Source organism: Manis javanica, chromosome 7, assembly GCF_040802235.1.
Source record: "Manis javanica isolate MJ-LG chromosome 7, MJ_LKY, whole genome shotgun sequence".
In the NCBI taxonomy this organism is placed as follows: domain Eukaryota; kingdom Metazoa; phylum Chordata; class Mammalia; order Pholidota; family Manidae; genus Manis; species Manis javanica.
Window position 1 is genome coordinate 116,481,163 of NC_133162.1, and position 72,089 is coordinate 116,553,251.

Below are 72,089 nucleotides of genomic sequence, written 5' to 3' on the forward strand. Positions count from 1 at the left end.
ATCCGGACAGGCACATATTCCCATTTCCTTTATTAGGATTTAGTCCCCCTGTCTGACAATAATTCTCCATGACTCTTGGATCTTCCCTTTGAACTGTCCTTCTGTGTGAGATGTAACCCGTGACTACAGCTGAGTCCTCTTCCCTGCCTGCTTCCTCCCTTAGAAACCTGGGTACCCCCAGAGCCACTTTTCATTTCATACTGTTGCTTTTCTTTTAGTTCAGGTTGGTAGTGTTTCTGTTCGTACAATTATTTTAAAAATTTTAGGAATTTTCAAGAATCTTTTTGGGGTGTACTTCACTAAACAGAAAACAATCACAGAATTTTGAGTGAACTCTTTTCTACCTTTAGCTCCTAGTAAAGTTTCTGTGGAATAAGGCCCTACAATTATCAGAAGACCTAATTTTTAATTGAGAAGGAATGTTAAGCTTGCTCTGAAGATTCTGTGATGGCCTTTTTGTCTGTTTGAAAAGGTATAGGAGGCACCACCTTAAATTCTTCTGAAGTTTTAGAAACTGCTTTTAAAGTCATTTTTAGACCATGTTTTCTTGACAGTGCCCTGGATTTGATCTTGGCCTGAAATATTTCCTAATTTGAGAATAGTTTACCATCTGGAGACATTGGGAAAGAGAAACTGTTTTATTTTTGAACCCAAGTCCTGGATTCTTTATACTAACAGATTTTTTTCAGCTCTTATTTCTTTAGTTCTTCTGTCATTTAATACAAGCAGCTGAAGTGATCAGGTGGAATCTTCAGTAGCCTGGAATTTTTTGAGGCAGATCACCTAGTTCATACATATTTTCCACATTGTAATAGCTGATAGTGCTGCTAAACTTCTTATCACTATATAACAAAGGTCTCCTTTACTCTAGCTTGTAGTCACTATTTATTTACTTTTATAAAGTTCTTACTGACAAACTAATACCCTACAAACTTTGCTAATAAACTTTAGCATCTCCCTGCTACTGCTCATGCCTTAGTGTCAAAGTCAATGCCCCATCTTTTAGGTTTGGCTATGGCAGCCCTCTATGTGGCATTCAAATATTTTCTGGTTGTCTATGGTGGCATGACAGGGCATCTCAAACTTAACATCATGGAATAGCCACAGCCATTTAGTAGTACTGACTGAGTTTGGAGAGTTAATGGGTCCCAGCTAATTGGTTGTCACTGGGGGTTTCTCAATGTTGCAGTCAGATGGTGCCTGGGACTGGAGCCATTTCAAAGGCTTCCTCAAATGTCTGGTGGCTAACACTGGCTGCTGCCTAAGACCTCAGCTAGGAGCTCCTCCTTTTAGGATTCCTAGAGGTCTTTTAACCTATCCTCATTTCTTTTTATTCTTTTTCTGTCTGCTGTTTAACTTGATAGCATTCATTTACTCTGTGTTCCAAATTTCCAATCCATTCTGCATCCTCATATCTTCTGTTAATTCCCTCTAGTGTATTTTTCATTTATTTTATTGTATTCTCTATGATTGCTATTTTTTTATATTTTCTCTTTATTGAAGTCCTTCCTGAGAACATCCGTTCTCTCACGTCCAATGAGCATCTTTACTCAAACAAATACTTTGAACTCTTTATCAGGTAAATTGTTTAACTCTATTTCATTTGGTTCTTTTCCTGCAGTTTTGTATTTTTCTTTTGTTTTAAGCATATTCCTCTGTCTCATTTCATTTGACTTTCTGTTTGTTCTGTGGACTGGGTGAATAAGCTACTTCTCCCAGTCTTGAAGGCAAGGCCTTCTGTAGGAAAGTCCCCTGGCTAGTCCTTGAGTGCTTGGCTCCTCTGACTGGCTGGAGGCTGTATGAGCCTGAGCTGGGGTCCTGTCACACGAGGACTTCCTGACTGTGGTCCAGAGGGCTTTTGGGTGGGCATTGGTGCTGGGATTCACTGGCAGGAAAGCTGGGAGTACTGGGGGATGGTGTGCAGTCTCCCAGGTGGGTGGTGGCTGTAGCTGCACTAACAGGGCAGCCAGGAAATGAAGGGGTGTAAAAGAGGGGAATCCAGGTGTCATCTGAGGCTGTGCTGACATGGAAGCCTGGGTCAGGAGGGTTGCAGGTGGGGTGAATCCACATGAGCAACATGCTAATGAATCCTTGGTGGGGTGCTGGCTCTCGGGTTAGCATGTTTGGGTGTGCGTAGGGGCCAGGAGGCTTCCTCAGTTATGTGTGCCCCAACTCTGCTCCTATCCACACCATCAGTGTGTGGGAGTAACATAAACAATGATTCTTGCCACCACCTCCAATGCTGAAGAAATTTCTAGCATTTTTTGCCATCGTTTAGTGGGTGCTTTAGTTCTGAATATTGATTTCCTTCACTTAGAGTGTAGTTATTTTTAGAATTGTATTTTTTTTCCTGTGCTGCATGGCAGGCAAATCTGTACTCAAGTCTTGAGTGACATCCTTCCCTTCTCCACTGCTGTGGTGGGTTGGGGTTCCTGCTGTTACCATTTCTCCATCTCTCCTGCCATTTTTTAATGTGGTCTTTCTATCCCATATTTTGCAAAAGGCCTCAGTTCTTCTTCAGGAAATGCTATATGTGTAAGTATAGACTTGGTGTATATGTAGATGAAGTTGTTCAGACTCTTTCTTTCTGCAATCTTGGATCTACCCCCCTCTTTTTTGTTTTATAAACTTACTTTCTGTTGATAAATATTTGGAATGTTTCCAATTTTTACTAGCACAAACAATGCTGTAATGAGAAACATTATAAATATATCCTTTTTATTTTCATGAATCCTTTATATTTTACAGTTATTAATTTTGTTATATTCCTTTCAAGTATTTTCTTTCAGGCTTGTTCCTTCTCCTGACTTTGATTTATTTTTTAGGTCTCATTGGTAGTATCAACTAATCTCTGATACAAACTGGGATAACCACTAAACTTTCCAGACCAACAAGATAAATAATCTTATTCAGAACAAATGATCAACTAATGTACAGATCTACCTCTTTGTCTTCACACCAGTCATCTTGCTGAATGTCCTTTTACTTTTTTAGTGGCGTAATTTGCTCTCTTCTCTCATTTGTGTAAAAGAACTTTAGTAAAAGCCCACAGTCTGTTAATCCTGAGACGGCATGTCTATCTCTCAGAGGTGGTGTGAAAAATTTTTTATGACATGGAGTTTGAGGCAATTAGAGAATGGTGTTTTTAGAAACAACAAAAAAAATGATGTTATGCATTCAACCATTAATCATTATTTTAATATGTTAATAATATAATAGTTCTAATATTTAGTTCACTGTTTCTCATGTCACTATACTATTTAAGCCTTCATTAATGTTTTCAATCTTTCTTTTATTTTTTTAAATTTTTTTATTTTGGTATCATTAATATACAATCACATGAGCAACACTGTGGTTACTAGGTTCCCCCCATTATCAAGTCCCCCCCACACACCCCATTACAGTCACTGTCCATCAGCATAGTAAGATGCTATAGAGTCACTACTTGTCTTCTCTGTATAATACTGCCTATGTTTTTAATCTTAAATACTTAAAATTCTGGACAGAAACCTGTAAGAGGTCATCATTACTGAGCTCCACTCTCATTCTTCCATCATTGCACAACTGTCTTTCTCAGTAAAGAAACATGAAACTTAACATTGTCAAATATCCATCAAATTCTATAAGAAAGCATTATGTGTGTCAGTAATTTGGTTGGGATGTTCATACAGAAAATCGTTATGTTGGCAGACGGCTGGGTTAGTAAAAGCAGAGTCCTCAGCAATAATCCCAACACCTTACTTTCCCTTTTACTTACTCCAAAAGCCATTGAATCTAGGAGGAGTGTTTGGTTCCTTTGTGGTAGAAAAAACCTGCTTCCCAGGATGAAGGTACCTGGAGGCTCAGAAAGGAATCAGGAACAGGCGGGTGATGACTTTCCTCCTCTTTGCTCTCATAAGAGCGTGACATCCAAACACTGCAGTTTTCATTCAAGGACCAAGTGAGTATCATGTCTGCAAACCTTCTTAAGTAGAAGCATTCAGGGCAAAAGATTATGTAAATTCTTCCTAAATAGTGGTACAAGCCTTAGGAATAATGGGACTATAGTAAAGAACAAAGTTCACCACACTCTGCACAGTCTCATGGCCACCATGTCCCTTCTGTTGGGCTGTGTGGGGCCCACCCAAGGGTGCTGCACTGATAGGCCACACCTGCTCTTGCAACTTGTAATATCTTCATTTGTACTAAATTTTGAAATATTTCCGAGATAAATGAATCTACTGTATAAATGGTCTCTTTTTTTCTGCTCTACAAGCTAAAGCTTATCTGAAATGCTGAATTGATATTTGAGGAAGTTGCATTGCTCCATCTATGACCAATTTTGAATCTGATTTTATGAAGCCTTTGGGTCAAGTACTATAGCAGTGACTTTCACCTCCCTTTCATCGTTGATAAGGAATACATGGTACAATGTGCAATGCCACTGCAGCCATTTAGACTATGTTGCCCAGTCTTGCAGGAAGTGGTAACCATATAACTAAGTGAGATTAAAAAGAAAATTACTGAATGAGGTGTCCAGGAAGGCTCACAGAAAACAAGGGCAAACTTTCACACCACACCCTCTGTAATTCTTTCCTATAGCCTGATATATGGGTGTGATGCATGGAGTTTTAGCAGCTATTCTGGGCTATTAATGAGATTGGAATGTATAAATGGAACCCAAACTTGTGTCTCAACAACAGAACTGTCAGTTGACTCTGGACTGCTTAGTTTTAAGTTCTTTTATACAAGGGTGAATATTTATTTATTTATTCTTATTGCAAACCAGAAACACAGGTACCAAAAGACAGAAATATATTTATTTGGTTCTGGAGATGCTGTAATTGCTCCTTTAAGTATTCATATATAAAATATAACTCTCCTGAATACATGTGCTATTTCCTTATAAAGAAAACTGATTTGATGTCTTAGTATTATATATGGAAGAAAAGCTGGACAAGAAGGTCATTTCTTTTGTAGTTAAGGTTTTAACTTGTGGTCCTACTCTCTGGGTACTTGGATATTTAGTTATATATCTATTTCTCATCTACTTTGTACATGACTGTTCACTCATTTCTCTTATCTAATTTTCATGTGCAGTGCTGTCCAAGAATACAACCAATACAGCCAATAGCTGATCTAATTTATTTTTTAACACTGCCAGATTACCAGCCATTGATGAACTCAGTAATCTCCCACCTCTTAGAAAATATAAAAATTGAGCCACACAAAAACACTGGGGCTGTACATGTGTATTACTGAGGACAGTGACACATAACTTACCTAACCATCAGAGACACAGCATCCTCTGTATCCTGTGGCTGTGTTACAGATGGACGGATACCAGACCATGAGGGAACTGCCTGTCACCAATGGAGAGTGCATAGGGGGACTGGATGGATCACTGTTGGATGTACAGTGAACATCTGGAAAGACTGCTGGGCAACTGCCTTAGCAATTTCTTACCTCTATGAATCTGTTATTTTCACTAATTGTAACAAATTCTGTTTCCCTTTGCATTTTTTTTCACTTTGGCAATGTGAAGTTCAAAAAAAATTTCCAAAGAGTTTAACATGGAGAATACAAATAAAACAAAAGCAAGAATGGAACTTTCTAGCAACCCTGAACTGGATGAAGAAAGAAATAACCTTCTTGGCCAGGAAATGACTGACGGGCTACTGAATTACCCCATGTGGATGGTGCTCATGCCTGTGTGTGTTTGTGTGTGCAAGTGCATGTATGCACTTTACCTCTGTCTTTCCACTTGTATCTGAAGGTGTCTTTAAAATTTTTCCGTCCCATGTATACCTTGTTTTTTTTCTATTTTTCCTCTTCAGCTATCCTTCTCATTGTGAGGTATATTTATATTTATGAGTTATTTCAAAGTCCTTTACTCTAAATTCTTCTCTGTGTTAACAATAAATAGCTCTTTAATTTTGTACTTTTTGCCTATCACCTTATCATCTTTTTGTTGTCTGATGATAAGGTCATAGAACTGATATGAGGTATGTATTATATTGTCTTTATCCCCAAACAAACAAACAAAAGAATATCTTCAGTTCAAAATAGCTGTCTAGATATGGTACCTCTCTTAAGTTTTAATAAGATAACATGCAAAATATTAATATAATATTCCTATGGCATCACAGAAAGATTAGATAGGATACTATCCTCAGACTAAAATAATCAAGTGATTTCTTCAAGATAATCAGATGGAATCAGTGTTTTTTAATTTTTAAAATAGTTTTCTTAATTTTTTAAATTACTGTAAATTAATTCAAGGTCAGAGAAAGTGTAGGCTGGGAAAAGGAGAAGGCCATAGACAGTTGGCTGTGAAATGGCCCTTATCAGTAACTCCCACCTAGATAGTCTGGTTCCACTATTTGTTGGGTATAAAATGGGGTACATCTCACTTGCAGAATGCATTTGGTAGTTCTAATGCAAGAGATTCCCAGAATGAGCACTGAAGGCTATAAAATCAGGGCAGTTCTCTATCCCTCTCACAGCTGCTGGAAGAAAGAGAAACTGATACCTAGAACAGTAGTTACCAACACTTGTTACAGAAAACCCACTAAATTTATTCCTTTTCACCTTCCACACAAACACAACATCTCCCAGATTCTTGCAATCAAAATCTTCATTCTCTGCTAGTGGAAGAGAGATTTTCATTTCAACTTAGGACATACATAGCATTTCCTGATAGACAAAAATATTGAGGAAAGAGAATAGCATGAAAGAGGCCCACTACATGCAACAAAAGGAAGAAAAATATTAAGGAAAATTGTTGATGGACACAAATGTTTAAATTTACTTAGGGGTAGTAATTACATTTATATTAATTTTTGCAGGCATAAGGAAATGCATTAAATCTAAAAGGCAGCAAAAACAGTAAGAGATTTTTATGAAAAGGAAGTTCTCAAAATTCATGAATCCTGAAGACTAATCATTGATTTAAAACAAAATGCAACAGATAAACTGAATATCAGAATAGACACAGCCAATTGTTGTATAGATTGGTGAAATGAAAACAGAACCAATGAATTCTTCTAGAATATAGCACAGAGGTAAAAGAGACAAAATATACAAAAGAAACATTAGAAGACATAGAAAATAGGGCAGTGGTTTCATCATGAATCAAAGAAGGGTTTCAGATGAGAGAGAGTGAAAGCAATACTTGAAAACATCAGAGAAGAAAATATTTCTAAGATGAAGACAGACTTGCCTTAAGATTTAAAGACATTTTTGGATGTCAACAAGGAAAACAAAAAGAATACCTAGATTTTCCCTGGTGAAATTTCATAGTAGTGGTGTGAGAAAAAATCCTTCCAGAGAACAAAGTTTTAGTTTACTCTAAAAGATAATCCTCAGACTCACATCACACTTCTCATCTATAGCACAGATGGTAAAGGACAAGGAATGATTTTCTTAGAGTACTGGGAGAACACAATTTAGAAGATAGATTTCCTTTCATATTAAGTTAAATTAACATTTGAGAGCAGAGGTCAAGGAAATCAAGGTCAATCATAAAAGGTTCAAGAGAACTTATTACTGACAAAACAGTTGTAAATGAATCACTGAGAATATACACTAGCAAATGTGGGAACTAAAATTCCAAAACATTTTCTAAAAATGGGCAGGATGAAATTGATGAAAATCAAAAATTTAAATCATGTTAAAAAGTTATATTTTGTTTGGAATGAAGATTAAATCATTTTCTCATTTTCAACAGTAATGGGAAGTGCAATAAATACTTGTTTTAAAAGTGAAAATGATATAGTACTTGATGAAAAGAATGGGCTGTATACCTCATGAACATCAAAGAGAAGAACAGCGAAAACCACCCAACTGTAGTAAGGCATTCCATACTGAAGTCAGTGATAAGACAATACTACTAATCACTATTATGATTCTAATTTATTCTCTAGGATTTAACCAAAATAATTTTATACAACACAAATATTTGAAAGAAAACCCAAAAACTATTAATGTTTTCAAAGTTTGATTGTTTACAAAGAAAATAATTAGAAAACATGAAGATTCTCTTAATAGAATTTAGTAAAGTTCCCATATATTAAATCCATTTACAAAAACCAGCAACCTGAGTAATTGCCAATTAGAGACTAAGAGAAAAAAATACCATTTTAAAATAGTAATAAAACTACAAAATATATAATAAGGAACTCATGATAGTAAAAGTTATACATTAAAGGCATTGACAAAACCTGATTAAAAGATAAATAGGAAACCCTGAGTAAATAGGAAGAAACATATTAAATGTAGGATTCAATATTATAAAAATATCAATTCTCAAACTAATCTGTGATTTCAGTTTTGCTTCAGTCAACAACCTACTGGCACTGGGTTTTTCTTTTTTCTCAAAATTAACTTTGAGAAAATTTTGAGTTTACAGAAGAATTTATGAAAATAGTACAGAATTTCCATATATTTTTACTCATCTGCCCTATAAATTAACATCCTAACCTGAGAGTATTTATCAAAACTAAGAAATTAACCTTGGTAAATAATACTAAACTAGAGAATGTATTAGATTTCACTGATTTTTTTTCATTAATTTTTTTCCTCTTCCAGGATTTAACACAAGAACCAGGTATGAAGAATAAGGAAACGACAGTTAAATACAGTGTGGTATCGAAGTTCCTGGCTACCCCAAGAGGGTGAATAGTAGCATCTCCTCTCTCCCTGCAGGCACCATCTCTCCTTAAATGTTTGGGACTATTTGCTGGGGGGTCTCCTCTCTGATGGGTTCAATATAGGTTATAAATTGAAGTTAGCCTGGCTCTTTTTTGCTGCAAGGGTGGGTGTGATCTCCTGTCACCTCTATGTCTCAGGTAGAAACTGGAATTATCCCATTGAGATTTTTTAGAAACTGAATAGTGATTTCCTGGAAATGGAAAAGACCAGCCAACAAAATGTCTTAAAAGAAGAATAATAAGGCAAGATTTTTCTTCCAAATATTATAAAATTACCTTATTATGTTTTTAATATTTTATTAAATTATAACACAGATACCTTAACTGAAACAGAGTGATTTTGGTAGAGAAAAAAGTGCAACAGATCAATGGAACCGAATTGATTTTCTATATTTAATAAATATGATAATTTAATGTATGATAAAGAGGATGATTCAAATGGCTACAGGAACAATGCAGCTTTGGGATCTGTCAGGTGCCACCTATATTGGTTTGTTAGGGCTGTCATAACAAAGTACCACAGACTGGGTGGCTTAAATATGATATAATAATTTAATATATGATAAAGAGGATAATTTAAATCACCACAGATACCATTATTTGCTAAAAGATTTAAGGACAACTGGCTACCCTTTAGAAAAATAAATTATGTTTCCTGTATCATAACATTCACAATAATATCTTTCAAATATACTAAGGATCTAAAGTATAAGGAAAACCAGTAAGGACAACAGGGTATTAGATATACGAAATTATAGGATAATATTTTTGTAATGTTGGAATGGGAATGCTCCTTCTAAGAAAGACGCCAAACCCAGACACTACAAAGAAAAAGACTGAAACTTTAACCAACTAATAATAAATATTTTTATAAATATCTGTATAGCATAACACATAACGAAGTTTAAAATACAGTTACGGGACAAGAGAAAACCTTTTTTTATATTTGCTTTCTCTGTATGACTCCATAAATCAACAAGAGAATTACCAAATAGACTATAAGATTATTGGCAAGAAATGTAAATTGACAATTTATGAAGAACTGAAAAGTCAAATAAACAAAGGATAACATGCTCAATTTCCTAGTATTCAGAAAAAAAGTTAAAACAATGATGAGAGAGTGGTTTTCACTCACAAGGATGGCAATTTTTAAAGAAGCTTAGGAACAGCTTTTACTGATGACACTGAAAGGAGTTAGAAACTTTGGTACAGTATCGATGAGAAAGTATATTGAGAATGCCTTTTAGGAGGTTAATTGAGCAGTATCTTTCAAACTAACATATTTTTTAAATGTCTGGATTCCTTTGGTCATAAACAATTTAAGCTTGTGGATGCAATTCAAGCAAATTATTGACTCAACTGAAAAATTCATTAGAAAGGAATGCAGTGAGGGAACCCCGGCTCCAAGCGGGGCTTTTTCAGCAAGCTCCCATTTCCTGCGGATCCTCAGCCTTTCCCTTCCATCCTGGGGTTGCTCGCCCCTGCGATACTGAGGTGGTGTTATGAGTTATGTCTTAAAAATTCGTATGTTGAAGTCCTAACCATCAGTTGTTCCTCAGAATGTATCCATATTTGGAGATAGGGTCTTTGAAGAGTTAATTAAAATCAGGCTGGGCAGTAATCCAATATTACTGGTTATCCTTATGTGAAGAGGAACTTTGCACACAGACACACACAGAGGGAAGACAATGAGGAAGAGGACAGCCATCTAAAAGCCAAGGAGAGACCTTGGACAAATCCTTTCCTCGCAGTCCTTAGAAGGAACCAACCCTGCTGACACCCTGGTCTCAGAATTCAAGCCTCCAGAGCTGTGAGAAAATACATTTCTGCTGCTTAAGCTACCCAGTCTGTGGTACTTGGCTGTGCAGCCCTAACAAACTAATATAGGTGGCACCTGACAGACCCCAGGGCTGCATTATTCCTGTATATTTGCAGTGTAAAGAATAAGTGCCTCAGAATTCCCATCTAAATCCCTGGGTTTCATTTTAATCAGTTCTTAGATATGTGCCATTCTCTAAGAGCACTGTTGTTGAGATCAGAGATATTAAAGGTGCTCATTGCCTTAGCCTAAGTCCTAGAGTCCTCGTTTGATGCCCCAGCACCAAAAGAGCTTGAATGAAATACGTGGGCTACTGAAAATTGGGGAGCAAAGAACAGATGCCAGGTATGTCTTCTTTGTTCTTTGACCTGCAACTAACCAAAAGAAACACTGACATGTGTGTCCAAAGGGCCCATATGAGCTTTTTATTGTACTGTTCTTTGTTACAACGAAAAATCAGAATCAATCTCAATGGCTGTCAGTTAAATGATGACTGGCTAATCTGTGATAAAACCACAGAATGGATTAGCATGCCTTCTTTGAAAATGTTAAAAAGAATAACATTGTATTTACATGGTTTGAAATGGGAAGATTCGCATGACCAAAATAGAAAATGTGAGTTCTTCACAATATTTATAGAATGATAATGGTTATCCCCCCAAAAAATCAAATGAATTACATTTCTGCATGTACATGTATCTATGTATACGCATTTAATAAATGTCTAGAGTAGTTAGAGAAAAGGTCTAGGAGTAGGAGGATTAATCACAGGGATGTTTGCTTTACTTGGGGGTTTTGGGTATTTGAGCATGCATTCAAGTAATTAATATTTGTAAAACTGAAACTGATAAAGTACTTAATAACATATCTGAAATGTGGTGAGCACTTAGTAAATGTTAGCATTTGTTCTTATTATTAAGGTGAGGTGAGAACTTCCCAAATCAGATTCCTGCCAATGGGTATAACATAGACTAGAGAAAACTGTGTTTGGCAAGAGATCCAGACAACTAGATGACATATGTGTTATGTGCACATGTGTGTGGCTAAAAATGTGTAGTGCAGGTATAGAAGATCCTTCATCAAGCCAGTAACTGAGGGGGTCATGGAGTAGGGAGGGGATGAAGGCAGCCTCCATTTGCATTCCACCTATTCTATTCTTTAACTTTCCATAAACATGCATTATTTTAGTACTATTTGAAGTAATCGAAATGATACTTATGTAATCCTTGCTTTGCTACTATAATCTATATTGTTATTTACCTAAAAGCTAATCCCAGCAAGGAAGAGCAATTCGCAAAAGCATTAATTTCAGCTCTGTTTGTATTCCTATATTCTGGGCTATTGAAGGAGAATGAGGATTGTTTGTCAAGCCGGGACCAGCTGGGATTCTCTGGCTGACTCCCAGGCGCAACTGTGAAGAAGCGGATATTGGGTGCTCTCCCACGTCGTCAGGAGCAGCGATTCTCCTGTCTGCTCTTGGCACCTTCTAGCATCCTGTGCCCTGCTAAGGTGTTAACTGACAACTGACAGATTTTACTAAGAGTCTACTCTTCTCAGTACTATTTTCATTTTAAAAGTTGATTTAAAAACTGAAAAAAAAAAACCCAAAACTGAGATTGAAGGCATGAAGTTCCTTCCTGATAGCCCATAAATATGATCAGAAATCTCCCATCTTGAAAGCAAATAAACAAATGCTCTCTTGATATCCGAGTTCCCATTAGCTACCATCCATGCGGTGTTTATCAATTTTCATGCAAAATTTTCAGTCAAATAGTTAATTGTTTTTCTTTTAACCTCCCAATCACTTTATGTGCACTGGAATCTGGCTTTCACCTTCAATCCTGAAACTGTTCTTTTTAAGGTCACTTTATAATGGGGAAAATGGAAGTTTTCAACCAGGATTCCTACCTGGTCTTGATAGTGCCCATTGCATATACATATAAGAACCTGTTTGCACATCAATGGGGTGTTTACTGGTGGCAGAGCCACTAGTCAACCACAGAAGTTCCTGCCCTGGGGAGGGGTGGAGAGGCTGTCCTCTCCTGAGTTCTTGTATGTAATTGGGCAGGTGCCCACCAGTCACTGGGGACCCACCCACAGTTTATCCCAGGGCAAGGGGCCGGGGGTGGGGAAGTAGAGAGCTCTGGGGCAAGAAACAGAGCTTGGGGGCCAAACAAGGCTGGGTGGCAAAGGAAGGCAGGTGGCACCGGTGACAAGAGCCGAGCAGCCAGGGTTTGGAGCAAGGAAAAACTGAGTCATGAGAATGAAACATTTAATCCTCAAACTCTCACCCTTGTTTTCCTTGGTCTTATCAAATTCACAAAGACCTTGTTATGGGCAGGGAGCCCCGTCCTCCCAGAAATGTAGTCATTCAGTATTAAATCTAATTGGAACCTGAGGGACTTTTCTTCAATTTGATTGAGTACTCCCCAGGAGAATGGTATTACGGCATTTGTCTTAAGTTTTGTCTGTTTATCTGCCTCACTACCTTGGTGGTGAACTTCTTTAGTCTGAACCTCTGCCTTAGTCATCTTCATGTCACTGTTGTCTTTCACACTGCTTGCCCATGATAATGCTCTCCACAGATGTGCTTCCAGAGAGCTGTGGAAAGACTGAATGATGCGCGAGGCCCAGTGCCGCTCACACACAGGAGAGAGTAAAATATGTGTAAAACCAGGACAGGCAGTGGGAGTGTTAGACTGGGGGAGGTATTCTGGACAGGTTAGTGCTTCCAGGGGCTCTTCAACCATGCTACCCACCCGCTCTTCAGATGAGCTCTGACTACAAGAATCAGGAGGATACAAAGGCTAACTTGGTGCAAGAACCGGAACTCACTGAGGTCTGGCTGGAAGGGAGAAAGGCTATCTCTATCATGGACTGAGGGAAGCATGGGAGTGAGAAGAGGAGAGAGTTATTCTGCTATGAGACTAAGAATGTAACTTCAGTGCTCAAGGTTTTACTCACACAGTATTCTTGTTCCTATACTCAGCCACACAGGCCAGGCCTCTTTCATACTGCGAATACATTGAAACATTGAAAGCAATGGAATTGAAGAAGGCCTTTATTCGCTTTTAATGACATCTCCAAGCAAGTCCGAAGCTCTGCTAAAGAGAAGTACAGGATCTCAGCTTTGAATGTGAGTTTTCTAAACGCTAGAGTAAAAAATAACACTTCTGAACAGTATCCCACACTAGTGTATCTCCTGTACTTATTGACCCAGGTTCCTGTTGTGCTAGTCTCACAGCAGTGCCAGATGAGGTTTTGGGGAGTGCGGGGAAGGGATAATGAGTCGGGGTTGGGGGGTAGGACTACACTGGGTCGGCAGACAGGTGATAAATACACTGAGATGCTCCAACAGACTTTCCTTCTGGTGAATATCTCTGAAGTTCAGCTGCTCTGACTGTAACAGAAATACAACCATTGTAATAGAAATGTGTCATAAGATCAATGTCTTCCACTTTTAAAACAAATATGTTTGCTGCACCTGTGTTTGCTTTGGCTTTAGATGCTGAATCTTTTATCAAACAGTAGGGGACTATTATTTGGTGATAATGCATTTTGATTCTATTGTTGTTATTTTGAAACTGGTTTCATCTGGACCTGTCCTTCTGGTATGTTTGTTTAATGACATGTTTAAAAACCTTTGTAAGAACTGTATTAAAATGATGGATATTTTATATTGCCAACATAAACCACAATCTCCAAGGCTGATGATAAACTCCGGTCCTGGTCTCTGCTACTGTATGCTTTAAAGCTCTTAGCTGCTTTTCGAATGCTGGTATAGTTGTCAATCATTTTGTATCATGCTTATAGTTTGTGTGAGGAAACCATTTGTTAAATTGCAGGCTCCTAGACTGAAAGAACATTTACCAAATGCTTTCAGCTAAAATGGCACCTTATTCTGTAAAATACCGGGAAGCTTGCAAGGAGAGGAAATACCTGAGGGAAACAGCAAATTACAGGAGAGAAAAGTAACATAACACGTTTCTCCATTTTATTTTAATCTTTTGATAAGAACTGAGAATAGTACTTAATCCCTCTCTTTTTTATGTGTATTTTTATTATTCATGTGACTAGACAAAGCTCTGCAGGGACAGGAAACAGATACTACACTAGTGGCCTCAAGATTATAAAGAAATGCTACTTGGATGGAGACTTACTGTGGTGACCCCCAGAGAGAAAGGAGCATTTCTCTTCAGATTTACCCCATATTCTACTATTCTTTCCCCTCCTTTTAGTAGATGAAGCTCCTAAGGCCAGAGGGAAAATGAATGGCAGAAATGGTAAAAGGCAAGTGAATATTCCTTTTTCCCCTAACACCGCTGCCAGTCCCATGTGCCGCATTACCTGATAGCTGGCCCCATCAGTCCCATTATGTTTTCATGAACCCTTTTTTGTGCTTATCCTTCTCATCCTGCTATTCTGGTCAAGTAGAAGACCCAGACTGAAGTTTCTGTCTTAAGTGCCAGCTCAAATTATATCATTGTCTTTTAAATTACAGGATCTAAGGCCACTGTTCCATGAGTGCACTAAGCATTGTGTGAAAGCCAGAAACGAATGTGTCTCACAATACATAATTCATTATGTATGTTTTTATATCATATGATGTAAAATTACTTAATATATTATTTTCAAATGTATTTCCAGTGGGTGAAGCACTATATGACAATAGCTTCTACATGCAGAGGTACTGCAAATCATCTTGGGGCAGAGTTCTCTCGTCATGGGAGGATTTAGTTGAGTGGTTCTTTTCAGGTAACTAGTTGGAAGGCAAGAAAGTCCTATTGCTCTGGGGGAATCTTGTAATACAAACATTTTTGGCACTTGGGCTCTTGTTTTTCAGACTTGGTCTTTCAAGAGAAAGATGACCAGAAGCCAGAATATGGTCTATTAGGGGTGAGTCTAAGATCCCCACCTCTTATCCCTGAGATCAGAAGTTAAGGAAACCTATTTGAGTGGACAAAGGTGGCCCAGTCTGTCTGAGCCCGTTTGGGCTGCTGTAACAGAATTCCATAAGCTGAATGGCCTATAAAAAAAATAGAAGTGTATTTCTCACAGTTCTGAAGGTTGGGAAGTCCAAGATGAAGAGAATAGCAGATTGGGTGTCTGGTGAGGCCCTGCTTCCTGGTTCAAAAATGGCTGTTTTACAGTATCCTCACATGGCAGGAGGGGTCAAGGGAACATTCTGGCTCTCCTTTATTAGGGCACTATTTTCTTTTAATGGTAGATCTCATGAACTAATCACCTCTCAAAGGCCCCACATGCAAATATCATCACTTTTGGAATTTGGTTTCAACATATGAATTTTGGGGGACCCAAACAGTCTGTAGCACAATCCAAAGCTAGCTGATAAGAGATACCAAAAGTCCTAGAGGGAACTGAAATTTGAGAGCAATGGCTGGCAACCTGCTCTCAGTATGAGTACAGGTATTTTTATGGGAGATTGGAACTAGCGCGGCATGTATCTGACCTAGGATATGCCTGCAGGTCCTGCCACCCTTTGGAGAGGAATAAGTGAACAGGTTCACAGTCTTGTGTGAGGACCCAAAGAAATGCTGACAGTAAACAGAACAGTAAGGCCATCACCGCATGGTAGGTTATTTTCCTTGCACCACAGGGTATCATTGTTCAATAGCAACCATTCAATAACAATATGGCAGTAGCTCTGAACAGATTAGATTTTTTAGTTCCGTCTCTACCTGATATTTATAAGAAGGAACTGATATCTTTTTTCCAAATGAGCCCCAGCCTATTTAATAAGGTTTAGGATAGTTTTCCTAATAGAAGCCTATGGAAATTTGATGGTTAATTGAAGAAACAAAAGAGTTATAGCTATATTTTTATACCAAGCTTGTAAAGTGGGTCATATTACTTACATACGGATATTACCATGGTTCCAATATATAACATTATTTAAATGTGTTACTGAATACATAGTTATCTACTGACATTTTATGCTTTATTAATTGGCTAGTATCATGTGGGAGTTTGAGAAGTTGCTCAATATCAAAAGGGATTCCTGGTCTTATAAAAATTACTGAGTTAAGAGAAAAAAAGTTATCTTGGACTTCATATGTGCTTTCTCGATTGTTCCTACTGACCAAAAATCTTAACAAATGTCAAAAAAGGCTGTACTTGCTATAGGAACAGTCATTAAGGAAAGATCTAGACTGCAGTTAATGCCTGGGGAAGAGAGAAACCATATTTAAAACAATTATTGGGAACTTGGTAATCTTTAAAGCACTTGGAGAAATAGAAAGGGGTGACAGGGAGCCAGGTGTATTTTCTAGAGCTCCCGTAACAAATTACCACAGAATGGGTGGCTTAAACTACAAAAATTATTTCTTCTCACAGTACTTGGGGCCAGAAGTCCAAGATCAAGGCATGGGCAGAGTTGGTTTGTTCTGAGGCTTTTCTCCTTGGCTTGCCAACAGCGTCTTCTTACTGTGTCCTCATGTGGTCGTCCCGTGGTCTGTGTGTCTGTGTGTGTCTGCGTCCTCGTCTCCCCTTCTGATAAGAACACCAGTCATCCTGGAATGAGACCCAGCCATATGACCTCATTTTACCTTAATTACCTCTTTAAAGGACCTATGTCTAAGTCCCTGAGGTACAGGGCAGGGATCGGGTAGGAGCACAACATACAAATTTCAGGGGGCACATACTTCAGCTCGTAACTGAGACTGAAAGGTGCCCCCACGGGCAGAGATCTCAGGTTTCTTGGCTTTTACTTGCCTGGATTTGGTGCTGGGGTCTTGGTTCCTAACTGCCCTCAGGTCCCTGACATTTGAGTTCCTGCAGGGTTCACGCAGGGGGTTCAGCTCTCCTGAATGGTGAAGGAAGAAGGGAATGATTTAAGAGGTACGAGAGAGTTGCTGATGTGTGGAGCTGGTCCAGGCATCCCAAGTTGGAACTGGAAATCAGTTTCAACATAGAAACATTTTTCTATGTCATGCTCAGTTTCTTTTAGACTATCAGTTTTCCATTACAGATATGAAATTGGTTTAAAGGCTTTCTTGCACAGCTGAGTATTTGCCACAGTAATGTGGTATAACTGTTTGCTAACAACAACAAAGAGACAAACAAATTTTAATTAAACCTATGCACACAGGGAGTCTGCCTGAACACCCTTTTTTCCCCTCAAGGCCTATCATAGTGCTTCTTAAATATGTTTTGATTGAATCCTTTTTGGCTCACTGAGTTTTACAAAACACCTTCAGGGTTCCTCAGATTGTGCTTAAATGTTTCTTGTGGATGGTCAAGTTATATAAAATGCAGGACTGACTCGTTACATTTTGTTTTTTGTTTTTAATTCTGATGGCCCTGATTGTGATTAGCTAGATTGAGTAGAGACATAATCAGCATATCAGATTCATGCATTCATGCAAAAATCCTTACAAGAAAATGATTACATTTTTTCCCTTAACAGAAACAGCTGGTGTCAATGATGTGGATGGCTGAAGTTTTATTTGGATGACAGCAGTTGGTATGACAACTCTTCTGCTGCTTCAAAAAACTCCATACAGATACATGCCACTAAGAGGATGGTAAGGCTTGAGTTTTCCAATGTGGAACTGAAACCCTAGGTTGGTCTGGAACTCTGCAAGAGGCTGGAACTCTGCAAGAGGCCGGAACACTGCAGAAGCCATTCTTCTTGGATTACACCTAGTGAGTTTGAATTTTTTTCTCAACTGAATCTTTCTGTGATTTATCCATTTCTATGTGGACCTGGTGAATTTTAAATGAATAAGATTATTGTCTTTCATTTTTACCAAAGGAACAATAAGAGAAATGGGCAAAAAAAGAAAAAAGAAAAAAAACAGGAAATGAACATTGGATTAGTTTTAATGAAGAGCAATTTTTGAGGTATTGAATGCTTTTGATTTCCAGCCAAAAAAGTTTTCTTAAGTTTCTTGGGCAATTTATTTTTATAAGGGATTGAGTAATTCTCTGGCTGGGATAAGTGCATAATATATTAAAAAAATAAAGCACATTGCCTCCTGGATACTTCATGGACCTCTCCAAAGAGAAGAATTAATAATGGCAGTATTAATATCATTAGTATTCATAATTAGTAATACAGTAGTTACATCTTTCTATTTGCAATCTGCTAAGTATTTTGCATACATTATTTAAGTAAATTTCTACAATTCTCTATGAGGCCTATTCTTAACTCCATTTATTTTTTAATTGAAGAATAGTTGATATACAGTATTATATTGCTCTCAAGTATACAACACAGTGAGTGATTCAATACTTACACCCATTTTTAAATCCTCACTCCAACTAGTGCAGTTAGTATTGGTCAACATGGAAAGATGTTTCAGAGCCACTGACTATATTCTCCATGCTGTTATTATTATATTATTCCATCCCTGTGACCAACTTATATTATGATTGAGATTTTGTGCCTTTATCTCCCTCATGCACCCACCCACTCTCCCAAAACCCTCCCCCATGGTAACCACCAGTCACTTCTCAGCATCTTTAAATCTGCTATTTTGTTCATTTTGTCTTGTTTTTAGATTCCACATATAAGTAAAATGATATAGTATTTGTCTTTTGCCACTTAACTTATTTCACTTAGCACAATACCCTCTAGGTCTATCCATGTTGACCTAGGTCATTTGTTGTCACAAATGACAAGATTTCTTTCTTTTTTATGGCTGAGTATTATTCCATTGTGTATATGTACCACATCTTTATCCATTCATCTATTGATGGAGACTTTGTTGCTTCCATATCATTGCTGTTGTAAATAATGTGGCAATAAACATAGAGGTGCATTTATCTTTTTGCATCAGAGATTTTGTTTTCTTCAGATAAATTTCTAGAAGTGGAATTACTGGGTCATATGGTTTATTTTTAGTTTTCTGAGGGACCTCCATACTGCTTTCCACGGTGGCTGCACCAATTTACATTCCCAACAATAGTGTAGAGGTTCTCTTTTTTCCATATCCTCACCAACACTTGTTATTTCTTGTCTTTTGTATTATGATCATTCTAAATGGTGTGAGGTGATATCTCATTCTTGTTTTGATTTCTATTTCCCTAATGATTAGAGATGTGATGTATCATTTCATGTGCCTGTTGGCCATCTGCATGTCTGGAAAAATGTCTGTTCAGGTTCTCTACTCATTTTTTTAATCAGGTTATTTGGGTTTTTTGGTGTTGAGGTATATGAGCTCTTCATGTATTTTGGATGTTAATCCCTTATTAGATAAATCATTTGTGAATATATTCTCCCATACCATCGGTTGCCTTTATGTTTTTTGCTGTACAGAAGCTTTTTAGTTTGATGTAATTCTACTTGTTCATTTTTTATTTTGTTTCCCTTGCCCAAGGAGGTGTGTCCAGGAAAAAACTGCTCATGCTTATATTCAAGAGATTTTTGCCTATGTTTTCTTCTAAGAGTTTTAAGGTTTCATGTCTTATACTTAGATCTTTAATCCATTTTGAGTTTACTTTTGTGTATGGAATTAGACAGTCATCCATTTTCATCCTGTTGCATGTGGCTGTCCAGTTGTCCCAACACTATTTATTGAAGAGACTATCTTTCCCATTGTATATTCATTGCTCCTTTATCATATACTAATTAACTATATATACATGGGTTTATATCTTAGCTCTCTATTCTGTTCCATTGATCTATGCATCTGTTCTTGTGCCAGTACCATACTGTTTTGTTTACTATAACTTTGCAATATAGCTTGAAGTCAGGTAGTGTAATGCCTCAAGCTTTATTCTTCTTTCTCAAGATTACTTTGCCTATTCAAGGTCTCTTGTGGTTCCATATGACCTTTAGGATTATTTTCTCTAGTTCACTGAAAAATGCCATTGATATTTTGATAGAGATGCATTGAATCTGTAAACTGCTTTGGGCAGGATGGCCATTTTGACAATATTAATTCTTCCTATTGATGAGCATGGGATATGTTTCTATTTATTTGTATCTTCTTTAATTTCGGTCATCACTGTCTTACAGTTCTCAGAGTACAGGTCTTTCACCTCACCTCCTTGGTTAGATTTACTCCTAGGTGTTTAGTGTTTTTTTTTGCAGTTGTAAATAGAATTGTTTTCCTGGTTCCTCTTTCTGCTAGTCCATTGTTAGTATACAGAAATACAACAGATTTCTGTATATTAATCTTGTATTCTGCAACTTTCTGAATCCAGTTATTAGTTCTAATAGTTTTTTGTGGATTCTTTAGGGTTTTCTATATACAGTATCATGCCATCTGCAAATAGTGAGTTTAACTTCTTCCTTAACAATTTGGATGCTTTTTATCTCTTTTTCTTATCTGATTGCCATGGCTAGACTTCTAATACTATGTTGATAAAAGTGGTGAGTGGGTATCCTTGTCTTGTTCCTGATCTTAGAGAAAAAGCTGTTGGCTTTTCACCATTGAGTATGATGTTGGCTGTGGGTTTGTCATATATGGCCTTTATTATGTTGAAACATGTACCTTCTATACACATTTTGTTGAGAGTTTTATTGTGAATGGATGTAGAATTTTGTCAAATGCTTTTTCAGCATTTATTGAGATGATCATGTGGTTTTAATCCTTTTTATTAATGTGGTATATGACTGATTTATTAATATTATATCATCCTTGAATATCTGGAATAAAAATTCCACTTGATCATGATGGATGATACTTTTGATGTATTTTTTAATTCAGTTTTCCAATATTTTGTTGAGGATTTTTGCATCTATGTTCATGAGGGATATTGGTCTATAATTCTATCTTGCAGTGTCTGGTTTTGTTATTAGAGTGATGCTGACCTCATAAAATGAGTTTGGAAGTATTACCTACTCTTCTCCTTTTTGGAATACTTTAAGATGGATGGGTATTAGCTCTTTTTTTTAATGTTTGGTAGAATTCAGTTGTGAAGCCGTCTTGTGCTGGACTTTTGTTTATTGGGAGTTTTTAGGTTATCAATTCAATCTTGTTACTGCTAATTGGTTTGTTCAGATTTTCTGTTTGTTGCTCAGTCATTCTTGGAAGATTGCAATTTTTAGGAAGTTTCCATTTCTTCTAGGTTGTCCAACTTCTATAATTTCTCATAGAATTCTCTACTATTTTCTTTGTATTTTTGTGGTGTCAGTTGTTAATTCTCCTTTTTCATTTCTGATTTTTGTCCTATTTTTTTGTTTTGTTTTATATTTTTCTTGGTAGGTCTGGCTAGGGCTTTGTCTGTTTTGTTTATCTTCTCAAACAACCACTATTGGTTTCATTGATTTTTTTCTTTTGTTTTATTTTTCTGTATTTTATTTATTTCTATTCTAATCTTTATGTCCCTCCTTCTACTAACTTGGTGTTTCATTTGTTCATTTTCTATTTTCTTTAGTTCTGTGTTTAGACTGTTTATTTGGGATTGTTCTTGTTTCTTGAGGTAGGCCTGTATGTATGTACTTCCCTCTTACAACTACTTTTTGGGTATCCCACATATTTTGAACTGTTATATTTTTGTGTTCATGTGTCTCCATATATTGTTTGATTTCCTCTTTCATTTGTTCATTGATTATTTAGAAGCTTGTTATTTAGCCTCCATACGGATGCCATTTGTTGTCTTCATGTGATTGATTTCTATCTAGTTTCATACCATTGTGATCTGAAAATATGCTTGATACCATATCAATTTCTTGAGGCTTGTTTTGTGTCCTGAAATGTAATCTATTCTGGAGAATGCTCCATGTGCACTTCTTACTCTATTTTCATATTTAGAAAACTGAGTATTGGAGAGGTTAATAATTTCCCTGTGGTCACAGAGCTAATGTGGTCAAGGAAGAATCTGAACCCCATCTGTCTGGCTCCAAAGCTACTGCTTTTCATCATGCCTTTAACTATTGCACTATAATGCCACAGATTGCCTCCAAAATGTCCCCCTCTCTAGATTAAATTTATTGTAAATTTAATCTAACTCTTCTCAGAATTGACTACTTAAGAAATGAAAAACAAGATGGCATTATCTTCCTTTGCCTGCCTTTTCTTTTGCCTCACAGTGACCCCAGAAGCAAATATCCTCACCTTCCTCATTTTTACAGATGAGAAGATAGAGGCCCAGTGAAGTCCCCAACTTGCTAGAAGTTAAAACGTTGGTGAGTGACACTCCTCTGCCTACTTCTCCCCATGCTGTTTGGCTCCATATTCTATACAATTCACCAGCTCTTGCTTTAAACTTTACCATATTGAAGGAGGAAAAAAATGAGCAAAAAATAAGGCTCATACATATGTGTTCATACCTTCATTTAATAAATACAGCCATTTAGTCCTATTCAGAGCTCCTAATTTGCATAGTTCTTAATTACAAATATTCATCTCCTTAAGTAGTTGTTCTCTTACTGTTTTAAAAGCTATAATCTAATCCATCCTAAGTAAATATTTCACAGGGAAAATAAAAGATAATAGTTCCACATATATGTTTATTTAAAAATAACAAATCAGTGCATCATAGAAGTTTTCCCTTATCTTCTATTTTCCTGATGATGTGACTAAAAATAGCACTAGATTAAATAGAACTGGATTAAAAAGGTGAAAGATTGGGAATTGGTAACAGTTTGTAAACCCAGGTGATGACTTGGATAATAAAAGGGCCAAGGCCATGAAACCTTGAAATTCAGAGGCTGTTAAACTCAACTACATTATTTTCAAATATCAACATTTCAGATGGAAGGTTTGAGGGATGGAGTTGCTTATTATTGAATCTTCTGGTTCATTAAAGATTATTATACTCCGCTTCAATCTGATGTTATCACAAAACTTTTTGACTTTTCTCTCTTATGAATGATCTCTGAATACTCATTCTGTGAATAGCAGAGTATATAGAATTTAAAAACGTAAATAATATTAGTTTGCAACAGAATATTATAAATGGTACTTGCATATTGCACCTGCCTTTGAACTGTATCCCTTCCTTGAATAATACTAGTTTCCAAGAGAATATTATAAATGTGATTTGCATATTGCACCTGCTTTTGAACTGTACCCTTTCCTTAGAGTCTGTCCCACTCACAGCTGAAAACAAGTGGTAAGTAGCAAAAGAAGTAAGGTGGTTGTAGTATTACCATATTTGATGGTGAACTGTTCCATATTAACTTTAAATGCCAACAGCTTATCTTTTTTAGAAGTGTATTTATTTTTAAATAGAAACTGGATCCAAGAGCAAAGGTATATGAAGAATCCTTAAAATTATCAGTAACTGCTATACTTTCAGCTCTCCATGACTTACTCTATCATCTCTTGCGAACTATTTCCTTTTGATGAGGAGTTAGAGCAAAGGAGTCCTGTCATTCTCTGTAATTGAGTCTTAAGATAAACTTAGGACTTTTTCTTGAAGCATTCGTGAGACTCCTTAGCTAATTTGAAGGAGTCCTTGACTGTTGTTGGAGAAACTCTCACTCTCAAATCTACCTCTAGACATGTGATTTTCAAAAGGAATATAATTTCTCCAAACCTCCATTTCTCATCCAAGTAATGGGATTAATGATGGCTATCATGGAAGTGCAACACAGGAAAATGCATGTTTGCACCTGAGCACTCTTTTATGATAGGACATTGGGTTAGGTGCTCTCCCAGGGCCAAGTCGGTATATACATCACACTGCAGAGTTTGGTGTATGAGTCTTAGAAGCCTGATTTTTTTTCACATAAGGAGAGTAGATCTATCTCTTAGAAGGGTACTTATATTAATACAAACTCTTGTATTTTGTATATAAGGTGGTAAATTAATTCATAAGGAGAAAAATGTCATGAGCATGAACACTGGCAATCCTTTCTCTCCCTGAAAGTAAAGACTTATAAAGATAATTAAGTCTTCATAAGAAAATTACTTAAGGAGCTTGAGATTGAAATAAGGGGAATTGTATGATGTGAAAATTTAATGGTGTAACTCTAAGATGGTCTGATGTATCCATCTCAAGAGAGTGATTGTTTTATATTGGGGACAAGAATGTTGCAGATACTCTGGCCACAGTCCTTTGTGATTCTTAAGGATGGCTTCTCCAGAAGACTGAGCTATGGCTAGGATTTTGGTTACCCCTTCTTAGGAATAAAGAAGTCTGCTGCTATGGCAGATGAATTTCCAATTTCCATATTTAATAGCTGTCCATCCTCTTCACACTTGAGTTTTTGTTGTTTAGCTATGATAATGCATTTATTAAAATTGTAGTCATGTCTCCAAGCTAGGGATCTCTTTCTTCTGTTTTACATGACTCTGCCTTTTTCCCTCTAATTACAAAGTTTAGTACTCAGTAGTTATCTGACTTCTCTATTTTCCAAATTCTTTGTTCTATTTATGACAATACCTTTTTGCATACTGTTATGAAAGCTAATTTATATAATGCCATGAAAAGTATGTAGTACAGCTTCTAGCACCTTTCAGACATTCACTAAATGATGTTTGTACCTTGAATATGACTATATTCTCTGAAATACTTCAACATTTTATCTGTATATTTTTGTTGGTTTTAGGTACCATACATAGTGTACCAGAGTTTCTGGATCATTTCATCTTAATTTCAAACAACTGTTCCCATTTTCTGCTAAGTCAACAAACCAGCCTAAAAATGCCATTTTCTGGGTATAAACTACATCTCTTGCATACTCCTACACCTCTGACACAAAAAGCACTTCTTGGACTTGTGATACCTAATTTTTAGAGGAAATATCCATTAGGATTTAAAGTATGTGCAAAACGACACTCTCTTATAAAATAGGAAGTGATCCGTCATAACGTCACTTTATAACTTAAAGTTACTTAAACATGGGTGGTGGCACTTTCTACTTTTCTACCTTGTATCATAGTCTGTTGTCAATGTACATACTTTGCTTTTCCTATTCTCCTCTAGCTTCTTTAAGGAAAGGGGCAAGGTTATACGTATCTTCATATTCCCTAGGTACTTAGTAAATTTGTATTGAAAGGTGGGGAAATAGCTAAATAAGTAGGTTCTAGCATTCAGAAAGATGAAGCTGATTTCAAAATGCTTTCTCTTTCTCATCATATTTAAAACTGCCACATCAATTTATTAGCATGGAAGATGTTCTACTATACCAGAATATGTTCAGTAGGAGCATCTTTCTATCTCCTACTTCCTGGTCAAATTTCTAATAGATATATGTCATGGGATTGATACAGAGTTAACTAAAATCACTGACAGTTCTATCATTGCTTATCTCTTTTCTCAGTTGGTCAAAGTTAATTCTGGTAGTTTTTGTGACTTTTGATAAAAGTACTTCTTATTTCACTTTGTAACTGATATAGATAAGGTCCTATATGGGCTTCAGGGTGGATATTAGGATTTCCCAAGTGCTCCTGAATCCTAATCAGATATATTTTAAAGACAGTCTGTGTAGAACAACACAATGATTTCTTAACTTTTCCCTGTATCCTTATATAATCATATTTCATGGAATCTCTGAATTATAAATCAAGTTTCTCTAATGATAGCTTTAGCTATATTCTGTATAAACGCTTTCAATGATGGAAAACCCATTTCAACATAAAGCAGGTTTTCAGGACCTGTACAACCCCCACATCTTGGTTTCCTCTCTGAAGTCATACAAATGTAACATACGTTATCTTTAGATCAATATGTGACTTGTTACAGTAAGCATGACAAAGAACCAAGTGAAAATGCTTTTCCTGGTCTCTGAAATTTCATGATGTATTATCACCTGTTTGGATCTTTTTCATATACAGTGACAGGAAATGACATTTTCTTGTGTTTTCACATTTTTAGGTCAGTGACATTCCATCTCCTAATTAGTTTCTATTACAGTTGTGTGAATGTAGACACATTCCCCTGGTATTTTACTGATAATTTACTGAGAAGATCATTTTAAGACATTTAAGAAAAAACATTTCAGTTTTCTTTTTTATCCTCTTTTCATTTTATTAAAATTTATAAAAATTTACAATGCAACATTATTTAAAGCATGAACCATCCACATAGCCATTAAAGAGAAGGGACTGTGGAGGATTTAAAACATATCTGCAAGAGAATATGGTCAGATGGAGAGCCAAGATGGTGGCAGAGAAAGAGCATGAACCCACCTCTTCCCAAATACACACTGAATCTATACTTATATGCAGAGCAATTCATACTGATAAAGAACTGAAGCTTGAGTGAACACCTTCTGCATAAAGAGGGAGAGATGGAGAATCCATAACAGAGGGAACCCCACCCCCAACATGACCCTGCAGTAGGAAACGATGTCACTGAGAGACCTGAACACAAATTTGCCTGCCCTGGTACACAGGAAAAAAACCCTGCACTTTAAAGGGAAACTTCCATATAAGTGACGGAAGCTGATTTTCAGAACTGAAGTACCTGCCAAGTGGCTGGGGGAACTGCTAGAACTCTCTCCAGGATCTGAAGTGCTGGTGAGTGCCATTATTTCCATTCTCCCCACATGTTCTGTAGATGGGAGCAGGTCTGTGTAGACATCTCAGCTACAGACATAAGTGAGACAGACTTGTGGGCCCTACATATGCCCAACACACCTGCCCCAAAGCAGGCAGCCCCATGAAGGTGGCGCTACCACAGCACTCATGCAGATTCACCTTGCCCACACCATTCCAATTCCAGCTGCCACATTCAATGCGACCTTAGCCTGGGCTCACCAGGAAACTCCAACTACAAACCTTCTTTCCCCAGCAAGCCTTTAGCTTGGCTCCAGCTGGTGCCCACCTGGAAGATCCCCACTCATACCCTTCCTCCCTCAGCTTCCCTGCCAGTGGAGCCACAGTCCAGCACCCACTTGAAAACTTGTTGGACCACTCCCTGGAAGCCCCAGAACACCCTGGCCTACACTCACCTGACCTCCAACCAGCCAAAATTACCAGGTACACACAAACTACCCAAGAGATGTTCCTAGATAAGACCATGCCTTCAAGACTGGGAGAGATAAAATGCTTTCACCTAATCCATAGAAACAACACAAACAAAATAAGACAGAGGAATATGCTTGAAACAAAAGAACAAGACAAAACTTCAGAAAAATAACTAAATGAAACAGGTAAGTAAACATGCTCACTGGTCTTGAGAGAAGAATGGAAGCACTCAGGGAGAACTTCGAAAAAGAACCAATCATAGATGAAGAATACAATAAAGGAAATGAAAAATACATTAGAGGGAATAACAACAGATTAGATTAGAAGATTTGGATGATAGAGTGATAGAAAGTTTTTCTGTTTGCTGTTCAGTTTGAGTGCTAATAAAAAGAAATGAGGATAGGTTAATATATGTTTAGGAAAACATCAAGCATCCTAACATTTGCATTATAGAGGTCCCAGAAGGAGAAGAAAAAATTCATTTGAAGAAATAACTGAAAACTTTCATAATCTGGAGAAGGCCATTCAGGACTAAGAACCAGAGAGAGTCCCAAACAAGATGAACCCAAGGAGGTCCACACCAAGACACAGAATAATTAAAAGTCAAAGATTAAAGATAAAGAGAGAATCCTGAAAGAAGCAAGATAAAACCAATGAGTAAGGTACAAGGGAAACTCTATAAAGCTATCACCTGATTTTTCTGAAGAAATTCTATAGGTCAGAAGGGAGTGGCATGATATATTCAAGGGGAAAAAAACCTACAAACAACAGTACTCTACCCAGCAAGGTCACCATTCAGAACTGAAGGAGAGATAAAGAGCAGCTTAGAGAAACATAAGTTAAAGGAGCTCACCACCACCAAACCAGCCTTAAAGGAAATGTTGGAGGGACTTACTGAAGATGGAAAGAAAAGGCCATAACTAACAGAAAAGTATGAAATGAAAAAAATTTCATTAGTAAATGCAAACATGTAACAAAAGTAGTAGATTAATCACTTACAAGCTAGGATAAATGTAAAAGACAAAAGTAGCAAAATTAATTCCTTCTAAAATTTAAGAAAACCACCAAACAAAAGGGTGTAAAGGAAGATGTCATGTACATAAAATATGGAACAGGGGGAGTTAAAAATGTAGTGCTGTTAGAATGCATTTTAACTTAGTGCCCATCAACTTAATACAGACTGTTGTATATGTAGGACATCATATACAAAACCCATGGTAACCAAAATTCAAAAACCTGTAATAGATGCACAAAAATAAAGAGAAAAGAATCCAACCATAACACTAAAGAAAATCATTACTTACCAGGGAAGAGCACAAAAGAAGGATGAGAGAAGAACAAAACAACCAGCCAGAAAACACTGAACAAAATTGGCAGTGAGTACATACCTATAATTACTTTAGATGTAAATGAAGTAAGTGCTCCAATCAAAAGATACAGAGTGAGACTGAATGAATGAAAAATAAGACCTATCTATATAAGACAAGAGACTCACTTTGGACCTAAAGACACACTCAGACTGGAACTGAAAGGATGGAAAAAGATATTCCATGAAAATAGAAATGAAAAAAAATGATGGAGTAGCAATATTTAGATTAGACAAAATAGACTTTGAAACAAACAGTATCAAAGACAAAGAAGTACATTATATCATGATTAAGGGCTCACTCAAGCAAGAAGACATAATAGTTGTAAATATCTAAGCACCTAAATACATGAAGCAAAGATTAATAGACTTAAACTGAGAGTAATATAATAATACTAGGGAACTTTAACATCCCACTTATATCAACGGATAGATTATCCAGACAGAAAAATCAGTAAGGAAATAGTAGATTTGACTTATACATTTGACCAAATGGAATTAAATATATACAGAACATTGCATCCCAAACAGCAGAATATATTTTCTCTTCAAGAGCACGTGGAACATCCTCTAGGACAGATCACATTAGGCCACAAAACAAGTCTCAAAAATTTAAGAAGATTTAAATAATACCAAGCATCTTTTCTGAATACAATGGAATGAAATTGAAAATCAATTACAAAAAGAAAAACTGGAAACAACTCAAACACATACTAAAGAACCACTGGGTCAATGAAGAAATTAAAGAGGACATAAAAAATACTTGGAGAGTAATGAAAATAGAAACAAGTATTCAAAATCTTTGGGATTCAGGAAAAACAGCTCCAAGAGGGAAACTTATTGTAATATAGGCCTGCCTAAAGAAACAAGAAAAAAATTAAGCAGTTTAACCCTACACTTATAGGAACTAGAAAAAGAAGAACAAACAAAGCCCAAAGTTAGCAGAAGGGAGGAAATAATAAAGATCAGAATGGAAACAAAAGAAATAGACTAAAAGAACAATATAAAAGATCAGTGAAATGAAGAGGTGGTTCTTTGGAGAGATAAAATTGATAAACTTTTAGCTAGACTCACCAAGGAAAAAAAAAGAGGATCCAAATAATCAGAAATGAAAGAGGAGAATTACAACTGACACCAGAAAAAACAAATGATTATAAGACTACTATGAGAAATAATATACTAGCAAATTGGATAACCTAGAAGAAATGGATAAATTCCTAGAAATATGCAATCTTCTAAGATTAAACCAGAAGGAATATCAAATCTGAACAGACCAATTACTAATAACTAAGTTGAAATGATAATGAAAAAAATACCAACCAAACAAAATTCCAGAACAAAATGGCTTCATAGAAGAATTCTACCAAACATTTAAAGAGTTAATACCTATCCTCAAACTATTCCAAAAACTTTAAGGGGAAGAGAGCTTCCTAATTCAATCTGAGGCCAGCATCACTCTGATACCAAAATCAGACTAAGATATTACAAAAGAAGAAAATTACAGACCAATATCTTTAATGAACATAGCTGCAAAAGTCCTCAACAAAATATCATCAAACTGAATACAAAAATATATTAAAAAGACCATTCACCATGAGACCAAGTGAGATTTATTCAGGGGATACAAAAATGATTCAATATCCACAGATCAATAATATGATACACCACAGCGACAAAAGGATTAAAAATCGATTCATCATCTCAATAGCATTTGACAAAATTCAACATCCATTCATGATAAAAACTCTCAACAAAATAGGTATAGAAGGACCATATCTCAACATAATAAAGGCTAACAAAGGTCATAGATGACAGGCCCAGAGCTAACATCATACTCACTGATGAAAAGCTGAAAGGTTTTCCTCTAAGATTAAGAACAAGGCAAGAATGTCCACTCTCAACACTTTTATTCAACATAGTACTAGATGTCCTATCCACAGCAATCAGACAAGATAAAGAGATAAAGGCATCCAAACTGGTAAAGAAGAAGTAAAACTGTCAGTATTTGCAGGTAACATGATGATAGATATAGAAAACCTTAAAGAATCTACCAAGAAAACTATTAGTTCTAATGAAGATAGCAAAGTTGCAGGACATAAAATCAATACCCAAAAAGGTGTTGCATTTCTTACACAAATAATGGATTAGCAGAAAGAAAAATTTAAGAAAAAATCCCATTTACAATTGCATTAAAAAGAATAAAAAGCTGGGAATAAATCTAATCAAGGTGAAAGACCTGTACTCTGAAAACAGTAAGACATTGATGAAAGGAACTTAAGATGACACAAATAAATGGAAATCTATCCCATACTCATGGATAGGAAGAATTAATATTGTAAAAATGACCCTACTACCCAAAGCAATGTACAGATGCGCATTCTCCATCAAAATACCAGTGACATTATTTTTCAAAGAACTGGAACAAATAATGTGAAAATTTGAATGGAGGCACAAAAGCCCAAAAATACCCAAAGCAATCTTGAGAAAGAAGAACAGTTCTAGAGGTATCATACCTTCTAATTTCAAACTATGTCACAAAGCTATAGTAATCAAAATAGCGTTATTTAAAACTATACTACAAAGCTATAGTAATCAAAACAAGAAATATCAGCAAAAGGACAGATCCATAAATCAGAATAGAGATGGAACAGAATAGAAAGCCAGAAATAAACCCACACCTATATGGTCAATTAATCTATTGATATATAACAACAGAGAAAATAATATACAATGTAGAAAAGACAGTCTCTTCAATAAATGGTATTGGGAAAACTGGACAGCAACATGCAAAAGAGTGAAAACTGAATCACTGTCTTAAACCAATACAAAAATAAACTGAAAATGGATTTAAGACCAAAATATGAGATCTGAGACCATAAAAATCTTAGAAGCAAACACCAGCAGTAAACTTCTGAACATCAGCATTAATTTTCTTTCTGGTTGTGCCTCCTTAGGTGAGAGAAACAGAAAGAAAAATGAACAAGTGGGACTACATCAAACTAAAAAGCTTCTGGATGGCAAAGGACACCATGAACAAAACAGAAAGGCAGCTTACTGGATGGTAGAAGGTATTTGTAAATGGTACATCGGATAAGGGGCTAAGATCCACAATGTATGTACTACTTATATAGCTCAACATCAAATAAACAAATCATCTAATTTTTAAATGTGTAGAAAACCAAATAGACATTTTTACAAAGACATACAGATGCCCAACAGACACATAAGAAGAGTAGTCATCAGGAAAATGAAAATCAAAACCACAATGAGGTATCATGTTACATCAGTCAGAATGGCGAAAATCAACAAGACAAATAACAAGTATTGGTCAGGATATGGAGAAAAGAGAACCATTGTACACAGTTGATGGGAATGTAAATTTGTGTAGCCACTATGGAAAGCAACATAAGATTTCTCAAAAAACTAAAAATAGAAATATACAACCCAGTAATACCACTTCTGGGATTTACCCAAAAAAAAACAAAATCACTAATTGAAAAAGATATTTGTTCTCCTATGTTCACGGCAGCATTACTTGTAATTACCAAGATATGGAAGCACCTAAAGGTCCATAGTAGATGGATAAAGAAGATGTAGTACATATACACATTGGGATATAATTCAGAAATAAAAAAAGAAAGAAATCCTGCCATTTGTGACAACATAGATGGACCTAGAGAGTACTATGCTAAATGAAATAAGTCTGACAGAGAAAAACAACACCGCATGATTTAATTTATATGTGGGATCTAAAAAAAGCAAATCAACAAACAAAATAGAGGTGGACTCATAAATATACAGAAAACAGTCTGATGGTTGACATAGGAGAGGAGGTGGGGAGATGGGTGAAACAGGTGAAGGGAAATAAATCCCCAAAACCAAACCCACCCCCCCACCATCCTCAAAAAGAATGGTATATCACACTATATAAAATGTACTTAATTACTAAGGGTTTCAGTAGTTTAATATTTGTTCATTGAGTCAATGAACCCCTGGTGATGGAAGTGGAAAATAACAGCTTCTAAATAAAATCAGAAGTTCATTAATTTATTACTTTATAGAAGTTACTATCTTCAGGATAAATAAGTATCATGAACCCAGGTTGGTTCATAGATGCTAATTTGTCTGATAAGCAAGCAACAAGAGACCCAAGAATATGACATTGATCAAACGCCTGAGTTTTCTTCAAGCCTTGGTGACAAATCTTCTCAGGTAGACACTTGACACATTTGACAGACAATGATTCATTCTCAGGAGGAAATTTCAGGACATAAAATCTTAAGAATCACCCATGGAACTCCCCGATGACTATCAAGACAACAGCCAAGTGAGGATTTCTGCCCAACTGTTACTGATTAAGATTTCCAGCCCAGTTGCACCTCCTACTATTTATCACACATTGAGAGGACTGCTCAGAAATGTTGACTGAAAACATAGTAAATTCCGAACTCCTGAACAGGTAAACTGGGAAAAAGAGAAAAAAAACCCTGGTGTTTCTTCCAAGGAGTTTGTAATCTGGTAGAGACCCAATTAATATGGGCAACACTTTTCTGAATGTAAATCCATTTAAGGAGAAAAAGAAGAGGCTTTAATCCTGAAACCAGTAAAGTGGCCCGTGAATGGCCTATGAGGATCACTTCCACGTTGATGAAGACACCGTCAAATCCTCAAACCCAGTAACAACTGCCTTCCTAAACAGCGTTTTTTTCATCCCTTACCATACATTTATAGCCATTTTCCATCCTCCAGATCTTTATTCATTATTTTTGGGAGCACAGTATAAGCAATAGCCTTAGATGCCTATTTTTTTCCCTTCGGATTCCTCTTTCACAGTGAGACAACATTATTCTAAGCTTTTTAAAAAATTCTCCTGATTCTTCAATGTCCTGACAGCAAACTCCAGCTCCTGATATTGGCCGTACAAACTACAGACCAACACTCAACCTTATTTTGATGATCAGTTAAGTTCTATCTTCTGAAAAAGTGATTTTCACTCCATAAGCCAATCAGATGAAACCTGACACCGTATGGATTGTTGCCTTTCAGAACAAGTTCTATAGCTACCCCACAATAGCAATGCCATGCCCAACTAAAGTGTGATTTCTTCAAAGGTGATTAGAAGGGGAAAAAAGAATATACAGGTCCAATGTGTAAAAGTCTCAGGATGGTGTGTCATAATGAACTGATCAGGAGATCAAGGTCAAACTCCCACTGTCAAATACACCCTCTCCAATTTCGGTGCAAATACACAACCTTAGAATTATAGTAGTGCATTTCTTCTTCTTGCCCTTAGTGCCTCCAAATATTTCCCTTGCACTCTCATATCTACTCTGACAAGGCCTCTGTTTCCTTAAAGATTCTTATACATACTCACTTAATCAAACAGTTCCTTTGAAGATCACCAATGAACTCTATGTTAAGCGTAAAAAAGTCAAGTCTCTTCTTCATCTATAAGATGGTTTTGCCACAGTTAAATGGCTCCCTTCTCTTTAATACACTTTTTGCACTTAGCTTCCAGGCCACCACAATCTTTCTTTACCCCTCAATTCCACTGGCTATTCTTCCTCATTGTCCTTTGCTGACTCTTCCACTTCCTCTCAATTTTTAAAAGGTGCAACCCAAGGCTCTGTCTGTGGTCGTCTTCTTTTTTCTATCTATACTCACTCCTAGGGTGATTTCTTAAAGGTTTGCATCCTTAAAAATATCTATGTGCCAGAGTCCTAAATATCTATCTCCACCCAAGACTTCTGTCCTGAATTTCGGACTGTTTACTTGACATGTCTATTTGGATGTGTAATACATATCTCAGACTTAGCAGATCCCAAACTGAACTCCTGTTCTTCCTTATAAACCTGTTAAGCCTTGTGCATCTCAGTAGTGGCAATTTCATTTGTCTACTTAGTCAGGCCAACAATTCCAGGTTCCCTTTTGCCCCTTACCTTTTCTCCTTTGCTCAAACCATTCTGTCAGGAACTGCTGCTAGTCTTACCTTCAAAATGTATCCAGAATCTGACAATGTTTCCACCTTAGGATAAGACACTATCATGTCTTATCTAAAGCTGCTGTAGCCTAGTAATTAGTCCCACTGACTTAATTCTCACCCCCTCCCTAACCCAGAATGATCTTTTTTAGCCTGAGTCAGATCATGGTATTTTGTAGCAAATAATATAATCTCACTAAGCAGTACATCAATCACATGAAAAAAAATGAGTCTAACAATATCTTTTATTGGGTTGATCTAAGGACCAATGCAATGATATACACAAACTATATAACACTCAGCAGCACATAGTATGCATTAAATTATAGAATGGGCAGGAAATTAATTTTTATGTCATTTCTGAAATCTTTTGTCTCTGTGAATTATTAGCTATTTATTGTTTTCCAAGCATTGGAGAATATAATTCAAAATTCTCCATATCTACAACTGCTAAGCTACTCTTTGAAGAATTCCTAGACCCCCGTGAACACCATGACCAACTTAGAACCTGATTTACTGGACCCTAGGAGTAGCCAAGGGAAATTGCTTCCTGTCTCAGGAATACAGTAGAATGTGCCAAGACTTTCCAGCAGGTGAACTAAAGGAAGTATCAAATTTAGCCTAATAGGGAAAGGAACTGATGGTTCATCATGACTACTCTGCCTCTTTTCCTTTCAATGTAGCCAACCCACCCATCCTACATTAAGAATTCCCCTGGGACTAGCTTCTGCTGTCGTCCAATGCTTCTCTGTTATAATGCATATGACACTGTCACACTATCACCTTCCCGTTTTATATATCATGCACTAAACTTGTTTTTGTGACTTGTATGAATACTTTTTTTCAACATCCCATGACTTTCAGCAGATCCTGCTGCCTGATATTCAGCAAACCCCCAGCTCTGGTACAAGAAGATTCCCCTGTCCTGGGCTCTACAGATGCCAGTCTAACCTTCAGTCCTACTTGTCATCAGAGGGATCCATCAGAAAGCCCCCTTTGAGGTTCTAGAACTGAATACTAGCAGGACTGGGAGTATAGTTTGATTAGTGCTCTTTTGCAGAAAAGGAGAAACCCCTATTTTCTATGCATAACAATAAATATAACAGTTAACACTTCTGCAGCACTTTCTACATTTCAGGAACTGTTTTTAGTGCTTCACATACATGAACTCATTTAATCCACACAAGCATTCTATGACGATGAGAAACTTGAGGTCCAGAGGCATCAAGTAACTTGTTTTAGGTCACATACATGTAAGTGATGGTTCTGGGATTAGAACCTGAACATCAGCTCCAGTATTTGTGCTCTTAACCACTATACTGAGCCATCCATATTCTTGTAAAAATAAGTTAGGTGTTAGTAAACTACACCACCTCACAATTAAAGTTCTTAGTCTACATACTAAGAAATTCAGAGACTGGGAATCCATGAATTCAGGACTGAAAATGACTGGAGCTGATGCTTAAAATCAAACAACTAAATTTCATAGCTGGGAAACTAAGAAACAGTAGCCAGAAATTCACAACACCGATGAGTGAAGTATTAACACCAATGTCAGTAAACACTTACAGCAACTTAAGACAAATTCAAATGGCAAAGAAAGTTAATTCTTTACAGTGGTTCACAGGGCATGTGGCAACATGTTGTTCCAAGCCTGAGAGACATCTGTAGGTGTTAACTGTTAAAGTCATCTAAAGCAAATGGAGGCAAATAGAGTGGGTAACTCCACATTGCACAGTGAGGCCTGACACCAGCCATGATCGGGTTCAAAGCAGTGTTTCCATAAGGCCTTGCATTTTCCCTAGATAACTTGCCAATGCTGGTGTCTAATATTCGCTAGGAAGAAAGCTCTGGCTCACTGTTTCTCTGTAGGTTCCCATTAATCAAAGCTCTATACAAGCTTGAATGAGACTGAGAAGGCAGGCAGGCAAGCTGGGGTAAGGCAACACTCTCCAAATGGAATTTTAGTACAAACTATTTATTGAACAAGCATCATACCACGGACTGTGCCCACTGCTTTACTTCAGTGTGTGTAAGCCTCACAAGAGGCACGCAAGGGAGATTTGATTTTCCCTGTTACATGTGAGTGAACTCAGTCAAGACCCCACAGCTCCTAGGTATTCAAGTTTGTAGCCAAACCTGGTTTTTTATGACACCAACACTTATGCTCTTTATCACAACCTACTGAAAAATTAAAAACTGCTGATATTGAGTGTAATTATTTTGCCTTGTTTGTCTAGAATGCTGAGGCAATGGGATTGGAATTTCTCTTTCAAAATCTCCATATGATTGTCTCCACTACCATTTGGCAGGAATTACAAATATTCTTTAAAAATAAAAATAATTACATTTTCTTTTTACCTCTACCCCAATCCTTTTACTCCTGTCTATACTATAAGCCATGTAGGTTAAATGGACCCTGAGAAGGACCTGCAGAGTTGAAATACTTCCTGAAATGTCATTGGCTTAAGATACTTGAATCACCTTTATGAGACCCTGGCTAAAACAGATGTGGGCTCTGTGTTCTTTCATGCCATTGACATGTTTCCTAACAGCCTAGAGAGAGGAGACTGACTGGTCTAGCAGAACCAGGGCTCAGGGGCAAAGGGGATTCTTGGCCTTTAGGCAATCGGTGACTTTACACTGACGTCATGCCTCCTACCCAAATGTACCCTGAATAACACTTTCCCAGGCTAGGTACCGTGGGAAGAAACTAAACTTTGATAGGTGACATTTAAAAGTGTCCTGAAAACTATGCAAAAATAAAATGGCTTCTCAGACAGCTAGGGTGTCTCTGTACATAGCTGTCAGAACATGCGTGAGAGCCCAAGGCTATGGCAAGCTTATTGTGCTGCTTGGAACAATACCGTGATTGTGTGGGTATCGCCCCCTTAGGATTCATATCACAGGCAGGATGTGAACGAGTCCCAAGCAGGGTTTGACAGCTGTTTCTGAGCTTTCCAGATCAGAGATAGAACAGATATGATCTGCCAATCCTCCCTTCTGTGTAGCATTTCCAGATGGGTGGGTTGCCTTTCATGTTACACAACCAATCCCAGTGAGTTACCCAGCTCCCACCTCACTCATGCCCCACTTTGCTACCCCACTGCCATCTTTTCATAACCATTTCCAAGGTACTCAGAATCCCGTCAACACCCTGAAGACCCACTGGGCCCCAGGTTGTGTTGCAGAATCACTAATACAAATATCAGTTACAGATTAACAGAAGAAGGAACTCAGGCTCCTGGAAATTAAACAATGCCGTGTTTTCACAAACCCAAAGAATTCCCCAGTTATCCTGGAGGCCATCCATTCATTCGAATAATATTTACTGAAGTTCTCCTATGATCTGGCTAGACAAATGCCTGTGATACCACATAAAGCAATCACAATCCTATTCCTTAGAGAGCTTGAGTCTAGTGATGGTTAAACATTTATACAGAGGCAACCTCAGTAGAATATAATGAGAGTTAAGGGAATAAATATATCCAAGAACTAACTATGGGCCTAGAAATAACAAGTGAGACACATGTATAAAAATATTCCTTCTTCTGGGGCTAAATTAGATAAAAATAAACACTGAATAGGCTTACCAAGACCAAGAGCTAGTCAAAGTCTTCCCCATCCCTCTCACGACCACATGACTTTTACAACACAAGCCCACCTCCCAGGAAGCAGGTTGTAGCACAGGGTGGGCCTCTGATAGAAAGACAACTTTGTAGTCCACATACACCAGAAAGGAGAATAATGTTTTATAAGGTGTGACACCAAAAGAATCTTGGCCTATCCAATTCTTTCTCCCTCTTTGGAATTTTAACTGAGAAAATTGGGAAGTGGGACAGATATGGAAGGCACCACAGGGAATGTGGCTGTGAAGTGTAACAGTGAGCACGAGTCTCATGCAATTTTTCTGAAGCTCTGAAAGTCTTTTTGAATCAGAGTTCACCTTCTGGGTTAGGGGTCTGGGAAGCCAGGCTGTATTTTCACTCCTATCCCAGGGTCCTAAACAGTCATTATAGGCTCACTTATTAATATAACAAATCTCATTAACATGTGCTAGCCTGTCATCTCTGTTCCATATAATAAGGGAACAGAATAGATGTGCCTGGGTGAAAACAAGGTGTTCAAATATCAGAGTCAATCAGTCAGAATTCTTAAAAATTTTAAATTCATTTTTGTGGGAAACCACATGAACATAAATAAAAAAAGTCAATCTCCAATTGAAATTTCCTCCAGTTCCACCAGTTTTCCTCCAAGGAAGACAATATAGAGTGATCCTGCACACCTTCCTCCATGCTCAAAAAACATATGGAAATTGTACATGCCCACATCAGACATTTTTTATTTGGTTGTGGACATTGGTTTTTTAAAGCATGTATATTCATGACATTTGTTCTAAGTTCTTTTGGAGACTATTTAGGGCATGGTTCAGTGCTGTTTGATCTGAAACAAACCAACACACAAACACCTAGATTTTAATTCCAATTTTGTCACTCGTTCTCTCTAAGAGTGTGCAGAAATCAATTTAGCTTCTCCTGCATTTGGGTTCTATCTTTTCATCAAAGACAAAAAGCAGCAAAATAGCCCTGTGCTTAGTGCTGTCCTGAATAATTTTTGTAATTCCATCCTTTTATATTTTTATGAAAAATATAAAATAAATTTTTAAAATTCCGTCCATCACTCTCCAACACTGGAGAATGACCTGAGTGCTCTGGGGAGCAAGGTTAGGAAGTGACACCCACTCACACACCTCCTACAAAGAGAGACAAATTCTTACCCCAGAGGAGGGCTGCAACACTGTATTATAAACTATGAGTAAGAGAAATCTTTCCTGGTCCTTGCTCTGAATCCATGGGACTGGAGCAAATGACATTTTGGCACTTTGATTAGTCATATAGGAAATTCAATTCAATAAATCTTGGTAACTACACATCGCTTTATGTTAGATATTATATTGGGCAAATCCCAAAAAGAATTAGGGCAAAATTTTTACCCTTAGATAGTTTGCAACCCAATAATGATAGGAAAGGAGATAGAGCCGTGAACAATAATGCATAATAAGATACAGCCAGTGTTCTCACTGCCATAGGGAAAAATGTGGCACTCCAGAGAAACAGAAGCTCCCTCTGCCCTGGGGTCTGGGAGTTGCAAAGGGCTGGCAGAGTTTTCTGCTCAGCATGAAATAGAGTTTGGAGATCACATAATAGAGTAAGAAAGCTGGACTTGGGAATTTCTGAGGACCCTTCCAACTCGACTGTCTGAGCTCATGAGATAAGACATATGTGATACCGGTTATATAAGCTTCCCCATCTCCACCTACACAAAATCAGCATTAAAGTGTATGGGTAGCAACCTAAACTGGATATAATATCTAATTAGTAGGACAAGCTCTGCTTACACTTTATAGTACATGGGGATATGTTCCAAGCCCCCCCACTGGATGCCTGAAACTACAGATAGTACTAAGCCCTATATATACTATGTTTTACCCTATATATATTTATGATAAAGTTTAATTTAGAAATTAGGCACAGTAATTAACAACAATAACTAACAATAAAATGGTCCATGGGGGAGTAGTTGGGGTGGGTGGGTGGGGAGGGTAAGAAAGATAAAGGGGTACAAAAATCTCAATCATAATATAAGTAGGTTGCAGGGATGGAAGAGCAGCATGGAGAATATAGCCAATGGTTCTGTAACATCTTTCTATGTTGGCAGATAGTAACTGTACTAGTTGGAGTGAGGATTTAATAATGTGTGAAACTGTTGAACCACTGTGTTGTATACTTGAAACCAATATAATATTGTATATCAGCTATACTACAAGGAAAAATGGAATAATGATAACAATGGACTGTAAATTACGTGAATGTGGTCTCACTCTCTCAAAATGTTGTACTTTACTCATCCTTGTTCTTGTGGTGGTGTGAGATGATAAAATGCTTGTGATGAGATGAAGTGAGGTGAATGATGTAGGCATCGTGAACTCGAGTTAAGCCACTACCGACCTTCTGATGATGTGAGCAGGGGGACCACCTGTTTCCTGACCGTGGTTGACTACAGGGACCTGAAACTGCAGATAAGAGGGGACTACAGTAGGCAATCCCTTCCTCGCCTCCTCCTAGTCCCTCATTTATAACCACAATCCATGGCTACCTGAGATGAGGGAAAGGTAAGTTTCTCTTAGGTTTTATGCAGCTTTCGCCGCATTTTATCTTGTACTGATGCAGGAGATGCTGCTAAAGACAGTGTGTCTGATTACTAAGAGCACAGATTGTAGAGTAGGTCTTAATGTCAGTTTTATTTACTACTACATGCCTTTTATCCAGTTACCTTATTTTCGTGAGCTTCAGTTATACTTTTTTTGTTTATCTGAAAATGAGATAATAAAACTTTAAAAGCATAGGACTCTTAAGATTAAATTAAAGCATGTATGTAAATTCTTAGTTCCTGGAATGTAAGCTACAACAAATGGTGAAGACTATGACGATGGTGATGCTGCTGGTGATGAGAGCCCCGATTCTTGCAGGTAATTGCACAGTTCTCTGAGATAGATAGTCCCCAGAAAGATAGGGCTAGATCTCAGTGGGCATAACCAGTGGCCCCTCTACCTTATTTGCTGGATCTGCCTTTTCAGCACTTGCTCCCAGGCTTTGCTGACCTATAACAAATTTACCTAGATTTTGATCCAAACTGACCTGCAGTTAACCACTAATTAGTATATTTTGTTTCCTCATCTCTTTTTCTCAGCCCTTTAGTCTATTTTCCTACCAGCATTGCTTAGGCTCACTCTGCTTTTCTGTCAGTGAGTTCAGGCTTCTATCTGTGACCTCCTGGATCCCTGACCTTACCCAAGAGCATGAGTGATTTAGTTTCAGTCCTTCCTCTTAGACACCTTCCTAACAATACTCATCCACCTGTGCTGCTTCTGTTCCGGCTGCTTCTTTGCTGCTCTCAGTCTGGTGATATCAGCCTTCAAGACCTTGTATTTATATGGTATCTCCCTTTAACACCTCCAGTAATAGTAACTTTGAAAGTGGATGTCTAGGGCTTAACCTCTTTAACTCTGGCTATAATTATCCCCCTAGTTTTAATTTTTAATTTTTAGCACCTTATATCATTGGCTCCATAAAAGGAATCACTAACAATCTCACAGGAAAATCAATGGGAAAGGCAGAATTTTCATTCAGTGCTGAACCATACATAACAAACTCTATAGTGACTGGACTCTACCCAGTCCTCTTGATGTCTATTTTGTATTTTATATTTTAGAACATAGAAAACACCATTCTATTATACTATTGGAATAAAAATACTTTCCAACTCCTGGTTTTTAAAAACATACACATACATACAGTCTGATAAGTTGATACTATATATATATATACATAGCCTGTATCAAACTATCTATGTAAAAATGATATATAATTGTATTATTTTCACATAAATGAGTTAATGACAAAAAACTAGGAAGAAACTTTGTACCAATTCAACTTTTTTAACTGAACAATAGATTGAGAAATGTTTAAGAAAAAATTTAAAAAGTTAAAAACAAACTTACACTTGTAACAAAATCAGAACATCAAAATAGTGTCCAAACCAACTCTCACACAAGCTTGTATCTTCATGCAGCTAAAGTACATGTTGACTGTGCTTGGGAAGCACAATATCACCAAGCGAAAAGCCAGAGAAGTGTGTGGTCCACTTCTAGGCTTGTGGCAAGAAGGCCTACTTTCAGCTCTCGATGTTCGCTCCCATCGCTGAACGCAGCATGCAGCTTCAGCTATGCAAGCACCCCAGCCCCTGCCTGTTGGGGCCTGTGCTGCTCTAACAGGGTGGCCTGGCTCCTGGCAGTGACTGGGTGGAGCCCTGGGGGGCTTAAGAACGGACTCCACAGGTTCAGCCTAGGTGGAAAGGAGCTGGGGGAAGCTTTGGAAGAGGAAAAAAAAAAAGAACCACCTGGGCCCACCATCATACTTGCAGATTTCTTGCCAGGACCTTTTTTCTCTTAAATACCGCAAAAGTGTTAGGAATTTGGCACGCACAGTTTTATACTCCCAAGAAAGGAATCATAGTACAATGCCAGAAAAAAAAAATTAAGATACTTTCTCTGGGCAGCAAGAACTTGGTCTAGTTCTCCTTACTGAACCTGGATCATAGAATTATCTCTGAACTCTTTGAAAATGCCTATTGAGAAATAGGTGTGTGGGAAAACAGATAACAAACAAGAGGTGTATCTGGCTTAGTCCTGTGATTCACCAGGATAGGCCTGTATCTGCAGTTTTTCCCTGGAAAAGCCTTGCTCCAGATGTGTTTGAAAGGATTACATTGTGTAATTTATGCAAAATCTATACTCATGCAATGAGAACCATCAGTGAAACATACCTTGAGGCAAAAAGAAACTATTTTAATACCTTATGTAATAACTCAATTGATATCATAATGACTTTCCTAATGAAAAATAAATACCACTATTTACTAGGTTACTAACAACACTTGTTTGTTTTATCAGCCAAGGTTTCCTGTGTAAGAGCTAACAGCAAAATTATCAGTCTCATGTGAAACTTTAAAAATTAATAGCAGCTTTATTGAGATATAGTTCACATATAATAAAATTCACAATTTTAGAGTGTAAAATTAAGTATTTTTAGTATACTCATAGAGTAGTACAATGATTACCACTGTTTAACTCGAGAATATTTTCATCAATGCAAAAAGAAACCCGATACCTATTAGAATCACTCCCCATTTCTTCTCCCCCAAAGTCCTTCATATCCAATAATCTATTTCCTATTTATATAGATTTTATTATTCTAGATATTTCATATAAACAGAATCATGTAATATACTGTCTTTTATGCCTGGATTATTTCACTTAGCATAATGCTTTCAAGGTTCATACTTACTGTAGCTTGTATCAGTATTTAATTCCTTTTTATTGCTGAGTAATATTCCATTTTAATGGATATACTATAAAGGTTTATTCATTTTGTCAGTTGATTTACATTTGGGTTGTTTCCTTTATTTGACAGTTATGAATAATGCTGCTATGAACAATCATGTACAGGTTTTTGTGTAGACATATGTTTTCAATTCTCTTGATTATATGACAAAATTGTGGGATTTCTGCATCATATGGTAACTATGTTTAATTTTGAGGAACTTCAAACTGTTTTCCAAAGTGGCTGATGCATTTTATAATCTCATAAAGAATGTATGATGGGTTCAATTTCTCTGCATCTTCATCAACACATGTTATTGTCTATCTTTTTTATTTTAGGTATTCTTGTAGGTATGAAGTAGTATCTCAATGCATTTTAAAAGTTAGTTTTAAAAATTGTTAAAATGTACATAAAGTTTATCATTTGAACTACCTCTAAGTGTGTAGTTCAGTGGCATTGAATACATTCACATTGTTTTGCAAACATCACCAACACTCACCTCCAGAAAACTTTTCATCTTACAAAACTAAAACTCTGTATCCATTAAATAATAACTCTCTATTCCCCTCAGTCTCTGGAAACCCCACTGTACTGTCTTTCTTTTTATAAATTTGACTTCTACAGTTGATCTCCACATATGAACTATAGGGGGGTGCACAATCATTCAAACCATAATTTAATTGTTCGTATTTATCTTTATGAGATATCTTTATTTCTTCTTACTGCTTCAAGTTATTGTCTAATGTCCTTTCATTTCAACCTGAAGGACTTCCTTTAGCATTTCTTGTAGGGCAACTCTAGTGGTAAAGTGCCTCAACTTCTTTTTACCTTGGAAGTCTTAATTTCTCCCTTATATTTGAAGGACAGTTTTTCCAGATATAAGATTCTTCATTGGTAACGTTTTTCCTTTAGCACAGTGAATATATCAACCCAGTTCCTCCTGCCTTCCAATGCTTCTGATGAGAAATATGTGAGTAATCTTACTGAGAACTGCTTGTATATGACAATTTGCTTCTCTCTTGTTGCTTTCAAAATCCTCTGTGCTTTTGGCTTTTGTCAGTTTGATTGTAATGTGCCTCAGTGTAGGTTTCTGATTTTATCATGCTTGAGATTTGTCGAGATTCTTGGAAGTCTGTATCCATGTATTTCATCAAATTTGGGGAGAATTCAGCTATTATTTCTTCAAATAATTTCTCTGCTCCTGTCCTCTCCTTCTGGGACATCCATAATATGTATGTTGGTTTACTTAATGGTATCCCACAAATCCTTGAGGCTCCTGGTCTTTATATTCCTCAGACTCAGTAATTTTAATGGTCCTATCTGTAAGTTCTCTTTTTTCTTCTTCTGCATACTTGAATATGTTTTTGAATCCCTCTAGTGATTTTTCATTTATTGTACTTTTTTGCTCCATAATTATTTTTTTGGTTTCCTCTTTATGTTTTCTATCTTTTTATTGATATTTATATTTTGTAAATTTTCTTTACAAGAAATGTAGTCATTTATTAACTTTTTCCATGTGTTCTTTTAGCTCTTTAAACATCTTTGATATAGTTGTTTTAAACTATTTGTGCACTAAATCCACTATCTGGTCTTTCTCAGGAAAAGTTTTTATTGAATTTTTTTTTCCTTTGAATGGGCTATCCTTTCTTATTTCTTTGCAGGGCTTGTGATTTTTTTGTTGTTGAAAACTGGACATTTGGACCTTATAATGTGGTAAAGGATATCCAATTCTTCCCTTTCCCCAAGATTTGCCATTTTGTTATTGTTTCTGTATTTATTGTAGGGTGGATGAGTACCAGACTGAGGTATAAACTTAAGGTCATCTCAGGTCTTATCTGAGACTATATCTTTCCCTAGGCAAGCATGATAACCTTTAAAATTCCCCCATATCTGTGGTTATATTTGAATGCATTAGTCCTTAAATATATGGCATACAAAAGGATCAAAAGAGAAAAATGATGGGAGAGAAAAAACATTCTAGCCCTTTAAATACCTTAGATTCACTGCAGCTGCTCAGGGAGAGGTTTGCAACAATTGCTGCCAAACACTATATCCGCACCTCCACAATCAGAAGCAACAAACAGGAATCAGAGCACAGATCCTCAATATTTGGAGAGCAGAGTCCTTTTTGCCGACCCTGTCTCCCACAAGCTATGCATAGGTTACTCCAGGAACGCATGCACAGTTGTCTACCATAGGTATAGGGATGGAGACAGGTGGTTGTTACCATTCTAAGAGCTAAGAATGAACAACAAGAACAATGACTTTCTGTCCAAGGCTTCCTCTAGAAATAAGAAACCTTCAATAGACTCCAGAGTTCCAAAACAGTTAAATAAGTGAGATTCTGTCACTGCAATTATTGTCTAGGTGGGAAAACAGATTCCTGTTGCTTCCTACATAGCAATCCTACCAAAACTCTTCCTTGATATGGTTTTGACTTATATTTGCCTAATAATAATGATATTGGGCATCATTTCATTTGATCTTCAATCTAGTTGGTCTTTTCACTACTGAGAGTGAGTACTGATGTTTTCAGAAATTATTGTTGAATGATCTATTTCTCCCTTAAGTTCTATCAGTTTTTTGCTTCATGTACTTTGAGGCTCTGGTGGTGGATACATATGTATTTATAACTGCTAATTTTTTTCCCCAAATGGATTGACACTTTTTCATTATAAAATGTCTTTCGTTGTCTTAAGTAATTTTTTATCTTAAATTCTATTTTGTCTTATTTTAGTATAGCCACTTCAGCTATTTTTGCATGGTGTATCTTTTTCCAACTTTTACTTCCAATTTATTTGTATCTTTAAATCTCAAGTGTGCCTCCATAGACAGCTTGTAATTAAATAATGTGTTTTTATTCATTTTCCCAATCTCTGCCTTGCAAGGTTTAACTCCCTTACATTTAATATAATTACTGATGAGAGTTTTACAGATAAGTTTTTTGTTTTCTATGTCTTATGTCTTTTTACTCCTTTTTCTTCACTACTGCCTTCCTTTATATTAAACTGTATACTTTTTTAATTCCCACATAATTTCTTTTACTATATTTCTGAGTTAATTTGTTGATGGTTGCCATGTTGATTCCATTAGCATTTTAATTTAGAACAGTTTTGATTAGTACCAATATAAATCTTTATATTGCTCCTTCATAGATCTATCCCTCCTTCTGTACACTAGTGTTATCAAACAAATGAGATCTTTATTCAATGTAAGCTCATCAACAGAACTTTGTAATCATTGCTTTAAATAAATGTCTTTTAAATAAGATTGGAGAAGAGGAGAGTTACAAACAAAAGTTCATACTGTCTTTTATATTTATTATAGTTACCTTTAATGGTGCTCTTTATTTCTTCATGTGGAGCTGAGCTACTGTGGAGTGTTCTTTTCATTTCAGTCTGAAGAGATCTCCTTAGTATTTATTTTAGGTCAAATATGCTCAAGAGCAATCCCCTCAGTTTTTGCTTATCTGGGAATGTCTTCATCTCTGTCCAGTCTTTTGAAGGGTAGTTTTGCTGGATATAGAGTTCTTGGCTGATAGTCTTTTCTTTTAGCATTTGAATGTATAATTTCACTGCCATCTGTCCTCCAACACATCTCATGAATTGGCTGCTAGACTTACTGAGGATGCCTTGTACACATATGTCCCTTTTCTCTTGCTGCTTTTAATATTCTCTTTATTTTGATAGTTTGATTATAATGTGTGTTAGTATAAATCTCAATTTGAAGTTCACTGACCTTGTTGAATATGCAAACTAACATTTTCACCCAATTTCAGAACTTCCAGTTTAAATCATTAATGAGCCCATCCAGTAAATTTTTTGCTTTCAGTTATTGTACTACCATTCAAATGCAGAATTCTTAAAATATAATTTCTATCTTTTTATTGATATTCTCTATTGATGAGATTTTCTTTCTCAAATCTTCCAGCTTTCCTTTAGTTATTCACTTTTTTTTATTTCTTTGTACATATTTATAATATTTGATTTAAACTTTTCTGTTAAGTCTGTTGTCTAGGTTTTTTTTTTTCTACTGACTGCATTTTTTTTTTTACTTATGTGTGAGCCAAACTTTCCTATTTTTCTCCATGCATATTTTTTGGTTGAAATCTGGACATTGTAAATAATATAATGTGGCAACTTTGCATATCAGATAAATTGTCCCAGAGATTTTTCGTGTTACTATTTATTGTGTTACCATTTTTGCTAAGTAACTTTTCTCAACTATTCCTTTAAAGTCTGTAATCTTTATCATCTGTGGCCATTGACATCTCTGCGGTCAGTGCAATGGTCATCCAGTAATTTGAATGAGATGTTCTTAAATGCTTTGAACCAATTAGACTCCCAGCCTTTGCTGGGTGTGTTGATGCATGCTTGCAGTAGTCTAGCAGGCAATGTCTAGCTCTGCCTTAGCCTTCACTTCCTGATTGTATAGAACCTCAAGATCAGCTAGCAGTGAAAAACTAAGGATTTCTCATGTCTTTTCTGAACATGCACATAGCCCTGAATATGCATGTATCCTTCTAGGTTTTCAAGAGTATTTGTATTTTTCCATGCTCCCTATCTATGGCCATCTTCTCCCAGTTTTCTCTTTTAAGTCTTTTGGCCAATTCTTGCTTTCCCCAACTGTTGTGGCCACTTCAGGCAGATGCAACATTAAACAGTTGCCAGTGACTGTTTTTGTCAAATGGTCCAGAGAAAAAGGCTATTTTCACTGAGTAAGCCTTGAAGCAGTTCAAATAAAGGTAAGTCCCACAAGTAGTGATTTATAGGGAATTAAATGTAAATATCAAATGAAAATTCCTTGTGAATGAGGCTTTTGGGAGCTTCAAACTCATTCTGCATTCTCCCATGACTGTTAAGTTGCTATTTTTATGGCTATAGTGATGTCAGTTTGTTGCCTTTCAAGACTTCCGTGGAACTAGGGAGAGAGAGATTATACTAGGGCATGTTAAACTTCTAGAAAGCACAATGTTTTACCAAGATTCACTGGGTTTCTTGTTCTAAAAATCTGATTTTAATGATTTTTGCAATGTTCTTGTTGTTTTTCTGGAGCAGTGAATTTTTATGTCTGTACTCTGCAATTCTGGAAGCATGATAACCCTCATTTGAATTTTGATAAGATCACAGCCTTCAGTAACTTGGCTCAAAAAATCCCACTCACAGCTTAATTCCACATGTGACTAGGTCATGCCTTGAATATTCCATTTTTCGCACTATCATTTTCTAAATTAAAACTACAACATCCTTTTAAGCACCAACACATTTAGCAGTCAATTGATAGAATAGACAAACCCCATTTGAGTTTACACAAGGCTCAGATTCTCCATTATAAAGTAATTCATATACTATTTATTTCTATCCAACAGTATCCCCACAATTTCTACTTAGAGGGGCAGTGAGCAGCTGTCAAACTGGAACTGGAGGACCAGGGATTCAGTCTCAAAACTAAGCCCACATAGCTAAGACACAGTCTTTTATTTGTATTGAAAATTTATTTGGAGTGACTGTGGGAGGGGCTCTGACTAGAGGCTGTATTTATATTGACAATACACTTTTTTGCTGAGCATGCCTGTTATTGAGGGCCTTTATGTGGATCAAGTTGGTGATTTCCCAGAAACCTCTCTGTGGCGTAGCCGCTGCCTCTATTTACCTTACATTTTTACTACAACAATGAAAAGGGGAGCAAAGACTATTTCATAATAATAAAAGCTACCTAAAATAAAGCCTCTGTAATTATATAATGGCTGCAGTTCCCATAAATGAGGCTGAACATTCACTGTTGCAAAGGGCAAGGCCTGACTAAGGACTATATTGTGTTCTTTACATACATTGCTACTGAGACAGACCAGCCATCCATTCTGACACAGATCACTTTTGTGCTGAGTTATCTTTACATTGGGTATTTGTTGCTAGCGTAAGATTTCCAAAAGATTATCTCAACTGACATTACTATTTCAACAACTGAACAGTCTGCCTTCAAAAGAACATAGATATGGTGAATCAGTGAAATATTAACTTTATCTTTCATGTATTATGTATTCAGATAATGAAATATAACTTGTAATACACAAAAATACATTAAGCTAGATGAGATGATAGCTAATACTGAAAACAGATACAAAGGCATCTCATCTTTTATTCTGCCATTCCCAAAGATTCTGAAGTTCTTCAAGGAATTGGTATGTCCTGTGATCACTCATAAGAGAATGGCATGACTAAGTTGAGGAAAGCCATGTACAGTGTTTTGACAGCTGGATAACTGGTTGAATTGTTTCTTTAATTTGGATTCAATATAATAATAGATCTCCTGATTTGAATGTTATAGAGGAATAAAAAATTATCTAGGGGATTAATAATTCAGTATTGCTCTATTCTGAAGTTTTAAATTTCCATTAGAAAATTATTTCCTTTAATAAATCTTTTCTGATTATAACTAGTTATTCTAATTTATTGTCATCCTCAACATTGTTAACTTATGTAAGACCATTTTCCCCCTATTTCTTGTTGAACCCATGTCAGTTCTTCATCTGTATCTCTGTGTTCACAATAATAGGATGATATATATGATGAGAAGAACCAGATTTGTTGTGTATCCACTTTAAGATTCAGGACGGTGTTGTCTTTTTACTGAGTCCCTAAAACAAGTCATGGAGCCAATCACATTGAAATTTCATTGCACTTTACTATTTCAAAAAAGATTTTCACCTCCATAATTTTGCTTGATTAGATTCCAAGTCTGTCTTAGCTAGTTGTATAAATTTCCAAGGTTCTTGGCATCCTTTGTCTTGTAAAAGACACCCACATTATCCTCTTTTGATAACAGATCCTAGTGGTTTAAATTGAAGATCTCATCCCAGTCTCTAGAGAAGCTACATGACCAAGATCTGTCCAATCAGTGTATTTTATCCCCTGGCCACAGCAATATATTTCATGAATGGCACTTGACAATAATCATTAAAAAGCATTATAAGCTTGTCACATATACTAAACTTATTTAACACTCCCAATAAGCTTACAAACTAGGAACTGGTATTATCTTCAATTTACAGATGAGGAAACTGAAGCACAGAGTCAGTTTCCTTCCAGATGTCAAATAGTTTGTAGGTAGTAGAATCAGAATACAGACCTAGGTAGTCCACCTCAGTCTGTGCTCTGAACATGGTACTGAGAGCCTAGCCCTTCGCTAGAAACACAGGAAAGGAAGTATTGCAAAGGTAAGTGTAAAGAGCTGCTCCACGCTATTACGTAGGAAGATCTGCCTGAGGAAGTGTCATAGTAGAGGGAACAATATGAAAGACCAGACTGAGTGGTGATGATTGATGGAGGAGCTGGTTCTAGCAGTTTCTGAAGCCTTTAACTTGGAACTTGGCAGTTTTGCTAGCCAAATAAATTTCCCTTTTCTTCTTAACCTACTTTTCATCTCAACCAACACACCCTAATAAAACCAGGAAATGGAAAGACAAAAGCCTAAAGAAAACTAGGTCTAAAGCCAAATTTTAAATTAAATTTGCACAAGCAGCTACCACTCACTGTCCTCAGAAGAATCATCACAAAACTGGTGTTGAAAGAATGCATAAAATATGTATTTCTAAATTCTATAAATATTTCTTTAGGTGAGGGTTCTGGGACCTTGGGATTCATGCTCTGTTTATTTACATTATGGTAGGTAGAATCAAGTTAATAAAGTTTTTTTAGGTAGAGAAAAGTTAATAAAGTTATAATAGATAGAACAAAGCTAATCTTGTTAAGAGCTGGGGGAAGGGGTACTAGCAATCACAAACAAAATTACCACCATTGTTGGAAAACTTAAAAAACACAATAGTGGAACAGTTTGAAATTCTATGCTGTAGTAGAGCACATGAACACTGCAATCCAGTACGAAAGGTTTGTGTAAAATCGTTGTGTACTGATGGCAGAGGAACAGAGGAGATTCTTTTTTCCCCTCCATGTTCGGTTAATCTCCAAAAGTGAGTATCACATTGTCAGAGAGTTTCCAGAGTAGAGAAAAGCATTCCAAGTTTGATGTATAACATGGGATTCTGTATTCTAGGACTGGATTCTTGTCTATAAAGATCCTATTGTACAGAAATATTAACTCCTTGCTGCCTCAACCTTCTCTGTCAACCTCCAGGAAGGCAAATGAGTGACCAAAACCAGTAACAGGAGTGGCCAGAAACAATTCTAATATTATCAGGGAATTGATCACCTTGCACAGCCCAGCAATCCCCCTTGGTACCTGCTACTTGAAAGTGCCCCTTTTTTAGACCATGTCTAATATGCTTGTACTGCCAACAAGGGCACCCCTAAAAGCATGTAAGGGACATGAAGGGTATGTGATTAGAATATCAGTTTCCTGTTAGAAGGAATTGTATTTGCCATTACACCTGCGCTGGGGGGGGGAAATACCCAATATAATTGCATTTATGAAAACTAGAGAAAGGCTGGCTCCTCCCTTCTCTGAACTGGTCATATACAGTTTATATAGTATTAATGTCTGTAACCTGCTTTCTGATTTCATTTATCACCACACTTTTTTTCCCTTTCTGTTTGGACAATTTTATCTAGACTGGTTATAACCGCCAGCAGAGCATCAGGTCCTCTGCTTTATGTGTTAATGTGGTGCTCTGGAAGCTTGATGTTAAAATAATGAATATCACCTGGGAAGAAGATTGGAAGCGAGTAAAAGAACTGGCAGGTTGCCTTGTGGAAAGAGCTTTCAACTTTATCAAACCATGGGGTAACATGTCAGATTATATTATGTACAATTAATTATTAATACAGGCTGGGCCTTCTTTTGAAAAGCACAAACATGCATTTTCAATGATTTCTTTTCCATAGAAAATCTGTTGTGTCCCTCAAATTGAGCAACAAAATATTCCTTGCAAAATACCTTAAGGCTTCCATTTCTCCAGATTTAGCATGCATCTGAAACAAGAAAGCTTTCACAAGCCTCCTTGCCATGGACAAAACAGAGATGTGTTTTTGCTTAATTAAAATTCTTTTTTGGCAACAGATGTCCTTGCAAAAATAGCTCAGAGCTCGGTGAAGCATTTTTATAGGCTGGAGTTCAGCGACTGAGAGCCCGTCATCTGCCTTCTCTGCTCTGAGAGCAACACAAGAGACCAGGTGGCTGGTCACAGTTTGAAAAGTGAACAAATGTATTTATTCACTCTGAGCAATTTGCAACCCACTGGGAGACCAGGAGCCCTCTCCCAGCCCCTAGCTTCTGAGAACTAGGACTGTGGGAGAAAGGGGCTGTTTAATTGCTTTGCACAGTCTCTCTCACCAAAGCAATTAGCACCCAGAGGAAAGTCCAGGAGAAGAACACAGCCAAGCCTCACACCCATATGGTGGCCTGAAATCGGCCTGCCTGCTGTCCAGGCACACAGAAGATTCAATCAGTGATGCAGTCATAGGCCCCTGTGCCTTGTGGCTTGCTGCTGGTGAAATGCTGTCTTCCTATACCTGAGCTCCAAGCCGCTGAAGAACTAGTGTCCAGTGGTGGTATCTCATCAGCTGTGCACCTAGCTAACTCTACTCAAAACAAGAAAAGAGATCTTAAGTTTGAGAACTGAAAGAAGACAGCCTTCATCTGTGCTCAGTAAATGACTGCTGAATAGCAGATGAGAAATCAGATAAATCAACAGAGGTCAACTGGCCAAACATCTGAATGGGATGAGAACCTGGGTCTTAATATAAATCAGGCAGAAGGGCACAGACTTTTAAGAAGAAAAAATGATGCTTGCTAAGGATCCTATGGGTAGGACACACAGCTGCTGTGCATAACAACATTCAGAAGAAATTATGTGAATCCATTTTTAACCTAGCTGCAAGGTTAGATTAGAGCAAAGACATTCTGTTCATTTTTGGTGTGTTCTCTCAAGGACTGAACTAGGTAATTCAATAGAGAATAGCTCATTAATTAACCAAGCTAATCACATAAAGTCATATTTCATGTTATTACATTTTCCTGATAACTGAAGCTTTTCTTAGAGATTTAAAGCCTTTAAACTATTTAACCACTTTTGCTGGACCAAACTGAAATGTATTAAAAGCTTCTCTTTATTGTCACCCCAGTTCCTAAGAACACCTACCATTCACAGAGGGATAGATTAACAAAGTATTGCCTTCTGCCTTTTGTGCAAATTGTGTGCATTAATGCTCTCTTTGGGCTAAGATTATTTTTTTCGAAAGAATACAATTTTAAAAATCATACTTCCTTGCATGGGGATAAGCACCAGAGTGATTCATTCTTAAAAACTGAGGAGGTGGTTAGGGTTACTGAACGGAATTATTTATATATTCATTCAACAGCTAGTTAATGATCACCTACTCTGTCAGCTACTATTCCAGGGGTTGGGGTTTCAACAGTGAACAAAACAAAGTTCTGGACACCAAATAGCTACATTTTGATGGAGCAGACAGCTAATACAATGTTCATCTCTTATGCAATACAACATCAGTGCTAAGTGCTTCAAAGAAATGTAAAGATAAGGGGAGAGATAGGGTGGTCAGAGAAGGCATCTCTAATTTGGTGATGTTTGAGCGTCATCTCAGTGAAATAAGGGAGAAAGCCGTGCAAATAGTTGGGAGGAGGAGAACTCCAACAGAAGGAGTATTGATTGGGAAACAATTCTCTATGGTTTTCCTACATGTCTTGGGACAACTTTCTTTGAAACTACTTTCAAAGTTATTTGTAAAGCAAATAGCCTTAGAAGCTAGAGATAGTACTTCCCTCTAGGACAAAGGGCAAATTTGTCTCCTAGCAAGACAAAGGTTGGGAAGGTTTGCAGGTAGCCACTTTTCAGAGAGTGGGGTTTTCTAAGCTTAAAGTTGCAAAGCTGGGACACAGACCATCATGTGCACACTGTCCACTCAGGCTCACCTTTGTGACACCACCACAGGACATGGGAGGAACTTTTCCTACCTGCTGCACCAGGAATGATAAAATGTCTAGATCCTTTTGGGTTCACTGTGAGAAAAAAAAAAAGAGTATTTTAAGAAGAAGGGGATGATCAACTGGGTCAAATGCTGAGCACAAGTAAATGAAGACTGGGCACTGATTATTTGATTCAGCAATGTGGTGATCATGCTGTCAAATAAGAACAGTTTCTGAGGGTAAAATCCTGACAGGAGTAAGTTAGAGAGTGAAAGGAAATAAAGGAAAGTTAGTTAATTCAGAAAACTTCAAGAGAAATTTTGCTGTAAACCAGAGGAAATGAGTGATAGATGGAAGGCAATATGGGACTCAAGAAAGGGATTTTGTTTTTTGCTTTGTTTTTTAATTCAAGAGATAGTATTATATGTTTGCATATTGGGAAATAACCTAGTAGATGGTGAAAAATGAATGACACAGAAGAGAAATAACATTATTGCAGGAGCAAAGTTCTCAAGGAGCTAAAAAGGGCAGGGCTTCTTCACCATGCCAGCTGCAGTGTTGGCCTCACATCAGACTGTGGACAATAGATTTGCTGTAACAGGAGAGGAGCGGCATGTATGGCACAAGTGCAAGGAACATGCTGAATCTGGTGGAGAAGATATGGGAGTTTTCTTCAGATTGCTTCTGTTTCCTCAATGAGTGAGGTGAGAATCAAGTTCAGTATGAAGCAAGGAGAGTAGAATGGCCATTGGAGGTTTGCGGAGAAGTGATGGAGGGAAAGAATCATTTAGGAAGTTAGAAGGGGACACTGATTGGGAAAAGTATGGTACTGCAAGAAGACACTAGAAAACATTAAATCCATGTTTCCTCATTAGTGGTCTACAGGATATTAAAAGATGTTGAAAGGTAATTCTATTGGGAAAAAAAGATTATTCCATCATCAATTATGTTGTGATATGCTTGGTATAAAAAAAAGCAAATCAAATATCTTTACTGAAAGACTTCACAGGGCTCCTAAATATGTTATGCAAATAGTGACTTTCCCAAAAGGGCTACAGTGTGCAATGTTTCCTTAATTTTTTGATTATGGGATATAAGCAAGGCTTTATGAAACATAACTTGGAAAATACTGGGTTAAATCACTCACTGATGTCCAGCTATGCTGTTAGCATGACCTTGTAAAGCTGCCCCTCTGAATTAGAAATAGCCTCGGGCACGTCCATCAGGAGCAGGGCTCTAAGGAGTAATTGATGCATTCAATTCAACATTCTAGTCTTTGTGAGGAGTGTCACAGCCAGGCCCTGGGGGACCTCAGGACTTCTGAGGAAGCCAAGACTAGATGTGAATTTAAAATAAGTGAAAAAACCTGAGCAACTGAAAGACAAAAGCTGTGTCAACAACCCACTAATGAAATTACATCCCCCACAGAACACCTGTGGGGCCAAGGCAGCCCCTGCTGGGTTTCCAAAAAGGTGACTGCAGGACAGTCTAAGGCCCAGAGGAGGAAACTTTAGACCAGCTAGGACAGGGACAAGGGTTGTTGAAAGAGATGTCTACAAAAATCATTATGGAGAAGGCACTGCAGCACAGAGAAGACGAGTAGTGACCCTATCACATCTTAGTGTGCTGATGGACAGTGACTGTAATGGGGTGTGTGGGAGGGACTTGACAACGGGGGGAATCTACTAACCACAATGTTCCTCATGTGATTGTATATTAACGATACCAAAATAAAACAAAAAATCATTATGGAATACCTAGCGCCCCCAGGAGGACAGCTGTCAGCACAAGCATGGCAAATGACTGCCTCACTTTGGAAACCCTGAAGGGGCAACTAAAGGGGTTCAAGCATGGGAGCACAAGTAGTAAGCAGGGTCTAACAGGGGTAAAGACTTTCAGCAATTCTAATCTGTTTTTTTTTCTTTTGAGCTGATGTCTACGTGGCTTAGGCTATCCACATCTAAAATAAAATTTCAGCTACATCATTTAAAGTTTTCAGTACGATGTAGGAATGGGATTCTGAAAAAGCCAGCTACAATTAAAATATAAATTTCTTTAAGTATTGTGACTTTATCTTGGGTAATTTTGTCCTTATCTGTCCCCTGTATTAGGGATTAGAAATGAACACACACACACACACACACACACACACACACACACACACACACACACGTGTCTAAAAATTGAGTGTGTCCTACATTCTGAAAGACAGCAAGGCCAATTGGGAAGCCTCTCTTTCCTCACACAAACCTGGAGTGGATGAAAGTAATCCCGAGAAGCAACTAGTGACCACTGATTTAGAAAAGAAAGGAAAGATGTCTTTGGGAGCAAAGAAACTAAGTATGGAGAGACGTGATCTTGTCCCACCCTGAAAGGTGGGTGCTCAACATGAGTTCCCAAAGTTCTCTGCATGTGAAAGAAGGAAGTGGCATTTATTCCATCTACAAAATACTTCTTAGACTCAGTACTGCAGAGGCCTCCCTCTTCCGAAGCCCCTTCTCTTCTTCTGACTCCATAATGCTCTTTAACACCAGGGATGCAAATTCAAATGCCTTCAAAGTCCCAATAATTTAAATAAGGAAAACTTGGCCTGGTATTAGAGCAGTGAGGACAATGAAGCTGGAAAGAATCTAATTCAAATCATTCATGAGCTTTGGAATTGAGCCTGACGATTGAAGGCCTCTGCTGTAATGCAGCCCACCTTCTTTGGAAAAGTCGGATGTGCAGCCTCTTAAGGCGTCACCCTGAGTGGTACCCTCTGCGCTGTGCTGCCTCCAATGTGCACCTCACCTCATACATAATTATCCCACGAAGACAGTTTGCTTTCTTTCCACAGAAAATGTAGAGGTTTTATGACAGCTTTTGAACACTTAGTACCTAGTTCAATTATATTCTAAATGCTGTATTGTCAAATACCTGATTTCCTAATAAATGAAGGGGGGTGGTAATTGTATATTTCAAACATCTCTAAATATATGATAAGCTATTATATATAGTAGTTCTTATACAACATCTGCAAATATGACATTATATTCACCTATGTATATATTCATGAAACACACATACACAAGAGAATATATGACCAGATATATGGTTAACCAGCATTAAAGAAAATCCTTTATGTTATTGCTTTAGGAAAACAAGAAAAAAGATAGAAGAAAATAAGGCAATGGAAATTCAGGAAAAGTTGTTTTGAGGGTGATTCCTTGAAATGAGAACATTCCTTCAATTAAAATTTCTAGTACATTCACATAATTGTAATCACATTTCACCCTACTTTCTAAAGCATGTGAAGGAAAAGATCATCTGTATAGATAAGTCACCAACTAGAGGACTATGAGCCTGATACAGTTTGCAAGATTTGTCCCTTTTTTTTAAAAAAAGATGTTTGGTGTAGTAAACTATTTTTAAATTGGGATATTTCACATAAACATTTCTTTAACAGGACACAAGCTCTCCAGCTCACCTTAGTCACCATCAGGACAGCCCCACCCACTGACATCATCTAAGTGGTCCTGTTAGGCATATGAGTTCACAAGCTTTCTCTTTACACCCAGTATCATACTCAGGATCTATCAGGTTTTCTAAGACACACATCTGGTGGGTGAAGGCCAGAGAGCAGTGCAGGGGTGGAGAAGCCTAGAACCTTGGAGCTGGGTCTCCAAGGAACTAAAGGACCAGTGAAGACTTGCCATCGCCCTTCTAAAACAGGGCATGAAAAACTAAAACTGAGACACAAAAACATAGAAAATATTCAGGGCATTGGAAGATGTTGTCTCAATCTCCCTTGAAGAGTGGATTGTAGCTTTTAGTATGAAATTCCTCTGTGCAGTGGAGTCATAGGAAAATATGTGTTAGGAGAGGAGGTAGAAGCACTGGAACCTCTTCCATTTTTTCCACAACTATTTCATAGGATTGAAAAGTCAATCTTGGGACGTGTTATCTGAGTCAAAGCAAATTAGAAATTGACAGATTAGAAATTTTAAATGACACAATTTAAAAAAATCTCACTTTATTGCCATTTCTAAATATTTTACATTTAAATTATTTAGGAATGTCAAAACTATAAGATGCTTAAATACATAGTTGACATATAAAATTAATCATCACGGGTGCCAAGCCTGATCAGAAAGCAAGAAAGCCAGTCAGAATCATCTGTCTGACTCCAGTTAGATTGTGGGGTAAGGCAGAGACTTCCTCCAACTAACTTGCATTACAACCATTGCATACACTGCAGCACATAAACACACCCAACATATTTATATCAGACAGACATTGACATATGCATGAACACTAATAAAGACTCAGAACCAGAACCTAGAAGAGGCCTTAGAATCCACTTAGATGAACCCACTCGTTCTCCATATAAATATCTAAAACACCAGAGATCCAAAATGATACACAGACATGCATGCACACAGGCACGCACAAGAGATACAGTACATATAGGTGTGTGGTGATGCGCACACTTCTGTAGCAGCCCTCTGTTATCCTCCAAGTATCAAATATCATCTGGTTGTACCCTCTGGTTTCCCTTTACTTTTGCTTCTTATTTATTAGGGTGGGATTGTATCCTGTGATAGATCCATATCCCATTCATATTAAATAGTTTCCCCTAAACCTCTCATACGTGCATCCCTCTTATCCATATGCAAATGTGCTTCAAAGAACCATTTGAACATAAGCTTAGGACCTGTGGAGGATCCCAGTGCAATACTGGACAGCTCCAATGGCTAGGGAAGTCTGTACTGACCTAAAATCGTGCCTTTCTCTGGGTTATAACAGATAAGAGAGAAAATGCTACAAAGATAGGGTGTATATAAGGACCAAAGTCCTAAAGGAATTGATAATTAACTGAAATAAATAATGCATACATACATACATACAAAATAAAGCCATTGATGATTCTCAATCCGTACAGCAACCCTTCGGAATGAATTCAAAGTGTATCCATGCTAATAACTGGAGTCCCTCTTCTATCTCAAGAATACCAGTAACCTCTTCCAAGTGTTCCCAGACTCTTACAAACCTGCCAATAAATCTGTCTTCTTTCAGTCAGCCCCAGCCCACTTCCATGGCTCTACAGCTGCTTCTGAAAACTTCCTTTCCCTCAGAATTGCTTTCTTATCTTAAAATTCAAATGCTAAAGGGGTTGGCAGGTTGCACTAGTCTAATTTAGTTAAACATACAAAAACAAAGAACTGTTTATTTCTCAAATCATCATAAGCCCTGAAATAAACTATTTAATTGTATTCTTCAGGACCTAACTGCCTAATTAAAAAAAATAAAGAAGAGATGTGGGGTAATAAAGGGGTTGGATATTTTCCAATGGTTTTACTTTGAGTTGGAACCAGAGTTCATAGCTTATTCTGCTGGCCATAAGAACATGACCAATATTGTCCTAAGGGCTACTTCAATGTCATCCTTTAATAAAAGTCAAATGCTAAATGAATCAGAAATCAGAAAAGAAAACATTCATTCCATTGTCTTTTGTCTTTTATGACTCTTTAGTTAACAAATCAACCCTCAGCTTTCTGTTTTTGTTCCCTTGACAAATATTAACTTCTACATTCAAGTATATGCCTGCAGTGGCATAAAAAGGAGGTCCCTGGTAATCATCTCACTGGGTAGGGCTCTGAGGTGGAGATCTCCATTGTCCTTTCTAATAATATAAAATTGTTCCATCAGTTAAAAATCACAGCCATTAAAAAGAAGAAAACAATGAATCAGCTCTACATGGCCTGACATGGAAAGAAATCTATGATATGATATTACATATATTTCTAAAAAGGGCTTATATGACATAGATGATCCATTTGTTTTGTATGTTTGTATATATGTATACCCAAATATTCATGTGTATATAGTATGTGCATGTATGTGTGTGTGTGTGTGTATATATATATATATATAACATATGTATGTATAGCTGAGTGTGAATACAGATATATGGAAATATAGATATAGGTATATCCAGACATTTAAACACAAACAATTTTTGTAAATATTTAAGCCAACTAAAAATAATGGTTTTGTCTTTCTTCTGGGGAAACATTTGTTAAAATAATGGACTATTTTCATTGTTTAAAGAAAAGCTAATAAAAATTACAATGGTAATATAAAAATATTATAGGTGCCAGTTCTTTTGTAATCAAATATTAGATCCAAGTCAACCAACAAATACGCATATAAATGGTTTTAAATCCATGGGCATGGACAATATCACCTCTGAAAGGAAGTACCAGTGTGTGGGCTAGGAAGGCACGAGTGAACTACAGGTTTTATGGGGCTTATATAATTTGGGACACCCTTTTCAAGAAAAATCATGAAGCTTTATGAATACAGAATCAGACACATTAGAAAGATAAAATAACCACAGTTAATTAAAGATGTAAAACCGATGATAAATACCACCAACATCACAAAATCCAGGAAAATTGTATAATATTTACAAGTATTAACTACCTGATCTATGAAATACTCATTTTTCCAATTTTTTTGGCAGCATATTTTGGTTGCCTTTTCCTATTACAAAGATTTTGTGATACTGTTATCCACTGGGAAAATAGAAATCTGGCATTTTCTCTGTCATTTTTATTCCTTCACTACCCACGTGAATGGAGCCACTTTCATGTCACGGTACTACCTCTGCCCTGGACCCCCTGTCACGACAGCAGGTTAGTTGGCCAGTGGGGTAACTGGCAAAGAATTCATTAACCTAATATGACCAGGAACCATATCAATGTAACCTACTAAATTCAAAGGCAATATATCTTCAACCCAAATTGCTCATAACCAGATTTCAAAACTGCTCCTGGATAATCCAACACCACTGATGGCAAGTGAGATCGGGGAGCTGGAATGGAAAAAGATCTGTTGCCTCAACGCTTGTGGTTAAAATATTTTACTTTAGCAGATTTTGCAAAACCTTATGACCATGTGAACACTTTGGCCAGGGTTTTGGAAGTTAACCATGGATGGAGGGGTCCTGAAGCTTAAGCTTCAGCAGCATCACAGCAAATCTGCCACTCAATCAGTGATGGGAATCTGCAAAGCAGACTGAAGAAGAGTCACCAGAGGTGTGTGACAGAAAGTCAAGGAAGTGAGGTGTCTTAGAAACCCAGAGAATAGAGTTGTTCTGAAAGGGAAAGAGAAACTCAAAATTTGCTGACAGTTTGAGTAATACAAAATGAGAAAAATGACCCCTGGATTTGGCAACATGGAGGTCATTGTTGAGTATGATAAAGTCATTTATGTGAAACAGGTGTGACAACAAAATTAGAGATACTTATGGAATGTATGGAGAGTGAGAAAGTAGAAACCGAAATTTAAAGGCAAGACTTCTTTCCCAAGTTTTGGAATCCTGTTCCAGCACGGAAATATCTTTGTGGTGCTCTCATCCACCACACAAAAATTATCTCTACATGTTTTACCCCTTTTACATCAAGAACTCCTCATGCTTCAGGACAGGAACTATTTCAACATCTATCTCAAATGCCTAATATGTGAAAGATACTAAGTAAATATTTGTTGAATGAATGCCTTTCACATATGGTTTAGTCTATGTCTTGTTCTCTAGTAGTTTTTTATATCCTCCCTAGTTAAGTAAAAAGAGTTCACTGTTTTGAAAGAGAACAGGATCTCACATCTTTGGATAATTTTCTCCCAAGTGATATAAAAAATAGAACGGGATTTAAAAATCTGCTATAAAATTCAATTCAACTAACAGTTATAAACACTAACTACTTTCTAGTCCCTAAGGACTAAAATGAAGAAGATACTGTCCATACCAAAAAAAATTAAAAAATGAAAAACGTTTAGTATAATTTGAGAAATAAGACAGCTGGCCAATGATCCCAACATCCTGGGAAAGATGCAGCCTGAGCTGAAGTCTTAAGAAGGTAGAAAGTATGCGGGTGAAGTAGGTAGAAATTTCATTCCAGGGAAATTGTACATATGTCAGGAATGCAAGACACTTGGTACTTCAAGAGATAAGAAATAGTCAGAGGAGACTGAAAATGTTTCAGGGGCCAGATTGTGAACTAGTTTGTAAGACACGCAGAGACTTGGACATTAGCCTGAAGGTGACAGGAAAGCCCTCAAAAAGTTAAGTCAGAATTATATGGGAAGCAGAAGTTCAGCTTCCAAGTCTCCCTTAAAATTAAAATGCGTATACTATTTCACTAGGGACTTTGCCTCATCTATCCTGTTTCCAGGAAACAAAAGATCCTTGCTTCTTTCTTAGGACTTAGCCTGTCCAGGTAGCCCCTACAATTCACGGCCCCATAGTCCTGAAAAGTTCTGGACGTAAATCTCACCACAGCTGCAGTACAGTCACAGTGTGTCTGCTGACTACTCGAGAGTGAAAACAAATAGCAGCCATGTGCTGGCCGCACATTCCAATGGGGATCCTGCCATCTGTCTTTGTGTTCACACAGCCATTCAGATTTCCAGTTCATACCAGCTCAATGCCACTTCCAAGCAGAACTTTGAATAGTTAGAACAGTGAGAAAGTTCATGGGCGCCATCAAACCTCGCACAGGGTTGTACACAGCTACACAGAAGCAGCAATGTTAAGGCATATTATATACATATATATTCATGATGATAATAATTTGCCAAGGTAACAAGTGGAACTGGTGTTAGTAGAGCCAGTGTGGGGACAGGGCTCAGAGACTGACTCTATTACAACACCATACATGACAGATATTGGGGACTCCCCAAAAATGTTTTTTCCATGAGCGCAAACCTGCTTTCAGCATCCTTGTGTTAGTAACATATTTAATCTTTTCCTTAGTGCTGTAAGGAAAGCATATGATTATTATCCACAGTTATGAACTGTGGCCCCCAAAACATACTGAAGTCCTGATCCCCGTACTTGTGAATGTGATCTTATTTGATAATAGGCACATTGCAAATGGAATCAAGTTAAGAGGAGGTCATTAGGGCAGGCTTTAATCCAATGTGACTGGTGTCTTTATAGAGGGAAAAAAATCTGGAAACATATAAAGAGAGAATTCCAGGTCTAGACAGAGACAGAAGTGATGAAGCTGCAAGCCAAGGAATACCAAGGATCGCCGGCCCTTCCAGAAGCTGGGAGAGGGGCATGGATCAGATTCTCTCCCAGAGCCCTCGAAAGGCATTCACCTTGCTGACTCCTTGATGTTGGACTTCTAGTTTCCAGATCCATGAAACAATACATTTCTATTGTTTTAAACCACCTAGTTCATGGTCTTTTGCCAGCAATCCTAGGGGACCAATACATCCTCTTCTTTAAGGGAGGAGGAAATTTTATCTAGAGAGGCCAAGCCTTGCTTGGGGTCATGGATAATGAAAGACCCAGGTTTGGAATCCAGCTCTGCTTGATTCTAGGGCCAAACTGTCTCCTGGCTCACAATGTTGCCTCCTCATGGGGTGCTGCTTACATGACAAGAGACGTTCAGGTTCCCAGGACTCTCTTTTAAATACATGTGTGTTTCATTTTCTTACCACCTACTACTTCTAGTATGCATAGGGTGGATCATTGGTCCAGTTATTTTTAAGACCATGGAAGAGAATGTAAAGATATTCTCATATTCTTCACATAAGACTACATATTAAGACTATATCTACTAATATTTAATAATCTCCCCATATTCTTAAAAAGAACTTCTGAATACATTTAGGTTAGCGCAAGCACAGGCAGCTATGGACGTTATGCGATGGTGTGGTATTTACTTCCAGTGAGGAGCACCTGAAAATAACACTCAGCCAGCATGCTCAGCTCTGGTGTGTGAACAAACCTCTTCTCCATGCATTATCTACATTCTGTTAATTCTGTTCAGCCGCTCCTATACTCCATTTGGCTTTTGTCTAAGGGCATAAACGAGGCTTGTGAACACAGCTCCTCTAAGCTTTGTCTTGAATGGTTCCCTTCTGATGCTCATCCCCTAACGTAGTTTGCAAAACCTGGCTCCTGCTTTCCCAACTGCCACAGAAACGGCTCTTCTCTGTATGCAACCAATCCGACTGCTGGGTTTGTCTGTGTTTCTACAGCTCCTCAGCCTCCTCTCCTCCTTTGGGAGGGATGGGGTAGGGCTTGTTGAGCTCCATTACTGGAAAGAGAGCCCCTCTTTTTTGTAAGCATCCATGAAACAGGTCTCTCTCCCCGCAGCACAAAAAGACTTCTGTGTCCACCATTAAACCTTCCTCCTGAGAACAATAGCTCATGTTGTTTGTTGAATCATTGAATGTTCGCTGGAAGTTATGCTATAATGCTTCACCTCTAATCACAGTTTCTAATAGTGTTTGTCATGATTACATACCACAGTAAAAACTGAACATCCAGGTCCCCCCTTCCTGAAGGTTGGCATTTAGAATTCTAATGTCGAGGGGTGGTGTTAAACACTTTGTTTATTCTCACAGTCGTCCCTTCTCTAACTGTTAGGAAAAGAGAACAGAATGGCAGATGGGCTACTAAACCCATAACAATGCTGTTGAAATTCTTGCTGTTTCTATTCCACAAATTGGAATTTAATGAAAACATTTCAACATAAAATGTGCACGAATAGATGAACCTTAAGAAAAACTTCTTTGTGAATCAAATGGAAAATAGAGTACAAAAATTAGACTCTCAAGACCTTTGGTCAAAACTGAGAGCACCAAAGTCCTTACATAATTAATGAATATTTAGCCACCACTTCCCACTACCACCAACAGTCCTCAACATTTCCTTCTACTAAATGAAATGTTTTCTGAGATTGCTGAAGTCATGGATCTTAGAAAGCTACGGATTTTAAGATGCCAAACATATATCCAGGCACGCATTCTTTCTGAATATAAAACTTTGCAAATGAGTGTTTGTGTGTGCGCGCATGTGCACGTATGAGCGTATGTATATATTTGCGGTGAAGCTGCCAAGTCTCATTGTTTCAGAATGAGGTGCTTTCATTTATTGTCTCAATTTCAATCTGCCTGGGGCCTAAAATAAAGAGAGTCACAATTGATTTCAGTTGGATATTTAGAAACTCATTCAGATTCTTTCTGAGTCAATTAGATGATCTTAAGTTGGCAGCTCAGTAAATTTCCTGCTGGGAACTAGATTGCAAGAGAAGAAAAAAAAACAAATACAGATATTATGTGCAATTGTCCATCAAGAATCAAGAGTCTTGGATAAGACTCTAATTGAAACACCTGTTCTTATACTTACTGGAGCCCATTTTGAGTACAAAGATGAGAAAAATATATCCATAGATTTCTCTTTTACACACAAAGTGGCCTTTTTTGGTAGTGGTGTTACAATAGTCATAACTTCATGAGGTACGTGGTGCAATTGATTTAGTCTGAAGCAAACAATGCTTTAGCCTCCTTTCTTGCTATTGCTCCACTTGGAAGTGGGTACAAAGTCCTATATAAAGTTCTGAAGATACTCAGAAGCACTGTCAAAAATATAAGGTAGATGCCATATGTCAATTGATAACCAAAAAAAAGAGAATGACCTCTAAACAATTTCACATGATTCTATCATCTTTCCAACTATGGCTTCCACTGTGGGAATAAAGCTGGCATGTCTCTTATTCCTCATAAAACCAGTAGTAAAAAACTACACATGAGATGATTTGAAAATCATTGATTCAGTAGCTACCATGAGAGTTAAGATTTTCAGTTGGGCTATTATTATTGATAAAGAAAAACTACAGTTGGTTATCTAAACCAAAGGTCAGCAAATTTTTCTGTACATGACCAGGGATTTTTAAGCTTTGTGGTGGTCTTTGTCTCAACTACTCAGTTCTACTATTGCATCATGAAAGCAGCTATGAACATGTAATGGATGAATGTGATCGTGTTCCAATAAAATTCTATTTATGGACATTGAAATTTGAATTTCATATCATTTTCAGATGAAGTAAAATATTATTTTTCTTTTGATTAAAAATATGTAAAACCATTTTTAGCTCACAGGTCATATAAAAGTAGGCAGTATTTGGCCCATGAGCCATAGTTTGCCACCCACTGATCTAAAGAAACAACATACATTTGGAATATATCTCACTAAATATTAATATTCTATACTGTCTAAAGCTTAATTCTAAATGTCATAGGAATAAAAGGCCAGAGTACTTAGAAAAACAACACTGTTTTGTGTGCCAGAGAGCATTAATAATTCCTTTCACGGCATGCCTCCAAATCACATAATTTATTGACTATCCCTTTGTCCATGATTAAAAGACCTAAGGAAGGAAATTAACACCTCAATTATTTGACAAGGTCAAGAGAGAGATAGGTTCAGACTAATGAAATATTTTAATCAACTAAAGGTTATCCCATTTATGCATGAAGTCACTATAAGGGCTACAGGGACATGTGGAGGTCTCTTGAACTTGAGAACAAATATTTCACCAGCCATAAACCTTCCATCTAGAAACCTGCTTACTGATCAACCATTCTACTAACATGCTTTATTAGAACACCAAATTAATAACTAAGGTTTACCCTAGAGAGAATACATAGAATGTATTCAATATAAGGGAACCCTCATGCATTGTTGTGGGAATGCAATATAAGGGAACCCTCATGCAAATGTTGTGGGAAGCAGCATAGAGTGCAGCTGCTATGGAAAACAGTATGGCGGTTCCCCCCAAAATTAAAAGTTAAACTACCATATGATATATCAATTCCACTTCTGGGTACTTTTCTGAAGGAAACAAAAACAGTAATTTGAAAAGCTATATACATCCCTATGTTCACTGCAGCATTATTTACAATAGCCAAGATATGGAAGCAACCTAAGTGTCCACTGATAGATGAATGGATAAATAAGATGTGGTACATATATACAATAGAATACTACTCAACCCTAAAAAAGAATGAACTCTTTTCATTTGCAACAACATGGATGAACCTAGTTAGAATTATCCTAAGTCAAGTAAGTCAGAGAAAGACAAATAGTGTATCATTTCATTTATACATAAAATCTAAAAAACAAATGACCAAACTGAACCAAACCAACAAAATTCACAGATGCAAAGAACATCTTGGCAATTGTCAGAGGTGGGGAGGTGGGGAATGGGTGAAATGAGTGGAGGGTGTCAAGAAGTACAAACTTCCAGTTATAAATAAGACATGGGGATGTAATGTATAGCAGAGTGAATACAGTGAGTAATATCATACTGCATATTTGAAAGTTGTTGAGAGAGTAAATCTTAAAAGTTCTCATTGCAAGAAAAAAAATGTGTTACTTTATGTGGTGATTTATGGTAACTAATGGTAACTAGACTGAATACAATGGTCATTTCACAGTATATACAAATTTCATATCATTATGTTGTACACCTAAAGCTAATAGAATATAATATGTCAATTATACCATGAAAAAAAATAAAAGAAAAACGTTAAAAAAGGAAAAAGAGAAACACACACCTTATTCTATGTAAACATATAAATATATAAAATGAATATATGATATATGAAATATATAACTATAATAAAAATATATAAATAGAATTTGTTTCAAATTTCTCTCCAAATAGCATAGGTTTCTGATAGTCAAGGAAAGGAAAAGGTATTATCTAAATTGAATTTGATTTAAAATGAAAAATACTCACAGTGACTTAAAAAAATTGTGAGACATCAGAAGCATTTAAATGTTGTACAAAGTATGTTTTTTATTAAAACACTTTAATGTGCAAAGTTGTCTCTGCCATTAACAAAGAATTCAAAATGTGACATGTTTTTACTCTAAATGGAAGGGGATAATTGTGTCTTCCCTTACCCCTAGATCTATATGAAAAAAGAAAAAGACAGAAAATTGCTTTAATTACAATAAGTGAACAGGGAGCAGACAGTTAGTGTCCATGTCCCAGTGGTTTTCCCTAGTGAGATGTGATGTTAGCTGGTTCTGTCCTGAGTCTGAAGCAGTCACACAGTTATACCCTCAGATGGTCTTGCCAGGAGGATATTTAGTGACGTTACACAGGAAGTATTCGGCAGCTTTGTAATGAGAGAGCTTCTTTCAACTCAGATCCCAGTAAGGAAAACATGTTCTGAAGTAAACAGAGGATAAAATCTTCCTTTCACGGCCAACACCACCGTAGTCCACAGAATACTGTCCACAGCAGAGAATTCAGCAGGCAGATCATGACAACAATTACAGTTAGAGAATTTAAAACAAACAGCAAACAAAATCTACATTGTAAGAGAAAGGAGGACCTAAGGAGTAACTCCGGAATACCTTCAGTGGATTTTAGGCACATCAATTAAGGCCCTGGCAGGAAAAAAAAAAAAAATGGCACATTCAAACTGCATAATTAACAATTTAATAAAGGGGCTATTTATGATAGTGTGGGAAGAGCTTAGGAAAAGCAACAAGGGAAGTGAAATATCTCAGAATTTGTATCCACTCTTACAAACCTCAGGCCAGAAGAGACAGGGAAACAATGTTACTCGAAGCTAGCGGAGACCATCGGGGTTCAGGCCGCATGCCAGGAGCTGTGGTCTTCCACAGAGGGATACAACCTGGCAGAGAGGATGCTGAGGTATACTGGAGGTTCCACGTTGGCCAAACCCAACTAAGAGCAATATTTAAGGAAGCCCTTTGCTGTAGGCAGTGTGAAGAGAATGAAGGGAGAGTATGTCTGTAGGGACAAACAGAAGCTGTCGGTGCCTACTGTATGTACAACGGGGTGATTTTCCAAATGCCAAATGCAAAGTTGTCTGGAAACTCCCTGGCAAAAAGACGTCAAATATTTGAGATCTTTGGATAAAAGCTGATGAGCATGTATCTTGAAAAGCAAAGTCACACCAGTAGAACCATAGAGATCTTACAAGGGACAAACCGCAAAGAGAAATCTCAAGGGTCAGCAGAATTGACAAGAAAAACGCTTAAGAAGGGAGGCGAAAATAAAGAAAAAATTTTACAGTAGTGTCACAACAGTGGAAGGGTCTGTTTCAGAGTGAAGGAGAAATATAAAAATTTGAAAGCAACAGAGGAGAGGACAAAAAAGAAGACTAAAGTCCACTGTCTTTGAGAAATAGAACTGGTGGGGTTAGGGAGATAATACAAAGCTCTTACTCTGTATTCTTTTATTCAGCTATCATCAGCTCCAAAATCAAGCACTTTTTTTCTATAAGTCAAACAGAAGCCCCCAAAATAACAACAAAACACCAACTCTAATTGAAGTTTAATTTCAATCCCACAACCCGGAGTATGCGTTCTGTTAGAACCTGCGGGCACTAAGGAAATTCCTGTCAAAGCTCCTGGCACCAAGAAGGCCTTCAACACGTGTTTGCTGAGTTCAATACTGCATGAATAGAAGTGGCCCCAGGTGAAGTAAACCACTTTCAGGATGCGGAGTAGTAAAGGGAAAAGTGGGAGGCAGAGCACTAGCCTCTCTGGAAAATATTTTGGTGGTACAAGTTACAGGGCTGATAAAAGCAAGAGTACTCCAGGCCTATGTCAGGACCTGCGGGAACTGGATTTAATGGCTAAGTGGGGCACTGGAAGTTCTTAGCAAACAGCAATGCTTGGAGTCGGTGGCAAAGCTACGGTTCTGGATGATGCTTCCCAGTGAAAATACACCACCAGTTGGCAGCTGCTTTTCCCACATGAAATGCTTTGCAGGATCTGAGCAGGGCCTGGGCTTGACACCAGGGAAGGGATATAGTTAAGTGAAGGAACAAAAAACAATGTATTTGGTCAAATATATGAAGGCAGGACCAACTTATTCATTAGGCTCAATGCCTGGGGCCCAGGATCCTTTTATGGGCCCCTGAAGCTTTTGTCATTTTAATTTCTTTATACTCAGACAAAAAATAATAATATAATAGGAATAAGTATATCATCATGAATCCAGCTTGGAATATATTTGTCTTTATACCAACACAGTTGTAAAACAAACTATTTATTTTAATTTTTATCCTTTTATGGTAGAAGGGGTCTTGAAGACAGAAGTGCCTAGTTTCCACCAAAGTCCTCATATGGCCCAGGGTGAGGGGAGAGGGGGAAGACTGGAGGTCAGTGCACCTGTGGGATCCTGGCATTCATGACAGGTGACCTGTTCATTGGAGTAAGCTTTCCATTGACCATCTTTTCAACCTCAGAACTCGTTTCAGAGAGAGTAGTACAAAGTTCATCACCCATCCAGGGCCTGCAGAAGGAAGTGCTGTGGGAGTGGGACCACATTCCCAATGGACTGGAGGGGTCTGAAGGCAACAGTTTAAATTACATCCACCAGACTCACCTCAAGTCACAGGCCTGAATAACCACCTAACACTGGCAGAGCTTACAGACCAAATGCCAATTTTCACAGTTCCCTCTGCCCACTTCAACTGATTTGCAAGAGCCAAAGGTAGTAGTAAAACCTGGGACATGACTCCTCGCATATCTCTAGTTTTCAAAAAGTAGAACAGGGCAGTTAATCCTCCAAGAACCCTGGGACAGAAAGTGAGGAGCAGATGAGGAAGTAGAGTTGAGAAAGACTGAAGGAGGGCAGCTTCCTTACTGATAGATTTACATGGTTTTTTAACTTGCTCCCTGAACCTCTTCCCACCCATGAAAATACAAGAGGCAGGAAGCAAGACAGTATTAGCCTTATCAGTCATAGAACCTATCAACAAGAAGCCTCCTGTGTTCCCCATCTGTGGGGAGGAAAACATTCTGGCTGCTCTGAAAACATGCTAAAGAGAAATATAATCCTTCTTGCTGGAACCACTTTTCAGCTCAGTGTACACTCAAAATGTATGAGGCTCCAAGTAGGAAATTAGGATGTGAAAGTCACTTAAGACAAAAAAAGATCGGTTTACAACAGACACCTGTATCAATGGCTAGAATGGAGATTTCATAACCATTTCTAGCCACTGGGTAACCTTCTGAGTAAGAACTTAAGTGCACAAATTTAGTGTCTGTATAACATGTATCACTCAAAGGAGTAGTCATCAATGGAAACAAAGGACATTATTTCCTTAATGAGACCTGTGTCTGCAATTACATTGCCAAATGTATCACCTAGGTTTCAAATCAAAGCTATATTTATGTATGCTTTTTTAGCTGAACAAAATATTAAATCAAAAGAGGCAAAGTTATTTTTTTCCTACTCTCCAAAAAGTTCATGACACAACAAAATATTGAAGCTTTTTTAACACTGAGAGTTTTAAGCAATCCCATTATGAAACCAAGACACCTCTGAGTTTCTGAACTTCTGATCGTCTTTCCACCTGACAGCATCAGACCACATAGAAATCCAGCAGCAATTCCCTGCAGATGGTCAATGTTAGAAAAGTAAATACCATGTAATCACCAGACAGGAGAATAACCATCCATGTTGTCGGGGTGGCAGCTGATCTGTCAATGATGCTTTTACTCAATGAATAGTCCCTAGTGTAATGAAACATTTTCTAGGGCAAAGCAAAGCCATGAGTCATCCTACTAGAAACAATACCAAAGAGAGTGGCAGAGAATGCCATTTACCAGGATCTTGTCACTCACAGTAAGCCTATATTTAGATAAGTTAAAGCTGAAATCTGAACTGAGTTTGATGACAGATCCATGGGCACAACTGGGCTACAGTTTGCTTGAAAAGCAAAATGGGTAGTGTGGTATCTACTCT

At 37.3% G+C, this 72,089-nt stretch overlaps 1 long non-coding RNA gene across 1 annotated transcript; it reads right to left on the minus strand.

The window, feature by feature from the left end:
• Window positions 1–13,368: 13,368 nt before the first annotated feature.
• LOC140850483 (uncharacterized) lies at window positions 13,369–42,831 on the minus strand. Its single transcript, XR_012133386.1, has 3 exons — window positions 42,246–42,831; window positions 17,242–17,332; window positions 13,369–17,040 (listed from the first exon to the last, which is right to left on the minus strand). It is a non-coding gene; the product is annotated as an uncharacterized lncRNA (long non-coding RNA).
• Window positions 42,832–72,089: the final 29,258 nt, after the last annotated feature.